The sequence below is a fragment of the Lycorma delicatula genome, chromosome 8, assembly GCF_047948215.1.
Source record: "Lycorma delicatula isolate Av1 chromosome 8, ASM4794821v1, whole genome shotgun sequence".
Classification (NCBI taxonomy): Eukaryota; Metazoa; Arthropoda; class Insecta; order Hemiptera; family Fulgoridae; genus Lycorma; species Lycorma delicatula.
The window spans coordinates 112,667,937-112,735,603 of record NC_134462.1 but is presented as its reverse complement, the minus strand read 5'-3'; the positions used below and the strand labels follow the sequence as shown (position 1 = coordinate 112,735,603).

General features: G+C 28.6%; 1 pseudogene; it reads left to right on the top strand.

Annotated features, from left to right (window-relative positions):
* Positions 1 to 20,221: 20,221 nt before the first annotated feature.
* On the top strand, positions 20,222 to 58,365 carry LOC142329514 (activating signal cointegrator 1 complex subunit 3-like; annotated as a pseudogene).
* The last annotated feature ends 9,302 nt before the right edge of the window (positions 58,366 to 67,667 follow it).

Here is a 67,667-nt window from a genome sequence, read left to right as displayed (position 1 = left end):
CTCAATGTGACGTGAACCTGCGCTAGCCGGTTGGTCTAAGGCGTTATTCAGCCGCGTCCCTTCGTAATACAGTTTGAGTCTTAGGGAGAATCCTTTTTCTTTTCGGTGTAAAATTATTTCTTTATTTAATTGAAACCAACAGCGGTACCAACCTTTGAATTAATTATAAATAATATTTAAAACGAAAATATTAAGTTAAGTTGACGCCCCTGCGGAATTTCAAACATCCCGCTAAGGGAATAGGTAATTTCCCACTGAGATTTCCTATTAAATTACATATATACATTTTTAAAAGTACATAAAATTTTGTTTCATTATTAACTTCTCATATTTTTTCATTGATTTTTTTTTTAATTTTATTATTGACTTATTATTTATTGTTATTTTTTTTACAATCAGAGGTTAATAATTATTAATAAATCAATATATTTAAATTGAAAAAAAGGAGATGAAGTCTCATTCGAACCGATATGCCTTCCTCTTGTAAGATCCAAATATTTCATTAATTAAACTTTTATTGAGCTATAACTCGAACCGATGAAAATAAGTACCGCTTATGATATATCGTTGAAAAGCTGTCAACGAGGGCTTATTGCGATTAAGAAAAACTCAAAAATACTTATTTTTGATCGGTTCCAGAGTTATAGCCAAATAAAATTTTAATTAATGAAATATTTGGATCTTACAAGGAGAAGTTACCACCAGTGATGATAAAGAACGAGAATCGAACTAACAATATAATATCGTTGTTATTTAATCGAATGTCGTAGGTGTTTTAATAACCAACTTGCTTTCACTAAAAGTACATTTATATTTTAATTCTCATTAATTCTAAAATCATTTCTTTGTTTTGTGATAGATGTAAAATAATTGCAAAAATTTAACGAATATTCGTCGAAATGTTGGTACAGCCGTAAAAAATTAACACGCGCGCTTATTGAAAATCGGTTTCGCTAGGTCGAAGCGTCTTTCGACGGGGTATTTTTCCGACCGAGTTAGAGCCGGGAAAAACGTGCTGCTTTCGTACGCGAGGGGACGGAAAATCGCAATTTTTTTTTCATTTTTCGGCCGTATCTCTTGAACGGAGGGCGAAAACCTTTGAAAAAATTCACATCGGCTAAGAAAGCTTAGATCCCTTGAAACGCGTATATCCGGAGTCTGGTGAAATTTTCGTTTGCGCGATCGACTGCAGACTCGGTGTGGTGAACGTAGAGATCGGAAATTGGACTTAGCCCATATCGGGAATATGAGTGCGGTTATCCCTTCCCTATCGGGGCTCGCTTGTCTGTATTGAGTTTGGTCCGAATCGGTTTGTCTGAACGCGAGTAAATGGGTTTTTTAATTTTTTGGAAAATTTAAAACCTTTTTTCGGGCGAACCCGAAGGTATACGCAATAATGTTTCCGACAAATGTTTTTGGGCTTGAAAAAAGAAAATTTTTAGTTTTTGTTTGATCGCGATCGGACGAGCGGTTGTCTAGATACGCGTTTCCGACCGTATTCGGGCTGGGGCCCAATCCGTGTTGGGGAGGGGGGAGCACGGGGATAATTTTGTTACCGGTCGGAAGCCGAGTCGAATCGGGACGGCAGATTTTTTCCCGTGTCGATAGGCCTAACGGTTGCCGAGTTACTGGCGATGAAAAATCGGCAAAAAAGCTCCCTTAACCATGAAATCCGCCCTTACCGCGTCGAAGCGATTTTTCCAAAATCGTTGTCGTGACAGTTAAAAAGTCGAAAAGAAAACCGAAAAATACTAGATTTTCTGCTGAATTTTTTGACAAGCACGTTTTTGTTGCGCGACGCGGGTTCGGGCAGTTATGTTTTGAAAATCGGCCTTAAGGATTGATTTATAAAAAATCGTAAACGAACGAACCGAGCGTCAGACTAAGAAAAGGAAGCCACCCTGTCGGTAAAATCGGCTCGGAAAACCGATTTTTCAATTATAAATGAATTATCTCCAACCGTTATCAGTATAGAACAGTGCCGTTAATTGAACCGAAACCGAGAGTAGGAACGAGTTGAAAATACGGTAGACTGTTAATTTGACGACCTCCAGCAAGGCGGTGAAATTTGAAAGCAATCGGTCGGCCGGTTTTTCGTAAATTTAAGTATGAAATCCGGTTTCACGTTTTCTCAGGCGAATTACAAACTTACAGCATTTCCGTATACCCGACATATGCATTATGACGACGAGAAACCGTTCACGACAAAAAACGAGATTCGCCCAAGATAGGGTCAGGAAAGATGAACTAAAAAAAAATTCTCAGCCAGCCAGCCAGGTTGTTAATTTTAATTGACCTCGATCTTTAACAATTAAATGTCTTCATTGCTAAAACTTTTATTAATTTAACAACTTTAATTTTTAAATCCTCTGCTAAGAAATACAATTTTATTTTTATTCTATAGTCGGGTTTTTAATTTTAAATGATGTCAGCCAGTTAGACGGACAGGCAGCCAGAAAGACAACCAGCCACACGTTACTGGAAAATCCTACAACTGTATTGTCAGCGTTGATTTTGTGGTAGGCGTTCAATTTTTTATTAAAATTGACAGGAGGGAGAGAGCGAAAGAGTAAGAGAGAAAGATATAGGGAGAGTAAGAGAGAGAGAGAGAGAGAGAGAGAGCAGACAAACAAAGAGAGAGAATGAGAGGCAGACAGACAGATAGAGAGAGAGAGAGAGAGAAACTGAGAGAGTTTATTTATTAAATTGTCATCAAAAGCATCTCTTGTAAATCCTGATGCATATAAAAGAAAACTATGTAACGATAATATTCAGTAGCAACACGCGACTCTTGGATAGGCAATGTCCATAGCTCACATTACACTTGTACAGTCGGCAGACTGGTGTAGCCGCGAGACTTAACTTACAATGTACCTAGTCAGAGGAGTAGCAGAGGTGGCATCGCCAGTCGGGCCAAACTAAAGTACTGTAATTTCACAACTAACTTGGTAAAAATTTCACTTGTATTGTAGGTAGACTGGTGTAGCCGCGAGAATTCACGCACCAGGTTCCTAGTCAGAGGTTTCCGTACTAGCGTCGAAAGTCCGGCCTAATCAAACTCTTCTAATTTCACTATTTAGAAAGAATAAATTTCACTTGTTTGGTCAGAAGACTGAGGTAGCCGCGAGACTTAACGCCCCAGGTACCTAGCCAAATGTGTAGCAGTGACAGAGTCGACAGTCAGGCCTAACTAATGTATTGTAATTTCGCAACTTACACTTGAATTGTCGGCAGATTGGTGTAACGCACTAGGTACCTAGTCAAAGGTGTTGCAGTACTGGCGGCGACAGTTGGCCCTGAATACAGTATTGTAATTTCACAACTTACAAAAACATATATCATATGTACAACCGGGAGACTGGTGTAGCCGCAAGGCTTAACGCACCAGGTTCCTAGTCAAACTTTTTGCAGTGCTACCGTGGACAGTCGAACCTGTCTAATATATTGTAATTTCATTACTTTTTTTTTTTCTTTTCCTGTTTAGCCTCCGATAACTACCGTTTAGATAATTCTTCAGAGGATGATATGTATGAGTGTAAATGAAGTGTACTCTTGTACATTCTCAGTTCGACCATTCCTGAGATGTGTGGTTAATTGAAACCCAACCACCAAAGAAGACCGGTATGCACGATCTAGTATTCAAATCCGTGTAAAAATAACTGGATTTACTAGGACTTGAACGCTGTAACTCTCGACTTCCAAATCAGCTGATTTGGGAAGACGCGTTAACCACTAGACCAACCCGGTGGGTGTAATTTCATCACTTACATATAACTAATTTCACTTGCATGTTCGGCAGTCTGGTGTAACCGCGAGATATAACGCACCAGGTTCTACTCAGAGGTATAACGGTGCTAGATTCGATAGTCTTGCCTAATTAAAGTATTGTAGTTTCACAACCCTAATAGAACAAACTTCACTTCTATGCTCGGCAGACTGGTGTAGCTTCGTGGTTTAACTCTCCAGATACGTAGTGAAAGGAGTAGAAATAACTAGTGTAGCCGCGAGGCTTAACGCAGTAGGAACCTAGTCAGAAGTCTAACAGCGGTAAAGTATTGTAAATTCACTACTTACATAGAATAAATTTTACTTTTAGTTTCGGCAGACTGGTGTAGCCGCAAGACTTAACTCACCAGGAACCGAGTCAGAGGTTTTGCCGTGGTAGCTTTGAATTTCGGGCTAATTAAACTATTGCAATTTCACAGCTTAAAAAGAATAATTTCACTTGTATGTTCGGCGGACCGGTGTAGCCGCGAGGGTTAACGCTCAAGGAACCTAGTCAGACGTGTAGCAGTGGTAGCGTCGCCAGTCCGGCCTAACTAAACTATTACAGTTTCACGAATTACATAGAACAAATTTCACTTGTATAATCGGCAGAATGGTATAGCCGCGAGACTTAACGCACAAGGTACACAGTCAAATGTGTAGTAGTACAACCGTCGACAGTAGGCCCTAAATAAAATATTAAACTAAAATATTGTAAGTTCAGAACATCCATAGGTCATATTTCACTTGTACGGTCGGCAGCTGGTGTAGCCGCGAGACTTAACGCATCATGTACCTAGTCAGAGGAGTAGCAGTGGTGGCGTCGGCAGTCGGGCCTAGCTAAAGTATTGTAATTTCAGAAGTTGCTTAGATCAAGTTTCACTTGTATTGTCAGCAGACTGGTGTAGCCGCGAGATTTAACGCACCAGGTATCTAGTCAATTGAATAGTAGTGCTAGTGTCGACAGTCATGCCTAACTAAACTATTGTAATATCACAACTTACATAGAAAAAAATTCTATTGTATGGTTGGCAGACCAGTGTGGCCGACAAATAACACACCAGATACCTAGTCAAACGTTGCTTCGGTCGCCATTCCTCATCAAAACGGTTTTTAAGCACAATGTGCTTAAAAACCGTTTGCTTAAAACCGTCAATCGATAATTGAGCGATAATAACCATAGATTGATGTGAGAAAATATATTAGTAGTAAATTTGTAGAACTCGTTTTCATCCATTTACCCCACCGGGATAGACTAGTGGTTATATCGACATCGAAAATCAACTGATTTCGAAATCAAGGGAGTATAAAGTTTCAATACTAGTAAAGGTAGATAATGGAGTGATAATAATCGCAGATGGGTGTGAGAAAATGCTTCAGCAGTAAATTTGTTTAAATTATTTTTTGGCTAGAAAAATTTTTTTGGAGCAGCACCACCGCTAGTTTTATCTACATGCCTTGATTGCTTTTTTCTATTCTTCTGAAGGAAATGTAATTCAACAGAAATATAAGAACACAAAAGATTTTTTATAATATTTTAAACTAATCATAAATGATATAGCGGAACCAGAATAGGAGATCCTAATCTTATTGGGAGTAAATAATATCGCGTGTTCGATATTCGAAAGGATATTAAGAGAAGACAGAGAAAGACATACACACAGACACATACACACACACACAGAGAGAGAGAGAGAGAGATAGAGTGAGAGAAACACATACACACACACACACACACACACAGCGAGAGAGAGAGGACTTGCACACACACAAGCAGAGGAAGAGAGAGACACAGTGAGAGAGAGAATTGGTCAAAATGGTGTCTGAACATAATGTGTGGTGTTGGAAGATGAAACTTTTTCTGGTTTTACTAATGCCTTCCTAACAACATTCTTCTCTCCTACAGTTAGTGCCTCTCTCTTTGACACTGCTCTTTTATATAATGGTTTTTCATATCCCTGCTATCCCACTCACACAAAAAGCAACGGGTTTATATTTTGTAAATTTTTATTTTTGTTTGAAGTAAATTTGGAAAAATTTGTAATTTTGTACCGACTTCCGCGAAAGTCGACTTTTGATATTAGTTTTTTAGGTTCTGTTACTGTGTTTGATGGTTATGTTGATGAATTATTTAAATTTTCACTAAGATTATATATATATATATATATTATATATTATAGTTAATTATATTCCCATCTGAAGGATAATATCACCTTTTGGAGCTCCCTCAAAAGGTTAGAACAAGTTTTCAAAATACAAAAATCAACTGTGAATTGTTTTTTTTTAAAGTTTTTTTCTGTATATGCAATGTAGATAACAAATTTGCTTTAATAAAGTTTTCTCTAAAATGTCTCTGAAGAAAATCAAGATTGGTTTATTTGTGACGTCCCTCATGCCCCTTAATACATAGAACCTAGCTCTGATAAATTAATTTGTATGATACTATGGAGTTATCCAGTTATCTAATGTAGCTTTCTTCATTTGGGGTCAAATAGACAGTAGCATTCCTTGTTCATATAATTAGTGTGTACTTATCAGAGCTTATATCCATTGACAAAATGGGGGCTGTATACAGTATGAAAGGAATTTTTAGTGTTAAACATAACCGGTTCAGTCTGGTCTTCAACTACCAACCTTTGAAATGGTATAACTAACTCCTTAAGGGGAGGCAGAAACAAAAAAAAAACTTTTTTCTGTCATGTAACAGTTCAGTGTTTACTGGTTCCATTGACATATAACACTTGTATATTAGTGAGATATTTCATTGTGAAATTGATTTTAAAATAATCAATTTGTAATTTTTATCTAGAATAATTACGGTTTTACAAAATCATATAACTTTTTAATGAGTTAATTGATTTTCGTAGTGTTTTTGTTAAATGTTTGATAATTTAAAATTGTTATGTCGGTGTTATCAAATGTAAACAAATAACATGTGATTTTTTATAGAGTGTATTTCTGACCTAATTTTATTTTTTAACCTTTGGGACCATTGTTAGGTATTACTTCAGAGTATGAGATGAATAACAATTTTTGTAGTGTGTGAGAATGCCATGCCTGACCGGAATTCGAACACAGGACCTCCAGATGAAAGGCTGAGATGGTACCACTCACGCCACAGAGGCCGGCTCTAACCTAATGTGCTACATACTAAAATATTGAAGTGAGTATTTTTTTGTAGTAGTTTTGTGTAATTATTACTTCTAAATATGCCTCATTTCAGTAACAGACTAACCAAAAGCTGTAAAGGAATCAGGGGTAGACTGAAAAACTAAAAGAGATTGATGAATCACCATCCATTGACATCCAAGATTGAGTTGCAAATAAGTACTAATCTGTGAAATTGACATCTAGTTAGTTCTTTTAAAAAAATTAAAAAAAGTGTCTAAGATAAATATTCGTCGGAATATAATGAGTTTTATGAACTCTTAGATGTACGTAAACTGTCTAGTATTCTTGTAAATAATTCAATACATAAAAACTAAAATTTTTGTATATTGAATTATAATATTATTATTATTATTATTATATTTTGACCTGCAAATAAGATCCACAAATTTGCATGTTGATATAACAACGCAGCTTGAAATCTTTTGTTCCCGTTGTAACTTTTACAAAAAAGTTTACAACTTCTTGGAAATTACAAACTTAGATACAAGTCCTAAATTGTACTAGCATTGACTCTGGTGAAGTTTTGGATGTTCATGTAATGATAAAATACTGTAATTGTGTTAATAAAAATATCGGTGAACATAATATATCCTGTCTGAAAAATTATTAAGGCCACACCAAAGGAATGGAAGTAAAAGGCGTAAATGAATTATTTATAAAATCTGTTAATAAATATAATGTTTGTTATGTTAATTATTTAAGGGATGGTGTTACCAAAAGCTAGTTATCAGTTACTAAAGAGAATCCATGTGGTAATATTAAAATAAAATTTAGAATGTACAGGATATGTACAGAAGCAAATGCGTAAATTAAAAAGTAAAAGTGGTAAGAATCGCCTAACTGATAAACTAATAAACCAATTGCAACCTAATATGTGCAAGCAGTAAGAAATAATTCTGGAAATTTGGTTGTTATGCAGCAGGCAATTTGGGGTATTTTTTACTGTAAATATTGTATGGACAAAAATCCCTGCAGTGGATTGTGTCCACCTTTCTTTTTCCTGTTTAGACTCCAGGAATTACTGTTCAGATATTACTTCAGAGGATGAATGAAAATGAAGTAAATGAAGTGTAGTCTTGTACAGTCTCAGTTCAACCATTCATGAGATGTGTGTGGTTAATTGAAACCCAATCACCACACCAGTATCCACGATGTATTCAAATCCGTATAAATGTAATTGGCTTTACTAGGACTTGAACGCTGGAACTATCAACCTCCAATATCAGCTGATTTGGGAAGACACGTTCACCATTAGACCAGCCTGGTGGGTAAGATTGTGTCCACCTGGTAGTGATTCATGGTGTCTGTATTGAAAATTAGAGACCTTGGTTAATACAGTTGAATATAAGCATAAACATACAATTCCACGTGCCATTCTTAGAGAAATTAAACCTATTTTTCAAAATCATAGCTTAGATTAGCCTCAAAAATCTTAGCTAATCTCAGGTGTTTCAGTGGTGGGATTCAAAATGTAAATGAAAGTTTAAATCGTCTAATTTAGACCCGTATACCCAAAAATACTTTTATTGCATTAAATACATTTAAAACTGGTAATATTGGATACAGCAGCTATATTTAACAGAGGAAATATTACAAAGTGTAATATTTTGAAAGAGTGTGTCCAGGAAATAGGACTGTAGACACGATAAAAAATTTGGACTACGAGTGTCTGAGACGGACTGTTTCTGCAGTTATTGTGTTTGAAAGAGAAGCTTGGAAGCAAAAAAAGCTGGTGAAAAGAAAACTTTATGAGAGATTTGACAACATACCTGCATATGAAGCCAGGATGCATTAAAATTGGTAGTTTTTGAAGTTTTTTTGTAAATGTAAGTTTTTGTGGTTTAAGGTATATTTTTTCTGCAACTAGTGCTTTAATATATCTGAAATTTTTACCGGTGTTCAGCCGATTCAGTGAATTAAGCTTAGTTTTTTCAAGCTAAAAACTACATTTTTGAATTCATAAAAAAAATTTTTAATTCAAAAATGTAAGAAATTAAAAGTAATGTGCTAATTTTTTTTTTCAGCTTTTTTACCCAAATTAACTCAGATTATATAAGAAAGTCTAAAGAACTATTTTTTTTTAAATTTGAAACAAATCGGTGCAATAAATTCTGAGAAAATGTTCCTTATCTTAACATTACATTAAATAGGGATTTTGCCTCCCCTTAACAATTTGTACTGCTCTAACATATGACAATATATTGATGAGAAACAATTTATTATTATACAGATTATTATTATTATTATTTATACAAATAATACATAACATATCCAATACAGTAAAACCTGTCTGTCACTTGTTTTGAATATACGAGTAAATATGTGTGCGTGTGTTTTTTACATAATAAAGTTATTTTCTAAACATTTGAGTTTTTCCTAATCATAATTATTATGGACCACTTATATGAATCACAAGTCATTCTCAATTAGGAAATAGCAATCTTTAGTTGCTGAATTAAATAAATTATATATATTTTACAAATATGTGTAGTATTGCCTTGGGATTATTTAATATTTACTTTTAATGAGTCACATGAATTTATATCCATTCATAAAATGCTGTAATATCCATAGTATTCAGAATGCTGTACTATAAGTTACAAACAAGTATGAGTTTGTAGACATTAAGAATATTTTAATTAGACAACATTTTTGAGTATGCTATTCTGATTTGATGTGAAAAAGTTATTTTTTTTTTTTTACAAAAATTTAAAATAGTAGTTACTGTACGCTGCAATATTGTGAAGAATTCTCTACAGATGATGAAATGTGATTAGAGAATGAACAATATTCAAATAATTAGATACTTAGAGAAGATACAAACTTTAAGATATTTAGAGAAAATATTTTAAATAAAAAACTTCTGATTTTTTTTTTTATCCAAAAACCTCTTTTAACATTACTACATATATGCGTAATCTTACTGCTTTTTAGTTTCCAGTGGTTACTTATTACTGCTTCATTATTACCAGTTATATCTAACAACAGATTTCTTTTCCTTTTATCTAAATATTTCTCATTTAATTTCTGATTATTTACAAGGCTCTCCCATCGGTTTACTCCATAAACTTCACTCAATTGAAGTATGTCTCCGCCCTGAAAAAATATATTAAAATAATAACATGAAATCGGGTTTTAATCAAGATATCACAGCTGATCTAATAATGAGGGAAGTAAAAACAATATGAATAGGTAAGACAAGACTTGTGTAGAAAAAAATACTTTCATTTAAAATAAATTTGCTTGAGTAAATACTGAATTTTTAAGTTTGACAATTTATCTTTATCATTTTGAGCTCAAGGAAACATTTTTTAGTTGCAAATATATTATAATTTGGATAATCAAGTCAATTTAAAATTCAATCTGTGAATTGAATGTATGAGTAGTTAAAATTTGACATTAAAGTGTTCCACAGTATTTAAATATTTTTTTATATTAAAACTATGTTTACACACATTACATAATAGGTATTACAATACCATAAATATGAAGACTGAAGTCAGTAAAATATCTTACATATTTTTATGACCCAGAAATGGAATGGATCGCAAGAATGGCGCAAGAGTTTCAATATTTCTCCCTGCAAATCACAGAGCCTGGACAATGGCTCCTGCTGCTGGATCTTTCTATTATCGGGTGGGTTTCACGGGTTATTTAGTGGTGGTAATAAATTTTAAGTTTTATTTATGAACGGACTTGGTGATATGCGTTCCTATTTGCATGGACCGGCATGAAAATTATTTACCGGGTCTGACTGTGGGAGACTAAGCTTTTGAGCCTCATACTCCTGGCATGATTTCCCTTCAGTCCGTTCGCTGAAGTCCTTTTGGTGCTAATGCCTTTTGGGCTAGCAGGAATATGCCTATTGGGGCCCTAATTATTTGGAGGAAGCAATGGCACCCCCTTTTCCCACATTATTTGGAGGTGGTCGCATGTGTTGATTGAATTAAATTGTAAGTTTTGAGGACGATGGGTAAGAGGATTATAGATCTTCCATCTACTTTTGTGGCTGCCCTTCATGCTGTTTCTCTGCATGACCCATACACATCCATTGACAGCATATTGCACAAAATACAAAATTAAAATACCCATCTAGTGATAGAAAACATACAATACATTTTACTTCACAAATATACATAGAAAAGTCGGCAACATTGTTTATATTGCTTTTAGAAAATTTTACTATAGTCTAACAAAATACAGTGATACATATTGGAACATGTAAATAATTTTTTTTGTATTATTGCACTAAATATTTTAGAACAAGAGACTGAATACATGGAACTATACGTAACAAAAACATTTTTTGTAAATCTCATAAAACCAGACGCACATACACAACCGCTAATCATAATATGGAAATTTTATAAATAATAAGTAATAAATTGCATTCAGATGAAAAAAAATATTTTTACAAATAATTTACCGTATATGAGTAATTCATAAATATTTATTTATATTTCTATACGCTGTGACAAAATGAAATTTGATATTACAATATGAAATGTACTAACTCTATGAAAAACAATATGTTAAACAAATAAATCATAAATGTTTGATAACATCACACTATCATAGTGAAATGATTTTTTCTTAACCGTTTTAGGATGGTCACAATTGTAACCACAAAATTCTGCAACAAAAAAGTGCTGATAATTAATGTTGAAAGGTCTCTTAATTTAAAAAAGGAGTCGATTTAAATTTTTGCTTTCCCTGTTTGTAGTTGAACTGAATAATTATAAAGTGTTACAAAAGGGAAAGTGTACAGAGTCAATTTAACAACACTGAGTTTTTACAGATCTTGACATTTCATGACCTTTATCTTCTCTAACAAAAAACAATAATTTTAGATAGAATAATTCTACAAAAAAAAAGATGTATGTGTATGTTGGCCTGTTTTTGCCAAATATTTACAGATTAAATGATCTGAATGAAAATTTGGCAGGGTGATTTCTGGATATTAAGTATTGTTACCCATTTAATTCTGATCACAATTGGCCAACGATACTCATGTGAACCATAGCTCAAATTTTTCTCAAAGAATAGGTAATTACTTTCACATTATTTAATTCTACTTAGCTGAAATATTTTCTAGACGTATTCAATGTTATGCAGATTCAAATTTTGTTTCATCTGTAGATTATCTACTAATTACATAATTTCATTACATTATTATGTGTTACTTTGGTTATGTATTAGGGCAATTTTATCAGGAGGGATAATAATCCTAATTTTTACTTTCCTATCTAAATAATGATATAGCAGAGAGCTATTGCTCTAGAAGCTAAAGTATTGTGCACGATTCAGTTTGGCACATGCGATTTTAACATTTTGACACCTGAGATACCCAAAAAACCACATGGAAATTTTCCAAATGTTAGTGTTCATATGTATGTGTTTGATGTAGGCCTCTAAAACACCTTATATCTCCAGAACTATTGGACTAATTTTGACCAAACTTGGTCAGATTACTTCTGCTTATGGGGCATTGATGCCATTAAATTTTCAAATTAAAATGTCAAGGGGATGAGGCTGTATAGCAAGGTCACCCTCTGTATCTCAAAATTTTACCTAATTAAAATCATATTTTTCTTAGGTACATTTGTTAATTTAAAAATAACTATATTTGCAAAAAAACTTTTTGAAAAGTTGCACACCCACACCAAAAAATGCTGTTATAGTTGTCTGCTATGTTGTGACGTCACAGTCGAGCATAGAATTAAATAAATGAATAATGTTTAAAGTGTATAAAAGTAACTCAGTCTGGCTGGGTCTCAAACTCAATCGCCTTGTCGACTCAGTACCTGGTGCGATAAGCCTTGTGATTACATCAGTCTGCCAACCATACAAGCGAAATTTATTCTATGTAAGTTGTGAAGTTACATTAGTTTAGTTAGTTCCAACCGTCATTGCTACTACCACCACACCTGTGTGAATTAATTACAGTATGTGCGCACGCTTTAGTTAGAATCATCGAATTAAATAAACAAAAAAATATATTTAAATATTTGGGAATTAAGTTTGGGTGTATGTGTGTATTAGCCGTGCATCAGAAACAACTCACAATTGTAGAACTTTCCTGGAACGCAGCTTTAGGTGTGTGATGGGAAGGTCCAACAACTGTGTAGTCAGCTTATTTACTTTTTGTTAGTTATTTTGCTTGATTTTCAGACCGGATTAATCAATTTTTACAAAATTTTGAATAGTGACTTCCGAATAACAGACTGTTGAATGAATTCTTTTTTATTTTGGTTGGAACTAGTCAAGGAAGTTGGGAGATATGGTCATCTTGGGTTCCGTATCTCAAAATTGTGTTAAAGCAGTTGAATATTTTTTTTTAATATAATTCTTTATTTTCATGTTTATATTCTCTAAATGTTCCACTTAATTTTCTTCCTAAGCAAGTCTGTCAAGGTGAACCTTCTGTAGCTTGATGAGTTGCATTTCTGGGGTTTGCCAGGAGAGTGATTCAGCTCTGCCAGTTTTTATGTAGACATTGTTGGTTAACATATTTAGAAATAATTTAAATCTGCTCCCGCATTATTTTATTGAATAACGGTAGAAATATTAACAAATAAACCTATATACCTACACATGAATCTTAAACTGTGGTTTTCACAACCAGGAAATGTGAGGAAATATAAACTTAGGAAAAGTAAGAAATTTTTAGAAAAAATCAGTAAAGTTTGAAAAAATTGCAGAACATTTCAGTGAATGGCATTTTCAGTAGTGATTTTTCCATTAACAAATCTCTTTTTGTTGAGGATTTACACAAAGAGACAGTAATTTATCAAAGAAAAGTTTTTATGCGATTGGAAATGCCGGGGACAAGGAGAATGTTTTCATTACTAAAAAAATACTCACTGCAGTGAGAAGCTCTAGAAAATGATATGGAGAATATCTTGTAGAAAAAAACTTCTCTCAAGATGAACAAAATAGAGCCCTGATAAGGAAAATGCAAGCAGAAATCAAAATACTGGAAGAAGAAAGGAAAAAGTTGAGTTCTACAATCTTGGCAGAACGGATATCTGCCAAAATTTAACCTTTAGAAAAAGTCAAACCATTAGGTACCTAAAGATATTGAAGAAAACTTTCCCTGTGTTTTATACATACATAATAATACGTATGTAATGAGAACTCTTATTATTATTTTTTTTATTTTTTGGTATAAGTTAGAATAATGAAATATTTTTATAGTAAATGCTAATAACCTTTGTTTTCTGTATAAAATAAGTGTTCTGTTCTAGTATTCTTTTCTGTAATAATTTTAGTTACAGTGACTTTAGTTTTCCTTTAAGTTGTGATCATGCATTTATTTTTTGTTAAATTAAATTTTTGTTTCTTTCATTTGCATGCAAACCAAGTTATTAAATATTGTTTTTTAGTTTATTTTGCAAACTAATGTAGGCTAGATTTTGTGAAAAAATTCTATGCAATCTTAGCTGTGAGCCAATTATTTTTAAAAGTTGCTTTAGTTAATTTTTTTTATCTGTATTACTTTTAGGTTACTACACTGTTCATTTTTATGCAAGGAACTTATTAAATATCGATGGTTTTTTTTTGTACTTTGCAATGTAATTTACTAAAGCATTTTTCACAAAAAATAGCCTAATTTTAAATGCGAAAAAATTAATTAAAATATAAACTTTAAAAATGAATGTAATAATAATAAGTAATTAAAAAAGGCGTCAGTTGGCCAGCTATGGGGTTGTCAGAGGCTGCAAAAAAATAAAATATGTAGATATTTTACAGAGTAAATGGCAATAGCATAACATTACGAGATAGGGAATTTTTATAAAATTGGTCAGAAAAAAGTAATTTTAAAATTAAAATTCTCAAACATAAAAAAAAATTTCTTCAGATAAAGACCACACTGGATATTTTACATCATCTTTGGTATTATATATTGAATAATTTCTTTCTTAGTTTACATGCAGCTGCAAATAATGCAGGAAGCCAGTCGACCGTATGAAACAAATTTTTATATATAGAAGACAGTTTTGATAATGACCATATTGCAGCTACCGTTCAAAGTCCACCATCATGTAAAGACCCTTTCTTCTCAAACAAGAACTACTAATTTTTTCTATGTTTACATTTACATAAAAATAAATCTTTTATTCAGACTGGTACATAGTAATACATTTTATAGGCCTCCATCTTGAATGGTGGTAGCTATACTACTTCCTGGATAAAAAAAGAAACTACCCCATTATTTATCTGGATGGATCAAAATATGATTTTAGCAGCAATACACACAATTAATTATCGATTAAAAAATGTATTTGATTAAAAAGGATATTATTCACTTAAAATAAAATTAAGTAAAATAGTACATGAAAATATTAAGTGTAAAAAATAACAATTCTAAAGGTATTAATGAAAAATATTTGAGAATATATTTATCTATATATTGAATAGGATGCAGAAAATTCAGGTTTTTTAAATTTATATTAAGTATTATTAAAGAAAAGTATTTCTTGAATTTCCTGGCTAGTAGTAGTAGTAGTAGTAGTAATACAAATTTGGAGTTTGAGCCAAAAAAAGAATTCATAAATTTTTTATAGATTGAAAATAAATTTTAAGAAAGATTTTTTTAAAACTATTTCTAAATAAATTAAGTTTAAACAAACACACTTAAGTAATGTTTTCTCTTAATTTATTAAGCTCCCCCTTCAATAAGTCTAAAATAAGAAAAATAAAATTTTCAAAAACCTATCTGAATATTAGGTTGAGGGTCAATAAATTAAAAAAGTAGACATTTTTCAATAACTCTTTGAATGAAGTATATAACCTTTTAAAAAAATTTATTGAAAAATATTTTAACTGAAGAGTGCAAGAACAAAAAAAAAAAAAAAAAAAAAAACATATTTTAATTACAAGAGATGGGGCTAATTTTTAGAAAACCTTTTTAAGATTATTTATATATACATGTAGGTAACAGATTTCTTTTAATAAAGTTTTCTCTAAAAGCTTCTGAAAAAATGTTTGTGGCACAAACATTTGGTCGTATGCTTTAGGGCGACCGAATGAGGTTATGGCGGGGAAATGCCAAGCAAACCAATACTACTAACTAAAAAGTCAAGCATTTACACAACTTGTACTGCCAATATCGATACAACTTAGATTGCCAATGCCTTATAATACCATTAATATAATCTTAAATTCACAACAAATATCATTTTAATTTGTTTTGTGCATAACACAACATATCGGTAACATAATAAATAATAATAACACATATCACCAATCAATCAGCTGTCATTGACTTCATCCATTACTAATTGATCACCAATCGGGTCATAAATCTCCATCCATTAAACACTTGACCTCTTTCAATGAGTACTGATTTGATCACAGACATTGTTCAGCAATCGCCAACCGTGTAATATGGTAGTAGTATACGAAGTGTTCCAGGACATACAGCCGAACTGATCCAGGACAGCAAAATGTCCACACTGACCAAAGTTTTTTCATGTCTGGAGGTAAACACATTTATTAAAAAAAAAAGTTGAATCAATTTTTAAGAAGTTTTATTAATTAAAATCAGTTGGTGCACGTTTATTCTTAGGTCTGTTGTGTTAAGCGTAAGTATCAAATTAGAAAGGATCACTGGATTAAAATATTAATCGGAAGTGATGATGATGTTATGAAGTGATTAGATTTGTTATTGTTACAGATCTCAGAAATCCTGTCTGATGCCCTTACTGGACTTTTTTGTAAAGGAAGTTGATATCTTGTTCTAAGATTCACTAGAATCAACATATGAACTTCCCCCTACATAATGTTTGAGTTTTTAAGGCAGATTATATTTTGGAAAACTTAGTTTTATCAATGCAATTCCTGATTTTTGTAAATTATTGGAACAGGAGGGAGATACTTGTTGGAGCAAGAAGGGCTTTGAATCTCGCTCTTGCCTGTATGCTAGTTTTATTTTCCTGAAGTAAACAATCTGAAAAAAATTGAGAGTAAATTTATCCTTTAAATAGATATAAATTAAAAAAATATACAATACTGCTCAGTAACAAGTCAAGCACTTTTACTACTTGTATTATTGATATGTTAGCGATTCAAATTCATCTTGCCCTTAAAAGGGGTGGTCTTGCTCAAAGTGTGTGGTCATTTATTTGATTTTCTTTTTTTTCTAATTCAAATGTAAGCGTTCAGGTAAAACCTAACAAAGATTTAATATCTTTGCTGTTACCTTTAGACAGTTTTTGTTCTCCGAAAGATTACCCCGCATGAGTATTTGCAACTACAAAAAAAGGCCCTGGAAATCCAACCATATATTTAAAAAATCTGCAGATGGTTCAGGAATAGGTGAAAAATTATATGGGACTTGATGCCAGTTGAGGTGACATTTCTAGGTTATCAAAACTTCAAGTACAATTACATATCTGATTTTATTAGTTCCTTGCGAATAAAATTGCAAAAACTGAAGCATTTGAAATACAAGATAATTGTAATAACAATTAACTTATTTTTATTTGCTACATTAGTACATACATGTAAAAGACAGGAGATTGTACACAGTTCATTGTATAAAATGATAATGATATTACTGTAGTTGCATATGAAAATAAACTACGGTCAAGCTTTAGCTTGACCATAGATGTATAGTACCAGATCAACAATTGTAATAAGTAAAACAAAATAAAAAGCTTTAATTCCCCTCACAAACACACACACGCACCGCTTTCTTCACTTATATTTCTCGTGCATAGACAACACAATTTACTTTATTTTAAATTAAAAATCTACAACCGTTTCATTTAGACCTCTGAATATAATGCTTCCACCTTATGAATTGTAAGTAGGAAAAAACTAAGTTAAATTTAAATTGATTCAGATTACACGTACTTCTTACACTACCATATAGGTAATTAAAGAGCTTAGATGTTAGAAAAAGAAACGTTTTTTGAAAGAATGTACAATAAGACCTTGGAACAAAAATATTTCTTTAAATATTTTGCCATTTTGCATTTCCTGTAAAAGTCTGCCCAGTTATGTAATAGCTTGCATTACCAGTTCTTTTGTAAAAAAACATTAGAACCAGCTTTTAAACAAAAAGAGATCTAATGAAAAACGCAGAAATTTTAAGAAACAGTGGAAAGAATGAGTTCTCCTACTTGTACAATAGTTATATGGAAAAGTATAATCTGATGAAGGTAACTATTTTGGTTATCCCCAGCATTGCAATCTGCTGAAAAAAAAACTTCTTTTAATTCATGTATACAAATATCTCTTCAAACTCTAAATAGAAAATTTCTTGATAATTGTCTTCTACCAGTAACCCTAAATATTTAATAAAATTCACAGTTGCATTAGAACTGAATGTAATTACAATCAACAATATGGTATATTAATGGATCTAATAAGCTGGAAGCAGATAATAAAAAAAAAAAAAATAGATTTTATTATTAATCAATATCAAACACCTAATTAAAAAATTAGATATTTGATATTTAAATCAAAAGATTTATGTGAAAACAGATCATTAATAAAGACTGCAAATAGAATGAATATGTTCTTAAGAACTGACCCTCCAGATAATACGCAAAACATTTTTAAACAGACTTAATTTCAGCATTACACATTTTATCTAATAAAAGCAAATTATTAACTGTATCAACTGCTTTATGAATATTAAGAAATAATAACTATCTGCTGAATTAACTAAGAATAAACAGCAGTTTTAAACTCATTCATTGCAAATTCAGTACTCCGCCCTCTATATTTTTGCATAAACTAATCAAATTTTTTTTTATATAGTTTTTCTAGCAATTTTGAAAAAATAAAATTGGCCAATAGTTCCCAAACACGTTTAAAGAATGTGGTTTATGAAGTAGAACAATTTCAGGGCAGAAGGAAGTTTACCGTTAGACTATTATTATATATAGCATATAGCAGATAATATAGGGATTACTGGAACAGAAGTTTCCTTAGCCAGAACAGAAGAGATCTTATCAATACGTGAACATTTACCTGGTTTGAGATTTTACACATACATAAAGCTCATAACTAATAGGATTTAAGTGAAACTGGAAGAATTAAACATGATAATTTTACATCATTCACAGTACCAGTACTACCGATAACTTCATTAAATATTCCAACAAAGTATTAGCAATTCCACAATTGGAAACAGTATTACCATATACACACATTTTTGATAGACGTCTTCTGATTTACAATTCTCCACTGATTCTTGGCAGGTAAAATTCCCTCATTTTTAGAACATTTTTTAGCTGCCATAATCCACGTATCAGTCTTTCTTACACTGATCCCCAGTAATGCTATCCATAATAAAAGTATGCAAAGTAGATATGTTGAAGGACAGTACTGGTAAAATATTTCTTGTGCGGTAGAATTTTTTAGTACATAAAAGCTAATAGCTTTTCACTTTGTATGTGCAAATGATAATTTGTCATCTACCATCAACCCTAAGTATTTAATAAAATTCACCCGAGATGATTGATCAGTTGCATTTTAATTGAATATGAGCTCAATCACCATTACGGTATATTATTGGAGCTAATAAGTTGGAAGCAGACGATAAAAGTTAGACATTGGGTTTTTAAACCAGATTTAAATGTTTTAAAGGATTAAGAGCTAATGTATTGACATAAAACTGTAAGCTTAAATTTACAATCTATAAAGATTTTTAGATGAATGTACTAGAGCAGTATCACCTGCAAAAGTTGTAGTTACCATAAAATTTATGCAAAAATTGGTCATTAATAAAGATTACAGATATAACAGGTCCAAGAACAATATTCATTAAAAATCGGAAACGTTACCATTTACACATTATATTTTTAATAGTAGGCATAAACAGTATAGTGGTTTATAATGTTACATTGATTATTAGCAAGTAATTCCCTCATATTTTTAAAATGTTGAATTTTAGCTGCCGTACTCTACACATCTATCTTTTTGTGGCTGAGAATTTTTATGCCATTTTTTGTATAATCTGTCTGAGAAATAATAATGCACAGCCCAACTGTTATCCATGGCTTAAAATAAATAACAGATTTAGATTGATTAATATACCCTAATAAAATATGTAAAAAGCTATTAACCTGAAAATCAATATTAACCTTTAAAAACGGTATATATCGGTATGTAGTTTTTATGTTCATATATTTTTTGGTTATTGCTATAGCGCACGTATAGTATCTTTTGTTAAAGCTTACAATTAGTAGATATCGATAGTCTAGGTTGTTTTCATTTTATGATACGTATTTTAGAGAATAATCGATTTCAAAATTCCGATAATCTCAGATGTAAACAGAAGCGTGTTCTGTGCATTCATGGTTATGTTTTGGTTACTCCGTGCGTTTATAAGGGATTTTTTATAGGTATAATATTATTTTATGAAATTAGAGTTTCAGTTATAGTGTTAGTTGTAGTTTTAGTTACCGTGATCCGTAAAATATTCAGATTTATTCGTTAGTTCGGTGTTTTTTTTTCTACAATGTCCGAGCCTAAAATGAGCAGTTTTGCTGCTTTTTATACATAAAGATTTTTAAACTTCAAATATAATGGATCATTTGATGCCATCTTGTGCAAAATAACATTTTTCTCTTCTTCAATATAAATGAGACTTATAACATGTGAGGTATACATTTGCCTTTATTTGTTTAAAAGTTAATGGAACAAATTAGAAATGACAATCTTGTATTATATTAATAAATATTTTGTTCCTAAATAAAATTACTAAAGAAATAGAAAAATAAATAATTAAAATGTAAAACCCACTTACCAACAATATTTTAATGTGTCCTAGCGCTTTCGGAAACGAATTCCATCTTCAGGAACTTAATTTTTTTTTTTATTAATTAAAATTTTGTCGTCAGGAGTAGAATTGTTATATAAAGTGTGTAAGATATATAAAGGTGGTCGTCATGTGTTAAAATTGTGTCAACTTAATGTCCTGTCATAATGAATGTCTCTACCGTAATGGTAAAATGGGAATGACTGGTATGGTCAGCTCACTTTATAGTTATTGTCTAGTACTTGTTCATATAATTTATCATTTTCAAATCTTGTTTGTACATTTATTAATAATCGTTATTAAGATATATATATATATATATATGGTACTTTTCTAAGTTATTGGTAATGTGTATATTATTTGAAAAATCAAGAATGTTAATAAAATTATCTGGTTTATAATTATGGTTGTTATTTATAATATACTTAGCAAAATTACATTTATCTATTTGACTTTTTTTTTTATACCATTGATATGTTTTCTCGTATTCTAATTGAGAATGACCGATTGGTCTTGCCAATGTATTTTAATTCACAATTTGCACATTTTAAGCTATATATGCCTTGTTATCTAAAATTATTACTTTAGATGGATCTGTATTATTTAAATATTTTATTATTAGTTATATGTGCAGTTTTTAAACCAAATAATTTAAGTATTCTGTTGAAATTTCTATAATTTATGTTATACTTGATTTTAGTGTAGGCATTATCACCGTTGCTTTTGTTTAATTTTATGTTATCTTTTATGAAAATTTTGTATTTTATTATGTAATTTATCTATTAAATTACATAATTATAATTAAAAACTGCATACTAATTGAATGAAAAACTAATGTTTTATTGGTTGTTTTTTTTTTTAACAAAAAATGCCTAATCAGTTTCTTCGTATAAAAAATTTTGTGTTGTTGGCATTTCTTAGTTGCTAAACCTGTGGCAACCAATGCCTGTTTGGAAAGCAGTAGTGTGTTGATAAGAAAAAAGGGGAAAGATTTCACACTTTCCATGATCAGTACTAGATTGTGAAATGTATTAAAATTATTATAAGAAAGCCATGTTTACTAATTATATCTGCAGTTTCTGGTATTATTTAATACTGTAGAAGATTTATTTGTTTATATCTTGCTTCTCTATGCAGTTCATTCATTAGTTTGTGAAATGTATGTACCTGATATGTTATTATTATATTACTCCAGGTCAGAAAAAAGTTCCAATTACCATTACATTAGCTTTGCAAACCTTGTAGCTTTTAGTTTTACAGAACTCCCAGCTTACTAGTTAGTTCTACAGAATAAAACTTCTTAAATAATTACAGGTTTTTATATTTTTTCCAATTTTGATTAAAAAGTAACTAAAAATATATTTCAGAATAGTGGTAGTGGCTTCAGAACACTTTGTTTCAGGGGATACTCCATAATTTTGATTGTTCAAAGGAAATATTTTTACATAATTTTCTCATCTACTGTTTATAATATATATTTTTCATGAAATTTCTGAGAAACAAAAAATTTATTACTTGAAAAAAAAACACAATATTTGATTAATAAAAAAACCGTTCTCTTTTTTTACTATGTCTAAAATGGGATAGAAGTGTTGTTACTACTAGAATTGTTTAAAATAGGGGAAATCCCCTCTTTTATTAGGGGCAATTTGGAATGTTACCAACCATATTTGAAAAGTAAGTATCATTAAATTATTAAAAAAAATTATAAATTGATTTTTGTTTTTAATTTATTTTAATTTCATCAACTGCAGCCTTAAACTATTTTATATAGTTTCCAACTTTCACAGATGCATTTATGGAAACCGGGTACCAATTTTTGAATAGTCTCATCTTAGGTATAGCCACTTTTAAAGCAAATATTTCTGTACTGTTCTCTTGTTTTCATTATTGTCCTTAAAATAAAAGCTGGTTTTAATTTACATTGCCATGAAACACTTATATCTCTTCACTATTAAAATTGTGGCTTAAGTCTTCCTCCCTATACTTCAGCAGAATGGTTAATACTTGCCAGCTTATTTAGTTTTGTGGTGCCGAGCAGGCACCTTTGGTATCTTGCATGAACACAACTTTGAGTTGCTCAAATGGTATGACACTATTTCATAAAGAACTGTCCTTGAAATTTCAGGAAAAGACAAGACAAGGGAGGAAATAATGAACCAACTGTTCTTAAAAGCAAAAATCAGTAATCACAAATGACTGCCTTGCTATGCTTATTCTCCAGCTCTCCGTTGAATTTTTCTGGCCCATTTTCTTAATTTTCTTTCACTCATGGGGGTTTTTGATAATATATTTACATATCTTAACAATGATGAATTTCAGCCATTGTCATATTTCACCCATTTCTAGTAAAAAACTGAAATTTATAATTACATTACCTTACTTAAAAAATATGGAAAGTTGGTACACATGCATAAAATGGTCATTGCAATGCTGTTTTGGAGATATTAAATGAACTTTCCAAAAAATTTTATGTATGAAATGTGTTGGTACAGATATCATACTGCGTGCTACTGAAGTTAGAATGAAATATTATGCATGTATGGCATACTGGAAATTAAATTTTATTGCTTGTCATTGTATTAAAGTTAAAAGAAATAATGTATTAATTTTAATTTGATCAGTACGTTTATTAATAAAAATGTTGTATATTGTGTTAAGTTTTAATTTGTATTTAATGTCAACATACATTTTTTTTTAAAATGTTACACACTGGTGGAAAGGTGTTTAATTTATCATATCTGTTATTACTTATGTTGATGTTCTGTAAATACAGGTTGGACAGATGGCATTTAATGGTGTTAAAAAATTGAACAGAATACAGTCTGTTGTGTTTTATTCAGCGTATCATACAAATGAAAATCTATTAATATGTGCGCCCACTGGTGCCGGTAAAACGAATGTTGCTCTACTGACAGTTGTACATACAATTCGACAATTCATTGATAAAGGCGTCATTCAAAAAGATAAATTCAAGGTTATAATCTTTTTTATGTTTTTTAGTGTAATATATTCTTCTGATATATTAAGTAAAACTTAAAAATAGTAATTTCAAGTTTTCTATTAATTTTGTAAAACTTCAGTAATTTAGAGTATATTTAAAAGGGCTTTCTTCCTCTAGAAAACTCTTCATGTGATATTACCATTTTTCATTTATCTTTGTATCTAAGTCAGGAAATGCATCTCTTGGAATATTAAAGTAGTTATTCTAGGGAAAAATCTTTTTGACAAAAAATAAAAGCTACTGCATAAATTATGTTTAGATGCTAAAATCTAATGCTTAGGTTTATTATATATTTAAAATTTGTATATTTATGGAATTCTTTGCAGCTAACGATAGAAGATATTTTTCACACGAAAAAGTAATCTCTCACATGAAACACTGTCCTGCTCCAGTATTTGGGCTGATCCTTTATGCAGGATGATAATTTTCATCAGCATTAAAATATTTGTTGCCATGTTCCTTCTTTATGTTGATCGTTAATTTATAATTGAATAGTTAATGTATATAAGTGTGAATTAGTGTTTTATTTATGAAATGGATGAATTTGTAGGAGAGGGACACAAGTAATTCATTATATTTTAATAAGGTGAGAGTTTGCCCAATGGTTCAGAAATTGCACTGGAGTAACTTTTGTTTGTTGTTGCTGTATTATTTTTTGATTGTAGTTTATTCATTTTTAGCAATTCAGTTTTATAATTACATATTTTTTCTGGAGTTATTTTATCAGTGAGAGCAGTTGATAATCTCAATATTGAAATTGTTTTATCCAAATCATAGTGAAGTTTTATTTTATATTATTTGAAACATTTTGTTTTAATTTGTTTCTATAACTTTGATTTGTATTTGAATGTTTGGCTTATATTACGTAATGCTATATATAAAGCTGATAGTTTCATTATTACTCATTTTTTGTTGTCAAAGGTGTGTGTACTTCTGTTAACATAGTTACTACTATTTTGTCTTTTGTAGTTTAGTTTCTCTTTCAGGTTTTTTAAAGCCTGAAATTAAGTTGTTAATTATCATTATTATTCTCAGACTCATGAGGGTAATGAACACTGCAGGAGTCCAGCGTTGGAGCTCTCTGGCTAGACGGTCAGGCGAGCAAAGTGAGCCCTGACTGGCTAGTTAAATATATTTTTTTAGCATATAAGTTGAATAGACTCAAGGGGATACATTTTTTTTATGTAGGCAGCTCCAAATCTGCTTTTAGTGTTCTGAATGAAGTTAAAAAACTAGGTATTCAGGAGTTCTCTTAATTTTGTGAACTTATTTAATAGAATTAAAGAATTAGTATAATAGAATTAAGTATTTAATTATACTTATTTAATAGAACACAGTCATTTAATGTTAACACTGAATAAACGTTTTCATTCGTTATTTAAAAGTAAGCAGAATATATTATATTATTATATAAGAATAAAAGATTATGAATTTTTTTTGGTTATGTTATGAAGTAGATTGTTTATTTGGAAAAACCTAAATATTATTTATTTTTGGTGGTATTGATAAATGTATTTAGATTCCTAAAATTAGTATCAAGATCACAATAAATTTAATCAACTATTAAGTTGGAATCGTAGCACTATCTAAAAGATAATTCAAAAAATGAATGATCAAATGATAATTCAAAGATTTTTTTTTTGGTGGAACTTTCAAAAATTACTTGAGTGATATCTTTTGATGAAATGATTATTGAATTATCTTCAGTTGTAATTCTTAATTATTAGATATGATGTTATTATTTGAGTAATGATAATAATATTTAAAATTATGAACTAAGAGAAAAAATTGCATCTGATTGTTTATTGAGAGTAATCAGATTTTAAGGTCTGGGACTCAGAGTGGAAAATAAATATACTTATTACAGTTACAAATTCCTCTTAATATTGTATCAATTTAAATAAATTGTCCTGTGCAATTATTATTTTTACATTAATTAAATATTATAATTATTTGTAAATTTAATTTGACACCTGTTTCAGTACCATCAATATATTTGTAAAGTATATTTCTTATAAATAGAATATTCATATTCTCATTCTCTTCAGTTTCAAATGCTGGTCTCTGTGGTGCGAGCCTTTCATCCAGAGGGACCGGGTTCAAATCCTGGTCAGGCATGGGATTTTCACACAATAATTGTCATTCATCTCATCCTCTGAAGCAATACCTAATGGTGGTCTCAGAGGTTAAAGAAAATGTACTCATAGTTGATTTTATTTTGTAAATTACATATATGTCATCCACATATCTCATCCAGAATTGTATTTTATTTTGTATGTCGTTTTTAAAATTTATCTGTATAAATTTCAGCCTTGACTACTGGCAGAAGCATTCCTATTGATATTCTTTTGTTTCATATAAATTTACTGTCAAAAGTAACATATTTTTGTGTTATATGTTATCTGTTTTGGTCACTACATTGTTCACTTCTAGAAAATAATGAACCACTAGGTAATTCATGATCTTAAGGTAGTGTAATGTTCATAGAAATTTCATTCTGTTATTGGGTATATTTACATTTTGCAATGTTGTTAACTATAATTTTACTACTTTCAGAATAAAATATTTATCGGTAGAACTGATAAGATGCTTTTTTTCATTTAAAACTATTATTACTGCATTTGTAACGTAATAAGTTACAGTTAAAAATTAAGACTATAAATTAATAAAGACTCAAAAGACATCTTGCAGTTTGTAAATTCTGTATTTTTACATATAATATATTTATAATGTGTAACACCTGTATATTTTAGAATTTTATTTGATAAAATTAATAATTTTGAATTTTATAATGTTTTGCAGATAGTTTACATTGCTCCAATGAAAGCATTAGCTGCTGAAATGACTGCAAACTTTAATCGGAAATTAGGACCATTAGGGGTTCAAGTATGTGAATTATGCAGTTAATTAAGGCAGAAATATTACAAACTCAGATGCTTGTTACTACACCAGAAAAATGGGATGTGGTTACAAGAAAAGGAACTGGTAATTTTCAGTTATGATTATAGCAGTTAAATATTAAACTGACTGTCTTTCTATTAAACATTTATTTCTTTTTTTTAAAGTGTTATTCTAATAATTTTCTTTTTATTAACAGGTGATATAGCACTCACAAGTCTTGTTAAACTATTAATTATTGATGAAGTACATCTATTGCACGGTGATAGAGGTCCTGTTGTGGAAGCCCTTGTTGCTCGTACATTAAGGCAGGTAATCAAACAAATTATTGGTAAACAGATGTGTTTTTTTGTAGATTAAAGTTTGAGTAAAGAATGAAAAGGATTGATTGTTATTTGTATTTTGCTGTAACATACCACAATAAACAAAGTTTACCTTTTCATTTTTACTGCTTATTAATTTTGGGCTCTTTCCTGTACTGTATTATTGGCAAAAAAAATTACACATGGTTTTTTATGGATTGATTCTTGATGCTTTTAATAATATTAAAAGTTAAGATAAACAAAAAAAAGTATTATTAATACTTTTAATATTATTTTTTGTTTCTTCCATTTAACATAGTAAACAAAAATCAAAAACTTTTCTTGGAAGGTGATTTTGAAGGAGGTGGGGAGCATAAAAAGCAGATTTTTTTTTAATTTTTAAAACTTTTTAGTTTAGTTAATTAAACATGTAATGATAATTTTACAATAAAAATTTATCATAAATTACCCCCTCACCCCAAAAAGAAAAATCTTAGAAAACTTTTTTTTCTGTAAATTACTTTTTCACTATATAAGAATAAATAACCAATGCCAGGAAATTATTACAACTTTGTTGTCAGCTTTTTATATAAAAATTTATATAAAATGCCTTTTTAAAATTATACAATATTTGTTGTATAAAACATCTTTTGTGAAGCAGTTTTTTATAGTTGTTACTTTTAAAATTATATTGAATAGGAAACCTATAACAAAATAAGCAGTTTATTATTAAAATGTAAATAAAAAATTGTTAAAAACCTGTTCGTATGTAAATGAAAATAAATAAAAGTTTCTGGTTAATAATATTTTAAATAACTATTTATCACATCTAAAACAAAACAGAAATATCACTTTATACAAAATTAGAATTGAAACAAACAAAAACAATATGACTATGAGCAGCTGACTGTTCAAAAATGTAATTTCATAATTTTTTCAAGGTAGCAGAACATCTCAGAAACTTATTAGTGTTATTTCTGTGAACTCAAAGTTATAATCAAATAAAACAACAAAAGGAGAAAATTAACAGACATGGATTAAAGTCAAATTAAGTGGTGAAGACAGATTCTGTCAATTTCATTTGAAGTTGAGTAAATGAGTGAAAGAATTAAAGTATTTTTTCCTTTGTGTGAAAAATTGAATTTAAAGAAATAGAATTTGTTAAAAATTATGATGATTCTTCATCAAAAATATATGTATAATAAGCAACAAATACATGGATACATTGCTGTTGTGTAGCATTAGTGTCTTGTTTTTCCACAGTTAAGTTGTTTTTTTTTTTAATTTCATCAAATTCATTACCAGTAAATAATAAATGGCTTTCATTATTCTTTTGGTTTTATTGAACAGACTGTTAAAGACACTCTTATAATATAATAAAAAAAAAACAACTGTGATTATTATAGCCCTCATGTTTGAAATGCTTCTACATGCTGTTTGTGTCTAAGAATTTGTGAAACTGTGTGGTTGCATGTAATTCCCTCCATAAATATTTTGCTGCAAATTTTTATAAAAACAGTTTTTTTCCATTTTGAAACAAAATTTCACTTGCATTGCTCCCCAAACTTTATATTTAACTGAAAAATTTCCTTAACAGTTAGCATCAAACAGAGTTTTGCAAACATTATTTCTCTTCTGAAAGATAATAGTGGTAGAGAAAGGCGTCTGTGCTTGAGTTTAAATCTAGATTTCCTTCTAACAAGTTATTTACAAGATACCATTTGCATGATTCTTTCTCTCGTTAAATATAGTACTACTGTAAATTGCCATTTTCTTAAACAAAATAGTTGGTTTCAATTGATACAAACAAATATTTTAGGTTTCTGGATGCTTTTAATGTCTTATAAAAAGTTCAGACCCCTTATAATCCATACAGAGCGAGTCAAAATTATGGAAACCCCTCAACAACTTTAAAACTGTTCCAGAAGAACACTGTAACTTTCAGCATAATGTATCAGTCAACTACTTTACCTTTTGACAAGAAATAAAATTTCAGCCCCTTCTTGGCAGATAGTAAAAGTACTGTAACCTAATCATGCTGATCAGCTGATCATTGATGGTCTCTTACCATTGTTGCAAAAATGAAGTTTACTTCATTGTATAATTTCTTTTAGAGTGTTTCATTATTATTCTCTTAGTTTCTTATGAGAATTCATTGTGATCGGTTGGATAATGATTTTGACTTCCTTTATTGCATTTATTAAAGGTTATTTACATGTTTTTTTACGTTCTTTGTAATTGTTTTTTATTGAATTTTTTCTGTACTATCTGTAACATTACTATTAACTTGTCAGGTAGTGAAGAGTAGAGAGTCGCACTTTTAAGAATGAGAGGCTTTGGTAATAGTTAGGTCTTATAATGAAGAGTTTATGAGTTGTTCAATGCAACATTTAATAATCATAACCATATTTCAAAGGGTACAATGTCAAAAACCATCAAATGATTTGAAGAAGTGGAGAGCATTAATAATAGCAGAAAACCATGGAGGCCTAAATCTACAACAAATAATAAAAAATCATTAGAGATTATGCCAGAATTTATTGAGAATCCTCATTCCTCAACATGAACAGGAGCAGGAGAACATATTAGCCAAAGTTCAGTGATTTGAACATTAAAAAATGAAATTTCAAACCCTTTAAAATTCGTCTGGTGTAAGAACTTAATGAAGATGACTTACGATCAAACACTTGAGTTTTGTGGAATTATGATGAACAGTATTTGTGCAGATCCTAATTTAGCAATAGGGCCACATTTTTTTTGAATGGCAATGTAAACTGTCATAATTGTTAATACAGGACTGATTAATGCACACACTAGTATCGTGAGGCACAATCACAGTATCCAGTCAAAGTAAATAAAGTTAATGTTTATTTACAAAGAAATAAAGTAAATGTATATGAGATATTGTTGGAGAATTATTGATAGGGTCTATATTTATTGATGGACATTTAAATGCAGTGAATTACGAGACTTTGCTTCTTGTCCATATCATTCTAAACATTAAAAATGTTGTTGGCCTCAACTTCTGAAATATTTGGTTTCATCAAGATAGTACTGGTACCTTATTTTTGGTTTTCAGGTTCGTGAAATTTTAAATGCATTTTTTTTTTGTGGAAGATGGATTGGTTGAAGGGGTCAAATAGAATGGCCAGCAAGATCACTTGACTTATCACAGATTACTTTCTGTGGGGCCACTTAAAAAGTGTTGTTTATCGTAATAAGCCCCAAGATATTGATGACTTACGAAGTAGAATTCGAGAATTAGCGCAAAATATCACTAGGGAAACATTGAATAATGCATTATCATCCTTTTACAACTGACTGGCACACTGTCAAGCAACAGAAGAAGGACAATTTGAACTTTTATTAAAATGAAATATAAGTAAATAAGCAAACTTTGTACTTAATAAGTAACTTTTTTAAAAATAAATTTATTTATCCATTTAATCAAATCTCTATAAATTTATTTATTTGTGATAACAGTTCCTCGATAATTTATCAATATAATTTTTTTTTTAAATCCAAACTTTATCCTGCTGCTATTTAGGGTATAGACATGGTACCAACCTTTTCTTTATACAGTTTTCTTTCTTAAAGAGACCTTTAAAATGATGTATTACACAAAGGATGTTATCATTTAAAATATCGTGAGTTGGCCCCAAGAAAAATTCTGTTTCTCATCAAAAGGTAAAGTAGTAATTGACTGATGTCTTATCCTGAAAGTTACATTATTCTATCTGGAACAGTTTTAAAGTTGTTGAGGGATTTCTATACTTGTGACACGCTCTGTATTTTGTAACACAAAATTGTTTTACTCATGTTGAAGTTCTTTAAATTTAGAAAGATGATAATCTTAAAACATTGAATTCAGCTAGTTTCTGAATAAAAGAATTAATGCATGAATAATACCTGTCGATGTTTCACATCTGTTTCTGAATAATACATGTCAATTGTATGAAATATATTCATTTATACATTCTTAATTAGAGAAGTTTGAACTTTTAACCTAATAAGAAAACAAGTTTTCTTTATCAGTACATGTCTGACAATAAACATGTAAGTGTGGCTCTGATAGATTCATAGAATCTGTAGAAACTAACTGTGAAAATGCAGTCGGCTAACTGTATAATTGTGAAAATTTACTATGTCATCGCTGTCAATATATTTTCATTATTGAGTTGTTAATATTTAATGCTCAGTTATGAAATGAAACAAATGTTTGACAATATCAGTAAATTAATACAGTTTGTTGAAAGTAATATGACTATCCTATAAACATATGAAACTAAAAATAAAAATAATTGACCTTTTAAGAAAGGTTTATTCTTTTAGAAAGGTTAAGACCTTTTAAGGAAGAAGAAAATAAATTCTCTGATCTCCAAAATGGAATGGCTCATCTCACCCTTTTATTCAGAATTTCCTGATTTGAATCCTAATGAGCTATGATGTTTTTCATATACTATAAGATTTTTATTTAATATTCCCCCATGTGTTAATTATCTACACAAATAAAAAAAATTGAATTTAAAGAAAATCTAAATCGGTAAGTTAAAAAAAATTTAATTAAATTAAAAGAAAAATTAAATTTTAAGAAAAGTTAACTATAATACTAGAGTGATGAACTACATATAATAATGTACTGAGTAAATATATATTATTTATTGCATTATTTTACCATAGAGCACAGTTTGTTATTGGCATAACTGTTTAGTACTCATTCACATGCTTGCTTATATCTTTTCAGGAAGTTTAGTTTGTTTACTTCTGGATTCAGGTCATAATAAATTAAATTTATTATGATAAATTTCATTCCATTTCAAATAACTTAAGTTATTTTAAATTGAATTTGTACTTCTACAATTATTTAAATAGAAGTCTAATTTGTTCTTACATTTTTTTCTAAATCAGAGAGATTTTTCAGTTTCTAAATATGTTTTAAAGTTTAGGAAGCTCATAAAAATGTCTTTATTTTTAATCCATACTTTCTATGATTATGAAATAATTTAAACAGTATTTTATGTGAAGGTATTATTTTTAGGTTGAATCCTCGCAGAGTATGATACGTATTGTTGGATTATCTGCAACACTCCCAAATTATTTAGATGTTGCTAGATTTTTAGGTGTAAACCCATATGTTGGACTATTCTACTTTGATTCACGATTTCGTCCTGTACCACTTCAACAGACGTTTGTTGGTATCAAAGCTATGAAACCTTTACAACAGATGCAGGATATGGATAATGTTTGTTATGAAAAAGTAGTGTCTATGGTACAAAAAGGACATCAGGTAATATAATTATTTAAACTTAAATTAAAACATGTAAAATAAGATCAATTTCTACATATGTATTTCTTCAAATTTTTATTCCTCATTTGATTGACTTATGGATGATTCAAGGTTTTGTATTGGAAAATTTGTTTTGTAACAATTCAAACATTTCATTTTTTCATAAGAAAAAATCCTGAAAATTAAAAGCAAGGTGAGTTATGCATACATGGACAATTTAAATACAAATGTGGAATGAAATGTTTGAATTGTTACAAAACAAATTTTCCAATACAAAACCTTGAAATTTGTATTTAAATTGTCCATGTATGCATAACTCACCTTGCTTTTAATTTTCAGGATTTTTTCTTAAGTTATTCAGAAATATCATTTGTGACATTCATATGTACAAAGGGCATTCAATAATTAAACATTTTTAGTGAAGGAGACACTTAATGCAGGGGATTGAAACCTATGTAAGTATTAGTTGGCAATCTTGTGAAGAGCTGTTTGATTAATATTTACATAAACATAACCTCTAAAGTCTTAGTTAAGATGGCATATCTGCTCGAAGAAAGTACTTTCGAAGAACACCATTCTGTGATCTGATTTTTACTTTTGGAAAGTGTACAACCATCAGAAATATTCTCTTGGATGAACAAACAATATGGCAGTAGTTGCATGAACTGTGCGAGTTTTTACGCATGGGTGGAAAAGTTTAAAAGTAGCTGCAAAAGCGTGACCGATGAACACCACTCCGGGTGTCCGGTAACAGTGTCGACCTCAACGTTAGATTCTCATATTGATTCAGTAATCCAAGAAGACTGATGACTTACAGTTGAACAAATTGCTGATAAATGTCGAGTAAGTGTAGGTATAACTCATTCGATCATTCAGAACAAACTGAACTACTGTAAGACTTGTGCAAACTGGATTCCCAGAGAGCTTACCATTCATCACAAAGCTGAGAGATTTCACATTTGCAACAAACTCAAAAATTGTTTCAGTAATGAAGGTGGTGCATTTTTGGACAGATTTTAATATGTGATGAAACTTGGATACATCATTTTGGGCCGGAGTCCAAGCGTCAAAGCATGCAAGGGAAACACCCTGAATCGCCTGCCCGTAAAAAATTCAAAACACAACCATCATCGGCTGGTAAGGTCATGTTAACTATCTTTTGGATTGCCGATGGTCTGATTTTCTGTGATTATTTGGAGGGGCAGCGCACTGTCAACAGCCTATACTACTCATTCATGATAGAGAACAAAGTCAAGCCCGCGTTGAAGATAAATTGTTTAGGACGGCAAAGGAAAGGCATGCTTGTTCTTCCAAGGCAATGCTCAATCTTATATGGCACAACTGATGCTGGAAACTATTGGCAAAGTGGGTTGGGAGCTCCTACCTGATCCTTCTTATAGCCCTGAATTTGCCCCCTTTGGAATTGTATGTGTGAAGCTTTGTGCGGCATCAAGTTCAATGATAACAAAGCGGTAAAGAAAAAAGTACAAAACTAGCTCTGAGATCAAGGTGAAGAATTCTTTGCTGAGGGGATAAGAAGACTCATAAAAAGATGGGACAAATATAGAGAAGTTGGTGGGGATTATGTGGAAATGTAGACAAAAAATTGTATTTATTTAATAAACTATTTTTGCTATATAGCTATTTGTCTGTTTAATTATTGAATGACCCTTATGATGATGCTTGTTTATGTTTAAGCACAGAAGAAGAATTTTTCCAATCCTTTATTTACAAGCATGATCAGAGAAGAAAGCGATAACAATTGTTATACTGTAGCTTCTGATGATAATGATTATCAGGAATTAGTGGGGGGATTATACAATTAATTATAGTTACAAAGGTTGTACACAGCCAAGCTGACTTCCCAGAGTATTTGGTAAGTCTACTCTGAAGTAAAGAAAATAAAATTTCTCAGGAAAATCTTTTTGTTTCTCTCAACATATGTATTCTTTCAAATCTATACATTTAGTCCAATGATTCTCAGTTTTCTTGAGACACTATCCTTCTGATGTGATTTATGTAAATCTTCAAAATAGGTGCAGGCTTAGGCAATAACTTCATCATTTCATGCAAACCATTTCTTTATCACTCACTTTCCAGCAAGCATATCTTCACATTTGCAAATAGATAATAGTTTGATAATAATGCACGGCAAATAGGTGAAATGAAGAAGAATTTTGTAACATAATTTAAACAGTTTTGCTACTGTAGATGAGTGAGGTGGTGCATTGCCCTGGTTGAAAAAAAAAAACATTTTTTCATCAAATGTGGAAGTCTTTTTTCTTTATTTCCTCACTCAGACAACTCAGTAAGGATGAATAATTTTGCCCGGTTATCATTTTATCTTTCTCCAAAAAGTCAATGAAGATAATGCCATGACCATATTAAAAGACTTTACTGCTAATGGAATGGTTTTCACCTTTGGAACAAGTTCTACAACTTTTTACATTAAAAATAAAAAGTATTTTACTTTTATGTAAAATATTTTATGTAAATCTGAATGTTTTGACTGTACTTTGTTACAGATCTGTTTCTCAAATGAAACTGCAAAAATATTCTTCTCAATTGAAACAATCCCAAACCATGCTTAGAAATATTTAATTGTTCACATATTTTGTTAATTTGTGATCAATTGTGGCTCATCTTTAGGCAGTTTTCACTAGTATAGAAATTTGTATGAAATATGATGCACTTAGCCATTTGAAACACCTATTGCTTAGCAAGCTCATGCACTTTTAATCTTATATTCTCCATTACTATACCATGGATTGTGTAAAGGCCAAATCCTGATTTATGCAACATGAGTGTAGATTTTAATGGGATAAGTCAGAGCAAATATCAGTAGATTTAATGGCAGAAATGTTTGTCAATAATTCAATACTTACTAAATAGTTGAAATAATTTTGTTTGATCTTTAGATTGTACTGCCGCACTACCATGTAATTGGCCTAAGTGTATAGCAGTTATGCCAGCTACTAGCACAAACATTCAGACCAAACTGAAAGTAACTGCTTATTTAAATAGATTTCAACCGGGTTTCTGTTGAATTATAAATTAGCTAATCATGTTAAACACTAACAAATCGATTGAAATATGTTACTTATCTATCTTCAAGAATATTATTCTTAACAAAAAAATATTTTAAAAAATGAACAAATTTTAACGGCGAAAATCAAATTTATTAGTTCGTATTAGTTGCTTAGTCTGTTGCAGCCATTCAAGTTAGTCGTTTCCAGAAACACTATATCTTCACACAAATATTTTTAAGAATTTCTTTTTAATTCATCGACCTGTATTTCAAGTATTAAGATTTATTTTTTTTGCATGAAAATTTCCTTACTTGTGCCAGTTTGCTTTTGTATATCTCCCATTACTTTGTTCAATGCGTGCAATTTTACTACCTAAATTAAAAAATTGCCTCACAAATGGTATTATTCTTTTTTTTTTAACCCTCAGGACCACCGTTAGCTATTGTTTAAGGGGATGAGATGAATGATAAGTTGTGTGTGAAAATGCCATGCCTGACCAGGTTTGAACCTGGGACCTCCGAATGAAAGGCCGAGATGCTATCACTTGTGCCATGGAGGCCGGCTCTGGTATATTCCCGTATTTTAATTTTTGATTATTTTCCTTTCTTGAATCATATCTTGCCCCTTAGTACCTTTTCTAACTCTTTTTTGATTTCTACTCAAAGAACATTATCATCAGTGAATCTTTTTTTCCTTTGATAGTTTATCAGCTTCAGCATACAACTTGCGTAGCAGTGGGAGCAAGCTAAATCCTATCATTACTCTTTTCTTAATCAGAGCTTGCGTTTCTTCATCTCCTACTCTATTACTAATGCTTCTTTTTATACACGTTGAAGTGTAAAGAAATATTGGTCTAAATATTTATTTTCACAAAGGAGCTATAATAGCCTCCCTAGTGCCAGTCCTGTTTCTGTAACCAAAATGATCTTCATTTAATACTACATCTTCTGTCACTTGTAGATAACTGGTTAAAAAACTATTAAAGGGAGATGAATAGTAAGTGATAACTTGAGAGAACATGGTAATGAGTTTGTTCACATTTTGAGTTAGAATTTCTTTTTGTTATTCTTTTTTAATGTATTTTAAAATTTTTTAACTTATCTTTTTAATAATTTTTTATTGTAGGTTATGGTTTTTGTTCATGCACGTAATGCCACCATTCTTACGGCAATGATTTTAAAAGAAATGGCATCACAAAAAGGTCAGCTAAGGTTGTTTGAGCCAGAAGATGGACCTTCTGCTGGTAATGCAAGAAAAACATTTCAACGAGCTCGGTCTAAACAGCTTGCAGAATTGTTTCAGGCTGGATTTTCAGTTCATCATGCCGGATTATTACGTAGTGACAGGTGACAAAATTGTTTGATTTTTATACAATTAAATTTTTTATTTTGATAATTTATTTCATTATATTATGCTGTTGATCAACTTTACAGCATGGCAGTTGGTCGTGCTTGTTGTCAGGCTAGTCCTGGAAAAGTATCGCAGGTTAAATGCAAATAACAAAAGTGTATTGTTTATATAGGTGTTAAAATTTAATTAAAAGTAAGTGCCATGATCTTACAATCTTTGAACACATGTTATGTAACTGTATTAGAATTATCATGATTACTGTAATTAAGTTTTTACTGTAACACCTGCTAGTATTTAGAAGGTTGTGATTTTATTTTTTTACAATTGACCATTAACTATTTAATGGTATAGAGTATACAGTTGGAAAAAGTTAACCTTTTATAGAATAAAATATCTAATCTTAATAGTAAAACAGAATTTTAGTTTAGAAGTTAAAGTAAAAACAATACAGTTTAATAGCTTAATAAATAAAAAAATTAAGTAAATGTGAAAAATAATCAATTAACCTTGAACTCAACAGTAATATCAATACAGTTGTGCTTTTACCATGTGGACATTGTGAAACTATGCCGTGCATTTCCTTAAATTTTTAGCCAGGTATTTGATACCATAAAATTGTGACCATTGAGCCAGAAAGCAATTTTTAGCATTTGATTCCTTAGTGTTCCATAGCATTTGAACATTGGACAAAAATGACTACTGAAGATCTGGCTTGTCCAAACTAGTTAAGTTAGTTTACTCATTGTCTGGCTTGTTTATATGTGATTAAAATTGTACATATATTAATGATGACTACCCAAATTTTTTTAATATTGCCTACCTTTGACAAAGTTGTTTTTAGAGTATACTCAATTTTTTAACAATTTGAGCTTTCATTTTTATTTGCATTCAGATCTGTATGTATTAAGTACCTTTTCTTTTATGGATGTTCTAATCTATCTTGTGGACAGTAAATGTAACTAATTTCTAAGTTTCTTTCACTATTGTGTGCTTTCACAGTTGTTGTCAGTTGGTATACCAGTTAGTGTTATAATAATGGCTTCTCACATTTTTTTGTGAACAGGCATGTTGTATGGAAGGGAAAAGTATGCATTTCATAAAAGTAAACGTCTTCTGTAGGATAGGTTACTCTACCTGAATAATTGAATAAATCAGTGTAAACAAAAATAGTGTGCAGTTGTTATGAGCAAATTGTATAATGGTAACATTAATTTTCACACGAGTAAAATTGAAAAGATTGTGTCAGTTACTTGATGGTGGGGTCATTATCCTCTCACTTCATTGTTACTACAATTGCCCAGGTGTTAGAACAACCTTTTTGGAATTTGTTATACTTAGACAACAATTCCTAAATAAACAAATAAAAGGATTCAAGGAAATTTTAAATATTTTAACTTTATCAGGGGTGTAAAAATCATTGTATAAGCAAGGAAGTCTGATATAAGTCAGTTGGACAAAACTTATGTGAATGTTGTCAAGAATTAAGGAAATCAATTGTGTGAAATATTAATCCTTAAAAGAAGTTTTACTGTGTTATCTATTTTACGATTAAGGCAGTAGTTACTTTACTGGTAGAGTAAGGTGATCTGTAAGAATAGAAGAATAGTTAATTAGCTATTTTGATGTGATTATTTGGTGCAGGAGTATATGAGGGGGACACAAAAATAACTAGAATTTGTACTTTGCATGTAATCTAAACATAGTTGTGAATTCCACCTCTAGCTGTAGCAAGCTTACAATGTTCTGCGATGTTCTTTCAAATGGCTTTGTTCTGTATTTTTTATAAGGCATTTCGTGGTGGTTTTTCTTGATACTTATTAGAAAAACATAGAGTCCATGTTAAGTTTTGTTTCCTCTTTGGGAAAGCAGCTGCTGAAACATTTTACTAGTATTTAAAAATACTTTTAAAGAGGAAGCTTTAAGTAAAACAATAGTCTGCAAGTGGTTTTTGTGTTTCAAACACAACCACTTGAAGACCAACCAAGACCTGGCTAGCTTTTCACAATTAGAAATGACAAAAATCTTGAAAAAGTTTGTAATAGAATTATGAAGATTGTTGTCAGACTGATAAACAGAGATTTCTGAATTGAGTTGTACGAGTATGTTTATGAGTTCTTGCCAATAAATTTTAATAGGCGATTTGAATTTGGAACACGTTGTAATATTTGTGTCTCAGCTGCTCATAAAAAATCAGTTTTGTTAATGTGTGTTATGATTTGAAGGATGAACTTCAAAATGGCTCATACTTTCTTTCTAAAGTTGTGGCAGGTGATGAAAGCAGGTGCTACAGTTATGATCTGGAAACAAAACAACAATCAAGCAAGTGGAAATCATAGAGTTCACCAATAACACAAAAGCATGGCTAGTTTGATCAAATGTGAAGACAATTTTGTTTTGTTGAACAGGATTGTTCACATAGAATTTGCTCATGCTGGACAGTGAATCAGCATTTCTACGTGGACATGTTGATAAGATTTTTTGAGACAAAAATGCCTGGTGATATGGGAAAGTAATTATTGGTATCTACACCATGATAACAGCTCTATCCATACTGCTCTATACTCCAAACAGTTTTTGTTACAAAATAAGATGACCATTGATCCTCACCCTCCCTTCTCACAAGATCGTACTTCATTTGATTTTTTCCTTTCCTGTATATGAAGAAAGAGTCCAAAGGAAAGCATTTTTGTGCCATGGAAGAAGTCAGAGATAAATTATTATAACCTTTGGTCAAGTATTTAAAAAAAAGAGTTCCCAGTATTTGGAAAACTATTAGGTTAAGGGCAATTGAGTTACATGATAACACTTTGAAAGAGATTAAATTTTCAGAAAATTAAAATTATTGAACTTTTTTTTTAATGATGATAGTTATTTTTGGGTACCCTGTCATATATGCTTTGACATGAACAGTTGGATTTACCACGATGGATATGTTAATTTCTTAAATTAAGAGTTTGATTAATTTGTAATGATGTGATACTTCATATCTTCTTTTCAAAATTGTGTAATAGTAGGATTTATTTTATGTCTTTTGTTTAATTTCCTTAATTTTTAAACATGTACTTAGTTTTATAAATAAATTTTCCTATCTTACTATTTATTTATTAGTGCCATCAATTTTAAACCACTATTATTAATGAAACTGTAATGAAAATAACTTTACCAGCTAAACCAATAATTTAGTTGGTTTAGTAAATTTTTATCGCCTGAATAGATGTTTTATTTACCAATAACTAATAATAAAGACAGAAAAAAATTATAAATAAACAATAAATACCTCAGCATTTAAATTATCTGCAAGACAGGCAGTGAAATTACTTTCAATAGGAAACTGATTTGTCAACAACGATAAATAATGTGATAATTTATCATGAGATGTTATAATAATACCATGACCTGACGTATCAAATTGAGGTCTGCCAGCACGACCAAATATTTGCAACACATCCAATATACCCAAATCAACAAATGATCCATGTTTTGAATCATACAACTCTGTTCCCTGTTACATAATAAACAAAATACAAATTATCTCAATTATCTATTATCTATATATTATTTTTTATCAATATATTATCTATTATACCTCAATTATCTTTTCACAAAAAATATATATACATTTTTTATTTTTTCATTTATTTTCTAAACCACTCACTCTCTAGTTCCACACTTACATTTATTTCTGAATATAGGCTGTTACAATATATATTGCATTACTTTTTAAATTCAATAAATAGGGTACTTAATTATTAAATGGAGATATATTTGATATATTTTTTTTTAATTGCTGCTTTAAAGTAAAAATTAGATTAGTAAGTGATAATGTAATAATTATGAATCAATGAACACAAGGAGATCAATTGCAAAGCTGCCGTTGCAAGTAATAATGTAATACTCCACAATATAAATAAGATATGAAATGGGTGCAGTTTAGATCAATAGTGAAGAGCAGAATACTGCATAATATGGAAATTTGGGCATCTCATTAGTATAAGAAAACTGAATGCATTCATGTTGGTTTTTTAAGATTGTTCACTTTGGCCGCACCACACCCAAAAATTTTGTTAGAGCAAAGATGGGAATCTCATAGATCAAAGTTCAAGTGAATCACAGAGTGCAGAAATAGTTATTGAAGGTGAAAACAAATAGCTGATAATTGACTGCCAAATATTTATTTGAAAATGTTGATAGTATTGAATGAAGATTGGAAAGGCAGTGTGGTTTTAAACTAGTTAACATATCTGAAAGAAACATGAAAGAAGGTGGTTGGCTGAACACATTATATGAATAGAATATTTTAAATCTCAGAAAAGAAATATTAAGATTAAGAAGCCTATTTTACTCAGTCTGTAGGTGATGTCAATAGTATTAGGTAGATTTCATAAGAAAGCTACCTATTGTAAAGGGTACCATGATTTGACTTCTGGAAAATTTTGACATATCTTTGCGTTTCACATCCCCCTGACCCCAAAACCACCGTCAGTTCAAAAGTTTATATATATATTTCACTTTCTTGTGGACACGATAACTGCCGTAATTTTGTGCCAATCACTTTCAAACTGTTTCTTAAAAATAACTCATCCCAAAATCTCTGTCAAGTTTGTTAATGGTCAAAATCAAACCATGGCGATGGAAATGGGGGGAGGGGCTTTTTCGAAAAAACAAAATATTGCTATAACTTTCTTAAAAAGTAAAATATCGAATTTGTTTAAAATTCCTACTATTCTTTAGATACGGGCCTAAAACTTATGTAAGTGAAGTTTTTTGGTATCACCAACCTTTGGCCCAGGAAGTGGAAAAAATGGTAGTTGAAGACAAACAAAATCATACCTCCCTTAATAGGCACAGTATTGAATCGGTAACAATTTTTGATATGACCAACCCTTACAACAATGGATGATCAAAATGTTGCTGTAATTGTAAGAAGATGGGGCTTGTCATATGCTAAACAAGTGAAAAGTTTTTCAAATGCAACCATTGTCGTATTGAGTAAATTTGAAGTTTTTCTTAAATTTAAGGTGGAAATCTTTTTTATCACCAGAAATCTACCTCCGCCTTCTGGCGTGCCGAAAGGGATTTTTGTGAATTCAAATTAAAACCCTGATTATCAGTTATGGAATGTTCTTGGAGTTGGGAAAAGTACATAAAATTAAGGGTGTCCAGTCTCAAAAAAAAAATCTGTTGGTTAACATAGGATGCCAAAAGCTTGTAGACCTCAAATTTATTTGAAAAGGCAGTTATATAATTTTGAGGGTGACAAAAACTGCTGTATCTGTAATATGCAAGAGCTTGAAGACACATTTTTGCTGGTAAGTTCAGTTTATTCTACGCTATAATCAAGATATACTTGAGCCTTTTGTTAATAAGAAAACCCAAAAGAAACTACACAGTTTTTGTTGTGAAACATAAAAGGCAGCTTGACTTGTGTATATGTATATTAGTGAGGCATTAAATCAGTGTAATTGTTTGTTCTCCGTTTAGTACTGTTATATTTATTTTATTGTTGATTTATAATAATGGACAAAAAGGGAAGAATGAAAGAGGATTTATGAATTTAAGTTGATTGTTAAACAGTAAAAGGCTTTAAATGGAGATTATTAGAATGAATAAATAAGTTACAATATAGTAAGTACATAAAATGATATAAGTTAAACATACTGCATACTCAGTTCCTTTTACAAATAAACTATTACTATCATATTATTAGTATAATTATTGATATTATTATCACTTTTGCAGTTCCAATTTTTCTATATCAATTTTTTTTAAGTATAAAAATTAAATAATTGTGTAAATTTGTACAAAACATTTGCACATTTGTATCTATCTTTTTTTATAAGATCCCTCTTCTTTTTAGTCTATCATCAAATTAATTACCGATTTACTTGTTACAAGGAGTATAGTGTTTTAGGTAAAATGGTTTACTTTTTACTTTTTCACTAAATTGAATATACTAATGTGTATCAATGTGACAAAGCCCACTGAAATGATGCATATTCGGCCTACAAATGGTACCTTAATTCTCATAGAAAGCAACTTATACTGCTAATTTCTTAGTTTTTTTTGTTTTTTTTTATATTCAAGAAGTAAGGAACCCAGCCTTTTATGCAACAAATATGCCAATATTCATTTTCAACCCAACTTATCAGTAAATTAAGATCCTGAATATCTGAATATGGATCAACCCACAGATTTGGAGAAGCCCTTAGAACATTGAAGAATTTAATATTTAAAATTGTGCAATAAGTTACCACAACTAATTACATTATTTTACATTAATCAACATTATTTCATAATAATGAATTGTATTTTAGTTTTAAAAAAACTGACCCGAATTATAACAGCGTGAGCAGGAAGGTTAACACCCCATGCTAATGTTGAAGTACAAACTAGAACTTTTATCAACCCTTCACCAAAATATTTCTCAACCATCGACCTGGAAAAAAAAATAATAAAAGAATGTATATATATATATATATATATATATATATATATATATATATATATATATATATATATTATTATTTATAAAATATATTCACATAATATGTTTGAACAATTTTCATATAATCTTGCAATAAGCCAATCACTCTAAAGTTTTAAATGAAGAAATTTTAAAATTTAAGTAGCTTTTAATGATCTGGACTGAAAATTAATTTATTTAACTCTCTAATGCCAACAATTCTATAGTCTTCCTTGTTATGTAAAAATTATACTTTTGATGCTTTTTTTTAATAATTTTTTCCAGTATGTAATTATTTATTCATTTAAGAAAGATATTCTATTCAAATTATAATATAGTATTGTAACAAGTAGGCCTAGGCCTAATCTTAGACCAATTTATCCCTGGAATTTGTAATTTTCGTGATGTTAGCCTGCCTCATAAATGGACTTGTTATTATTATTCATACTTTGTGCTCATATTCTGAAAAAGCAGGAGTGTAAATTTAGATTTTGATATTCATTGTCTTAAAGAAAAGAAATTCTACAAACTTTCTGTTATGTATTTTTCACAATATTAATGTTAACATTCAAAGTGTTGCATTTGTGTACATATTTATTGTATCTTCTTTTTTTTAAATAAATAAACCAAACATATTTTGGTATTGCATAACTAATACTTATAACTTGTTTATTTATCACGAATGTTCCATTTCAGCAGCAAACCACTTTAGTTTTTTGATTTGAGAAAGGAATTTTTGATCACCATTTTGTTGTCTGCAGTTACAATTAGTATTACATTTGATGAAGATTTAAATTCACTAATTTAATCGTATTATTTATATTCACATTTTTTCAATGTGTTATGATTAACTTCTTTTTAATATATACGTGATCCTGGAAGTTAATTGTTATGATAGGTATTATATACCATTATAAAATATATATAAAAAAATTTATTATTGGTAGGAATAATATAAATTACTTTAATAATTACCATCAATAATTAATCAAATTACCATATTATTAAGTGAAAAGGACTTAAGAGATTTAGATTCCTTATGTAACCTTCAATTTTTTTTTAATATTTATTTTTTAAGTATATGCAAATTATGTAAAATATTCATGTTTAGTTATTATTAATATCTAAAAATAAGTATATCTATGATTGGATTTATTTATTTATATTTATCTTTGATTATTATTTTGTGTAATAGTTAGTAGTATCTGTTATTATTAATAGATTGATGTTAGCCCTGAAATTGGCTGTTTACATTTGTTATTTGATAAAGTGTAAGAAGTAAATAAGTTATTAAAAACACACTGATTTTAAAACTGTAGTAATAGCTGTGTTTTACAATTTTTGCAGGTTCATGATGTGAAAAAGAACTTTTATAAAAAGTTTTTATACGAGCCATTTCCTGTTGAATCTAGCTTACTTTCTGTTTTACCTGATCATTTAAATGCTGAAATTGTTGCTGGATCTATTAAGACTCGTCAAGAAGCATTAGATTATCTGACATGGACTTACTTCTTTCGTAGATTATTACAAAATCAATCTTATTATGGTTTAGAAACACTTGAACCAAAAGATATTAATATGTTTTTATCATCTCTTATTGAAAAATCATTAAACACACTTTCTGATGCTCATTGTATTTATTTTGAAGAGGTGAGTTGAAACTTATTCCTTTTTTTAAAAAGATGCTATATTATTAAATAATGTTTATAATTTTTATTTCTAATATTTTCAGGGAAGTTGGATTAATCAACATATCATAAGTTGTTACTCTGCAAAATATATATTTTTTTATTTTTATACATAAAATATATATTTAAATATTTATTAAATATACATTTTTATTTACTTTTTTGTACTTAAAAGATTTGTAGTAAGTACTAACATTTCTCCCAGTTTTCTTTGTTCTAGCAGTTCAGAATTTTTGGTACCTTAATTATATACCACTTTTTTGTCAAACCCTTTTATATACTAAAGGATTAAAATTAAAATTGAGCAGTCACAAATCATAATCCTCCTCTTATAGCAACCATTTTAATAAATGTTTGCTTATTTGTAGCAACATTCGTACAGCAGAATGTAAATGTTTGTATTTGACATGAAATTTAAATTATTATAATAAAATTTTTTAACTATGACAACTAATTGCATTTTTTTACTGATTTGTTGTATGAAGTCTTATTTAGTTGGATGGTTTTGTTTGAGAATTACAAAAAAATTGTCTGATATCCAATTGTTTTAAAATTCTTATTTCAAACTATTCAATTAACTTATCCTAATATAATGCATATTTAGGATTTAATTACCATTATTCAGGTTTTCTAGATAAAGATTTTTTTAGAAAATTTAATATGAAAAATAACAGATTTATATTAAAATTCTGTATCATTAAGAGAGAGGTAGTACGAAATACTTACGTACTACCTAAATAAAAAGAAATGTAGGAAAAGCACTAGTTGAGATCTAATTAGAATTGTTTATGTTCCTTAAAATATGATACAGATAATTATTAGTTCTTATTTATGGAAACCTTATATTATATTGCTATATATTATATGGAAATCTCATATTTAGTATCACAGCTGAAGCAAGAAACTGAATCCATTTTGTTGTAAAATTGTAGCAATAAACCATTATTTTAATTATCATTTCATTTCAGTTATCCATTATTTCATTTATTTTTATCGGTTTATTTATTATTTTATTTATTTTTATCCGTTTATCAACTCTCCTGTCATTTTCAAATCGCTATTTTACCTCATCGTAACAGGCGATGAGATATGAGTTAAATTTTTAACATGGAAACAAAAGTTTAATCAGTGCAGTGGGGGTATACCAGTTCTCCTTGAAGACCCATAAAGGCCCGTGAAACACATACTTCAAAAAGGCTAATTGCATTAGTTTTTTGGAGCCATAAAGGTGTGATCTTGGTTGATTTTATGAAAAGAGGCATGGCAATTAATACTGAAACTTACTGCGAGACATTGAAGAAATTGAGAAGGGCTAAACAAAACAAAGTGGCATTCTGAGTTTCAGCATCGTTTTCCTTCATTAGTGCATACTGCAGTACGCATTCAATGCCAAATCAACAGTTTCAAATGGGAGTCCATCCTCCATCCTCCATACAGCCCTGATTTGGCTTCCAGTGATTATCACTTTTATCTGAAAATGAAGAAATGGTTACTGGAAGCAGCGTTTTGAAAATGACAAGAGTTGAGAAATGATGTTAATACTTGGCTTAATTCACAGATGGCAGAGTTTTGTGACAAGGGTATACAAAAACTTGTTTACAGATATGACAAGTGTCTTAATTTGGATGGCAATTATGTAGAAAAGTAGCTATAAGATGTACTGTGTGTAATAAATTGGTTTTTAAGTAACGAATATGAAGTTACTTTCTGATTAGCCCCTCTTGTATTTACATTATTTTACAGACAGGAAATATTTAAATTAATATATTAATTAATGTACTAGAATTATAAGAAATCACACAGATAGATTATAGGTAAATTAATGTCACTGTCAATTCGTAGACATTGACATAAGAATAGCCATCTGTGCCAATGTATGCCACATAGAGAAAAATACTTTTTTCAACACTTAACAATATAATTACCTCCGAAAGTCAATATTTTGTTTTTAAAGAAGATTAGCTAACAAAAACTGTACTAAGATACATACATAGACTATTTTTATGATATTTAAAATGAGAGAACCATTATGAAGAGGCTAATTTTATTGCATGTAATTCAATAAATAAAAAAAATACCATCTAAATATAGTTTTTATTTATAAAAATTTAATTTTAATGCTCATTAGCTAATGTTTTTTTAAGAATATCTAAAATCATTATTGAAAATATTTATAAAATTTTAAGAATAATGAAATAATAAAAATAAGCATTTTGTTTGTCAAAACTATGTCAAAACTTAAAATATCTAATTTTTAAATTTTATAAAATCAGTGGATGAAATATAAAAATATAATTTAAAAAATTTATTCTGAATATGCACAATCTATACTCCAATGAGAGATAAGAGCATGGGGTGGTGTTTTTAACATACACTTTAATAAAATATTTTAATACAAAACAATATATTTAAAGCAGCACTTGGAAAACCAAGATGTTATCCCAGCAACAAACATTTTAATGAGTACAATGTTATTACAATCAAACAAATTTATTTAAAAGATTTGGTAATCTATATAAATGAAAGTACACACATTTTTCATTTTTAATACTCATTATAACACCGCTTATAATTTATGAACTTAATGTAACTATGATGTTCCTCACACTGATTTAATTTTGTGCAGAAGACGATTTTCTTAATTTAAAACAATATAATAAATCTTATCCCAGAACAATTTGTTATGCACTTGATATAATATAATATTTATATTATTATTATTTATTTATATTATTGATATAATATTTAAGTTTATAATATCATCCATTTACATGATTTACTTTATTAAATGCATAAATCACCTCTTTTCATTGTACTTCATGTAAACAGTAATTGAATATGCAATATTAAACATTTTTCCCTCTTTTTTAAAGTAGATACTTGTTTTTCTCTTTTTGTTACTTGAACTACACTTGTTGCTGGCACTCAAGGTCTGCTTTACTGGCAATGCCCATATTGTCAAAGAGATTATTTTTAATATTATTTTCTTTCTTATTATAATATATTGTTAATTATTGTACATGTAGTATTATAAAATGTGGCAAATAAATAAATAAATAAAAATTGATATCCTGTTTGGTTGGGGTTTCTCATGGTTGGATGTAACTATAGCTCCACATAAGTAGGTTTTCGAGATCTTATATTTAATATTAGAACATAAACTAAAATTTTATAATTAATAGGATTTTTTATTTAAAAATTGTTTGTCAGGAATGCTTGGCTATTATACATTAAAAGATCTTAGATGGATGCAATTTTATGTAGATTCTCTCAACTTATAGTCAGACCATAGTTCTTTTTTAGAGTGAAGTTAAATGACATTTCAGACCAAATTCTGTAGAAGAAAAGTTCAGGATACCTCAGTTTCTGAATTTATTTTGTTGCAGTTTATTAATAATGTTTTATAAATTTCATTAATAAATTATAATTTTAGAGTTTTTCATAATTTTTTTCTGAGAAGAAATTTCTTAAGAGCAAAATTTAAAGTGTATATAATGTTACACATAAATAAAATTATGAAAAAAGAAACTTTATAATGTATGTAAAGTTTTTTCTTTTTAGTAATCCGAGGAAAAAATGAATAAAACTTAAAAAGAGACATTACCAAGACACATAAAGTAGTAATAATAATAACAATAATTATAATAGCATTATTAAAACGAATTAAATATTCAGTTAGATCAACATCTTTATGTAGTTATCAATATTGTCATTTTTGTTTTTATAGTGTTATTTTTTTTAGGATGGAAGAGGAGTGACTGCTACATCAATGGGTCGTATTGCATCATATTATTATTTATCACATTTAACAATGCTACATTTCAGATCACATTTAAACTCGTGACTAACTCTCGAACAATTGCTAGAAGAATTTTGTAATGCATTTGAATATAGTCAACTTCCCGTCAGGCACAATGAAGATCAAGTCAATGGGTAAATCAGTTGAATTTTTATTTATTTTATTAAAATACTTTTGTTTTTTTAAAAATTACATTGAAATGCATCAAGGGTGTGTTTTGATACCTACATTGTTTTGCTGGTCTCATTGGCACTGATGCCTTGCTCATATTTTACTGTGGATCTCAACAGATTTTCATAGAGTGGAGGGTATATTGCCTACAGACTAAATCTGATCTGAAGTTGTTTAGATGGTAAAATGTCAGGATCAGGATGTCCACTTTGCAAACAAAACTACTGTGCATGGAAGTGATTTCTAGTATAATATAAATCTGAAAATATTTTATAATATTGTATTATTTTATATACTTAATTATAATACTGTTCAGCTTCATTTAATAAGAATATATTTCAACATTTTTTGTTATTCTTTGAATTTCACTTGTTATGAGTAATCAGTTAAGTAATTGCTTATTTTAGAAATTTTACTATTATTAGGTTAGTTACCTTATTTACTTAACTATAAATTACATTCACAACATATTTAAGTTTTCATGGATTAATTTAGCTTGTGACAATGTTTGTTTTGTTTGAAATGTTGCTATGATAACTATTTTAGATCTAAGGTTTTTGACAAGCACATATACCAGATGTTCATTTGAAAAGTTAACGCATTTATTAAACAGCTATTAGTCCCATTGTATTTTTGTTTGTAGGCATGTATATCATTCTTGGGGAAACTTTTTTAAAATTATTTTTGTAGGGTTGGAACCCAGCCCTTTGCTACACCTACCTCAACTCAAAAATCTTAAATGGCATTGATAACATTTAACTACATTAATTGACAACCCGAAAAAAATAATGAATTTTGGTGAAAAGAAAATTAAAATTCGCCTACCCCTTCGCTCGGTAGGTGTGAAAAACCATTTGGGGTTGTACTTTTTTTAAATTTCAGTTCAACAAAAATAACTATAAAATTACGTGATATAACTTAAACCATTTGAAGTAATCATAATCTGTGGATTAAAACTGTGAAAATTTTTTTAAAATGAGACTATGTAGCTTGTGACACCTCATTGGAAAGCCCTTTGAATAACAAGTAATTCGGTACAAATAAAATAAAAATTGGTTCACTGGTATTGAAGTTAACTATTGGTATCACTAGTATTGAAGTTCCAGGAGGGACAATTTATGTCCCTCCTGGAACCTCAAGAACGGTATTGCCGGTTTCAGCAGGACGGCGTCCTACATGCCACACGTCTCAAGAAACCATGGATTTTCTGCAAGAGTTCTTTGATGATCAAATAATAAGCAAGGACTTATGGCCTCCAATAGGAGGCCAATAGTGAGGTCAGGAGACCTCACATCTCCTGACTACGTTTTGTGGGGCTATATTAAGTCCGAGGCCTTCAAAAACAATCCTCACACTATTGATGAACTTAAAGTCAATATTACAGACTTAATCACAAATATTTCCAATGCAACTCTTAAAAAGGTTTCTGCTAATATGCTGAAAAGAGTCTGTGCGTGTATAACCGCAAGGGGTGGGCATTTTGAGCATATTCTTTAACAATTATGTAAGTAATAGCTTTTTATTAAATCTCTTTTGTAAGTAACAAATATATTTTTTTATTCCACCTAAATTTCCCTTTCTTAAATTACATTTAAAATTGGGTAACAGGACTAAAAAATCACTCTGTAGTATGATTGATACATAAAATGGCCTCCCTTTTATCAAAATTTTCAGTAACATCTCAGCACAATTGTGGTTCAGTGTTATGTAATTAGATGTTAACTCATCTTTGAGTTTAACTTTTCACACAATTCCAAAGGAAATGGAAACAGTGGTGTTAAATTGTATGATCTTGGAGGTCAGTTGATATGACTGTTTGAAGGAAAATTATGCATCTGAACTTTGTTCTCAGTAGTCGTAATTTCATTGATTTATTAATGCTAATCTATTCTGAAAGCCATTTTCATTTTCAAAAAAAAAATAGAACTTGATAATGCTTTCAGCCCATTATTTTTGCTGGATATGCATTGCCCAAAATGCGACAATTTTGCTAGTTATCCTCATTAATAAAATGGGCTCATCACCAAAAATAATTTTCTTGTAGAAAGCTGTTTTGTTTTCAAGAATTCAGTCAACTAGCAAATGATATCTTTAGTCTCCTGGGCTTAATTACTGTGTCAGTTGATCCTTGTATGATTGTAAAGCCAAATATTTTTTTTAAATTTATCATTTAGTGGTCTCGGTAGTGCCTAATTTCTGCTAACAGCTTTGAATTAACATTCTTGGATCTTCAGCAACACTTTTATTAACCAGTACAATATTTTTCCCTTTAAGACACTCAGGAAGCTGTACATCTTTTACAGATCATGTTTTCTTAAATTTATGTAAAAAACAGTGGTGAACATAACATTCACAATGCGATGCCTAACTCCCAGCAATTAGGCATTATCTGTTATCAAATTATGTGGACTGAAAAAAATTACAAAGTTCTGAAGTGTGATTTTGTAATATGTGTTTTAAGCTTGAAGCTTGTTTGTATGAATATGGAATTGAAATCTTATACGGTATGAAAAATACAATACGAATATAAAATACAATGTCTGACTCGGGTAGGGATGTGTTTATTCTTTTGCGTATTACTGCATAACTAAAAGATGATATATGTGGAACACAACTATCAAACAGTGCTACCACTTGACAAGCATAACTGGATAATACCTGGTAGCTCTTATTGAACAACTTTTTGTTTCTATTTTTATTTTATTTTTTTCATATTAAGTATAAAATTATGTTTACTTCTAATTTTACATAATTATTATTAATTTGCATTACTAATTAATTATAGTTAATTGTTTTTTGCTCTGGTGATGTAAGTTGCATGTTTCATATTGGTTACTAGATATAGTTCTACTAATTGATTTCATTTTGTGTTAGCAACATTTCTAATATTTTTTGTTCTAAATATTCACAAATTTATCTCTAGTTTGTCTCTTCAGTACTTTAAAAATTTTTTTACTTGGATTTTTGTTTTTCTGCAGTGAACTGGCCAAGGATTGCCCATTGCCAGTAGACCCATTAACAATGGATTATCCACACACAAAAGCATTATTGTTATTTCAAACTCATTTTTCACGCCTACCATTACCTATGTCTGATTATTACACAGATCTTAAATCTGTTCTTGATCAAGCAATCAGAATATTGCAGGTAAGTATTTATAAAATGTTTACAGTTTAGTAAATATTATTATTTAGTTAAATATCTGTTTCTTATTTGTTTTTCTAAGCACATCTTGTGGTCTTATGATAGAGATTACACCATCCAACAATGATTTTGTTAAATGAGAGTGAATAACTGATTCTTATAGTATTTTTCATGCTGATTTCAAATATGAAATTCTTTTATCAGGCTTAGTTTTTTGTAACTACTTTCTTATTTTCAGGTAGTATTATGCATGAACACCATACACATAGCATTTTGTGAACGTATTTTATTATATTATCAACTAAATAGCTTTTGTTTATTTATTACAGTCCCTTAATTGTATCACATTGATTTATTAGACATTAAGTCATCTTGCTTATTATTTACACACTAATTAAAACGAACAAGAAAGACTCATTCTTCCTTTTTTCATCTTACTTCAAAAATATCATTCACTCAATAATTATTTTTGTTATTATTATATTTACTTACAAACTGTTGCACAGACTTGAGAAATATTTTTAATTCTTATTCAAATGCGAGTTCTCGTATGTGTAATATTCAGTTTTGTAGTTGGCTTTTGTATTTTCAGGTTTTTCAGTAAAGTGAATGTATGTTTATTAAATTAGCGTGTTTATAAAGTATTTCTTTTTAAACAATATCATTTATTGCAGTGTATTAATGCCTCAGAGTTGTATTAATCATACAAACAATTTCTCTACATCTGTGGTGAGGTAACATTGAAGTCATAGAAAAGAAGTATAACTCCACTGATAAAAAAGTCATATGAACTGTACTTTGGATGTAAATTAGGTAAAGAATGTAATTTAGGTACTTAGGATGTAAATCAGGACAAATCTTGGGCTCCTCATATTTGCTGTGCTTCTTGTGTAACATTGTTGACTGGTTGGCTAAATGGATCTCATCTCATGCGATTTGCAATTCCAATGGTTTGGAGAGAACTGAAGGATCTTAGCGCAGACTGTTATTTTTGTGTAATAAAGATATCTGGGATAACAGCTAAAACTAGGTGAACTGTTAAATAACCTGATATTCCCTCTGTCATGTGGCCAGTGCCACATAGCCAAGAGCTTCCAATTCCAGTACCACCACAAACATGGAACTTAGATGAAGATGAAAATGTCAAATCTTGTGCTGACTTATCAGGCGATGAAGAAAGTGATCCAAACTTTTTAGAAAATAGATATACTGAACCCTATTTAATTAAATGATCTGGTTCGTGATCTAAATTTATCAAATAATCAAGCAGAAATATTGGCATCTTTTACAACTGAACACTAAAATAAGTGCTTTCTGAGATAAGACAGTAAAAATTTGAATATTTCTTCTCTCAGTTCAAAAACTTATATACTGTAATGATGTGGACTATACAGTAATGCAAATTATGCAGATGATAATACAAGGTCGTTGGTTGACTGATTCACCATTAACTACTCATATTGAATTCACTTCCTCATATTGAACCTCATAATTTATATGTTTTTAAACGACATCATGAATTGGCAACACTACCTGGGCTAATGCAATGCACTTATAAGCAGTTAGCATCAATTCTTACACCTGAATTAGATGAAGGACAAGTTGATCAGGTATTTAATTTTTTCCTGGTATTTTTTAAACATTCTGTAATGTTAATTATGGAATTAGAGAGTATTAGTGAACTAGTTCGATCAAATATTTATTAGATTTGATGATAAAATTAGAGATGGTGGTATGTTAAATACATTACAATATATAATATATACAATAATTAAAGATGTAGCTGATAAAAATAATACAGTTTGTTCTGTTCTTAAAAATAATTTTTTTTTGGTTTCTTTTAGGAACTTAGATATTGTATGCTATTGTATTTTACGTAGAACTTTCTTTTTTCTTAAAAGTGTGTGAATGCCATGATGTTTATTAAATAAAACAAGTTATTATAAAGTAAGCTAAAACTAATTATCATGATATATAACAACAAACACAATGTTGAACTGATTTACAAGTGTGTTAGATAAGGTAAGTTAAGTTAGATAAGGTAAGTTGTAACCATATTTTAAGGGTCATTCTTTTAGAGGAGTTGTAAAAATCATCTACAGTAGAAGTGAAATGAAAACAAAAATTATTTTGAATAATATCATTTGGTATACTAGATTTAAAATTATTTTCTCTGTAAAAAAACATCTAAAAGTTGTTTTACATCATTCGTAAAGTTTAATCCAAAATGTTAATAAAAAACTGAGTTGCTGAAGAAAAATATTCAATGATTATCGCACTTGTTTTTTCTTTAAATAAACTCAATAAAACTTCCAGTTATATATAAAAAGTTAATTTAAATTTCACATACTTCAAAATTTTACATAGTAAAAAAGCATTGAAATTGTTTGAAAATTTTCTCACTGCTTCAGCTTAAGTTTTGTTTATATTTAAAATAAGTGTAATTTATTTAATTTAAAAACAGTATAAAGGATCTTTAGTTTTTGTTTGATGTGTAATTTATTAAATTTTGTGGTGTAATAGGTTTTGACTTATCATTACTCTTGCAGGTACTATTGTAGACTTAACTCGATTTCCTAATCTACGAGTATTGCAGTATTATATTTGATTTTACTTAAGTTTACATTTTTATTACTATTTTTCCCATGTAACTAAGTATCAAGACTTAAATAAAAACAATTGCATAATTCCTGTGTATGCCAATTCTTATCTGTGGTTGTGCACAACTATGTTATGATGATTACACTGATTTTTGTTGTAAAACATAAGTTGTGTGTCACCTTATATTAATTTTTATTTTTTATTAAAATTTTCAATACCAAATTCATAAACACAAAAAATTATTTTTTAAAATTAACTGTTTAACAGTAGCCGTGCATACTAATTAAACCCCCACCTATTTTTGTTTAGCTCCTGATATAAAATAATGTAGAATGATTAATGATAGCAATGCGTTAATTGCTACTACAAAATATTATTTATTATATTAAACATTTGGACTATGTTTATACCAATGTGAATAGAAACTTTCCAATGTAATAATATTTAAATTGATACAATAACAGATGGCAATTTTTTTAAATTTAATCTGTATAGCACTTTATATACACAATGAAATATTCAGCTCTCAACCTGCAAAGAGTTACCACATAAGCAATTCACAATTCAATCAGACAAGCAAGGTCAGGGGCTACTCGAGTATCTTACGTCGCTATATATTTTCTTAATTTTTTTGTTTCGTGATTAGTCAAGCAGACCTCTTGACAAATCATAAAACAGTTAAGTGAGACTGCAGAAATGCAGACGCTCTCTTAGCTGTAATGTTATATATATTTTTTATAATAAAAAAACAACTTGAACAACCCAAGTTCAGAATTGCAAAGTAAATGAAATGACCCTTACCTTACTTTTTTCTTTTCTTTATTCCAATAGCACATTTGTGGGATCCCGCATCATCAGTTGTATATAAAATTACATATCAAAAAACATAACAATTTTTTTTTTAGAATAAAAATTAAAAGATTAAAATTACTATCATATATACAAAACATGAAGTCAATTAAATAAAAATAACTACATATATTTAAATATGATGTCAATTAAGAATTAAAATTAAATTTTAAAATAAAATAATTAGAAAATGTATACCATGAATCTGGCTAGCCAATGTATTACTGACTGAATTTATATACATTCTGATAGTTGCTGCTTTTATAAGAGTGTCATCTTCATATTCTGTCTGAAAGTTGATCAAGTTGGAAATTCTTTTTTGCTTATATATATATAATCTCTCCAAGATGTCCAAACTTTTACTATTATTATTTAAATTAAATTTCTTGATTTTCTGAATATCAGATACAGAATATTTTTTATCAATAAGGTAACATTACATAAACCCAGTTTACCGTTTTTATAATTTCTAATGTGTTCTAAAAATCTAGTTTGATGCAGGATCCTGTGAAAGTGCTATTGGAATAAAGAAAAAAAAAGTCACTTCATTTGATTTATAATTCTGTACTTGGGTTGTTCAAATTGATTTTTAATTATAAAAAATACAATATATTGGTGTAGAGGAATATGGGTCATAAGTATTGACTTAAGAAAAATATATATTTGTTTGTAAACTACCCAATTTTGTTTTATTTTTAAACCATCCTATACTTTTAATTTCTGTATTTTCTCAGTTTTTACTGCATTATTATAATATCTAAGAAAAAGATTAAACTATTTCAGCGAAGAAAAAACTTTTTTCTAACGTTATTGATTTGAATTGAATAAGCCCACATATTTTTAAAATATTCTGAGATTTAGGATTTCTATGTACAATGTTTTTAATTAATTCAATTGAAAATATTCTATCTTAAAGAAATTCTATAATCGTTTTTTTGATTTTCGCCTAAAATGTAAGACATCACACATTTTTTTATATGCATCATTACATTTTTATTTATTACTATATCTCTTATATATATTACATTAATTCTTTTGTTTTGTTTTTAGATATATAAAGTGATAAGAGAACTACCTGATCTAAAATTAGAGTTTTTTGTTCGTGGCTGTTGGGAAGGTGAAGAAGAAGATAAAGACAGAAAAATTAGCAGAAATGATAAAGGACCTCCTACTGTTCTTCATGCTGATCAAGAATATACACTTTGCATTAAAATGATTAGGTTAAATCAAACTAGGTAAAATAAATTTTTCACAAGCATTTAAAGATTTACCTCTATACTAATTAATAAAACTAGCGAGTTACTAAGAGAGTCCACATTAATAATGTTTACCTAATTCAGTTGTCTGTAATTATAACTATACAGAAAAGACACTTTTCCATATCTAAAACTTAAAGCAGTACAAGTTGATTTTAAGAGTTTTGACATACATACTGTTATTACAGTTATGTCAATTGTTGCAATTTTTTTTTCCTTTATTAGTATTGTTTCCTCATACTTGAGGAGACAAGTCTAACCCTGTGCCATCTCTGTTAACTGTGCAGAAATATGTAGTATGAAAAAAGTGCTGCTGTTTTTGGTTAGTTTAAAAATTCAAAGTGCATAAAATATTGAAACCATCTAAACATTATTGTGAAGCGAGTTCATGATTATCTGGTTACCACTAGATAAGATAAAATGATCTTATTAATAGAAGTTTGAGGTTAAATCATGACATTATACAATCATCCCCCAATATTAGTCTTGTACATATACCTTTTTAATTAAGTTGTTTGTTTTGGTAATGACAGAATATTGCTGCAGTAATTAAAATTACTGTGTGATATATTCTATTCAGCCACACACAACTTGCTGTTGAAAACAAAATTATCCGTAGTGATAATTATTTATATTAGAAACCTTTCTTTAAAAATGTGAATGAATAATTACTAATTAATTGTTAATCAATTCATGGTAAAGATTCATTAATTTTGTAGATTAATTATATGTAAACTGATAATGTCTGCTGCATAAAAAATGTATCTTTCAACACAAAACTTGAGAGTTTTTCACTATATGTACATTCAGGTTTATAATAATTTATTAGAGCGCTTATTTTATTAAGCATATCATATTTAAAACAAAGCTAGTTATTTATTTTTTCTAAACTTGTATATCTATTGAAATTATTTCTAGAGAGAGAAAAGGACATGCACCTAAATTTTCTAAAGCAGTAGAACCTGGTTGGTTCCTAGTACTTGGCAGTACTAGGAAACTCAAGAATTGCTTGCATTGAAAAGAGTAATGCCTGTTACACAACAGCTTCTATTTACAACTCCAGCAGCAACAGGTATTTTACTTTTTTTTTCTCATTTCATTGTAATTTATGTTACAGGGGATGAAAGATATTTTAAATTTTGGTTTTATCAAATAATTTAGTCATCACTAAATTATTTGATAAAACTGAGGTTACATCTAACCTCAGCTTACAAATCTCCAGTCTGTAATAAATTGAAAAGCATTTGCATTTTTGCTTGTCGGTTCATGATACTGATAATGTGAATGTTTCTTTAATTTTCACTTTTGGCAGTTTTATGTGGTTGTTCATATATATTTTCTGAAAATCCTGTTTACATCTACAGTGGTTATTATAATCATTTGTTGAATTGTAGGCTGTATGTTTAATTGGATCCAGCTCATTTCAGTAATCGATATCATTGAATATTCATTCATCTAACTGTAAAACTCTCAGTAGAATCGTTAACTTGCATTAAACACAATTAGATAGTGAACAACATTTAAATAAATGCCATAATCTCAAAAAATTAGGATATTCTTATTTGAGACACATACTAATGCAATACCCTTGAAGCATTAAAATGAAAGTACTTGTAATTGACATTTTTGATATAGGTAAATTAAATTTTTTTTGTATATAAACTGAGTAATGACAATTTCTTTTTGTTTTAGGCCGTCATGTACTTACACTATACATTATGTCAGATACATACCTGGGACTAGTCAACAGTACAACATTAAGATGGAACATACTGCCACCAATTGCAGCAAAAACTGTTGATATGTATTAAATAATATTTTGTATAGATAATGTACATAAAGTTTTGTAAATATGTTATTTAATTATACAATTTAATTATTATAATAAAAGGTAAAACAATATTTTTTTATAGGAAATAAAAATAAATAAGAAAGAGTGTTTTTTTGTTTTTTTTTTTATTAAGTGAACATGAGGTACAGTTTATTGGGTGCTGCTTTTTACTTTTCTTAGCTTCTTAATTCATTTATTGTAGAAGTATTTGAAACCCATTATCAAAACTTATTGTACACTTTTTTATTTTTGTTTGTTATTAATGGTTGTACTTATCTTTTAATTTTACTTATTTTCTGTTCAGTATAGTACTTGAAAAGTACATCCACTTTTAATTAAATTTGTTATCAAAAAAATAAATACTGAAAAATAATTGTGTAAGAAATGAACAAATTTTACCACAACATTAAATATACGATGAAAAAAAAAGAGTTTTGAAATTCAAAATCTAGATTATTTTTTTTATTGATAGCTTTAAAAAATTAATAATTTCATCTTTTCAGATGAAATTTCAGACCTAACAATAAAAAGAAATTATCCAGATTTTGAATATTTAAAAAAAAAACTTTTAGATAGATGATAGATAGAGACTACATAATAAATTACCATTAAAGAAACCTACATATAAAAAAGAAATTAACACTGTGAGTAAATTTACCCAATTAAACAGTTCTTTAGTAAATATAAAATTGGTTATAAAGTTAAGGCTATAAAAGTTAAGCTTCTTTAAAATAAAAAACAAAATTCTAAATTATCAACACAGTTAATTAATTAATAAAAGAATATATCCCAATTAATATGTTAATGAAATTAATTCACTTTAAACATTGAACAGATTAACAATAAAGCAGATGTCCTTCTCAAGAACTTCAATTTACTGAAAACAGGTAATAAATAAGAATTAAAAGATAAGTACAACCATTAATAACAAATAAGCATGAAGAAGGCCAGATAAAGACATGACGTCAAAAAGGGAAATAAAGAGGGCCTTGACTAAATGCTATATAAAAGGGTAACAAAAATTTAAAAGTATCACTACAATAAGTTTTGACTATGGAGTTGTTCTGCTGCATCAATATATTGTAAACGAATGAAGTCAAATAGTTTCATTTCTGTTCCATCTCAAATCAATTTCCAAATCAGTTCCATTTCAGTCAAACAGAAGATTTATCAATACATAATTTAAAAAAAAATTAATTATGATGGTTTATGTGAAAATTATACAAAATTCAATTAAGCTGTAGCTATTACAGTTTTATATAAAACTATATAAAATTTACTACTATATATATCTACACATTATTAATGATGAATCTGCCATACCTGTAAACAAAAAAAAAGCTTACTTCGACTATATACATAGAGAAAGAGAGAGAATTGATGATTACAAATTTATCTTACATTTCAACAAGTTAAATGTACCTACAATACAAGATATCATATTTTCAAGCAATTACTACCATCTAAATCTTTAATAATTCTTTTTTTTTATTAAAATAATATAGCAAATAATAGAATAAACATTAATAATTTTCAAAGAATTAATATCAAATGACTTTTTAATAAAATATTAAATATCTTTTGAGTTTTTATAATATACATTAAGCACAATCAGTTTTTTAAAATAAAATTTGTTTTAATTGAGAATTATAATGTTAATTAAAAAATACTTTCATACAAGAGATAATTTTTTCTTATTTCATTAATTACAAGGCACAAAAAAAATATTTGTTTCCCTTTTTCTATTAACTTTTTTAATTTTATTTAAAAAAATATAATTTTTAAAGCTATACATCTAATTGTATTATTATAATTATTTTTTTATCAGTTTATTTCATAATAAATAATACACAATTACTTGTATGGCGCACTAAATAATTTTAAATATTAATAAACAAACTGAATGAGTTTATTTTTAATAAGAAGGATCTGTAATTTAATTTACTATATTATGTATTTAACAAAACGACAATATTATGTAACAATGCAATAAATTATTTGCTACATTTTTCATGAATATATGATACATATAAGTCCTGATAGTTAACTAGAATTTACTTCAAGCAGCATAGTCATTCTGTCTATGAAGTGCCAACAATGTGTATAATTATCTATACATCTGTATTGCAGGAAATCCTACCTCCACTTTTTTTAAAAATATGTTAATAAACACCAATCTTTTTTGCTCAGAAATCTTACAGAATTGTTATGCAGCTACATTGGCTGTTCTAATCTTACATAACACCCTATAATAATCCATCTTGTTTCTATGAAACATTGCTTCTAGTTAAATGACACATGCCAGCCTTCATAGCACAAGTGGTAGCATCTCGGCCTTTCATCTGGAGGTCCTATGTAGCAAAAATATAATGTTATAAACTACCTAATTTTACAATTCATTATATTTAAAAAAGCACAGTGAACTATCAGGAAAAATTGACAGTATTTATATTTACTAGATAGGAAATATATAAATTTAACAAATAATTTCTATCCATATCTATTTACTTATTTCTTGAAATATCATTATTTAGAAGTACTTTCTCAGCAATTTAAATGTAAGAATAAATAAATATTCTGATTATTCATTAATTAGAGCAAATCTTGCTTTTTAACACAAATTTACACAAGATATGTATATTGAAATAATATTATTAAATAATGCATTATTAAAATTCAGACACAAATGCTAATAACATTTTTCTTTTTTAACAGTAATTAGTGGGTTATAATTATGCTTCTAACCAAAAACCCAGAACTTAAATTTTCTTCATGTCAGATTTATATACACATGCATACAGAGAAATAAAACTTTCTAAGTTTATGATAAAATCTACTAGTCTATTATTACATTTCATTATTCATTAAAGATAAATTTGTGACACAAATTAATTTTAAAAAAAATATCAATCTTATCTCCAAAGATCATTAATCAAACGAGAATTGCTCCTACTGAAAAGACAGATTTTCATTTTAATTACATAATATGAATACACAATAATAAAATTACAATTTCTGTACACAATATTGAATGTCAATATACACGCATAAAAAAATAAAATATTTATATTAATATTACATAATATTTACTGTACATTATAAATCCATTTGTTTTATACTTAAATTTACATGTTTCATTACTTTTATTTTAAAAACAAAAATTTAATAATATATCCCTTTACCAATTATTGATAAAACAATTTGCAAATAAATGAAAAATAATAAATATTTTATTTACACTTATTGCATGGAATGCTATTATAATTTTTATATTTGTAAATGTTGGAAGCACTTAAAATATTACATAAAAAAATAACAATAACAAATGCCAACTGTAAATATCATGTTAGTGTTTCATAATTTCATAAAGAGAATAAATATATTTAAAAAATGAAGTATTTATTGCTATATAACAGCATTGCCAGACAATCTGCTGTACATACATACACATGTGTGCATGCACACGCACACACACACACACACACAATAAATAGAATATTGTAAATTATCAATTCTACAAAAAAGAAAAAACAATATTTAATTAACATATGTAAACATTATGCTCTTTAAAATAGTATATACTACTTAATTGTATAAATAAATATTATTCTTTCAAAAACTTTACTAATAAATGCATTATTTAAAGGTCATAAATGAGATATAATTTTTTATATACTAGCAAAATGGTAATTCATATTCCTTCAAAATTATTATTAGCAAAATATGACGAACAAAACTGTTCTATTATCATAATTATTCTTGACCAGACTGAGCTTCAGAATAATCAAATCGATACATCTGTAAGAACTTTTAACTTTTACAAAAGAGAATTAATATTAATTATTGTTTTGATAATAGTTATATAATAGCTCTCAACAAATTTGAAAATAATATTCTGTTAGATTTTACATTTAGAACCCTATGTTGCTTGAGATTAAAAGATGTGAAAATAAGGATAAAATACCCCTATTGCATTAATAAACCATTTAGAAAAAATGAAAGAAAACTAATACAACACACCTGTGGAAATAAAAAAATCACAAGTTAGCATCTTTTTTATTGGGTTTGTTAAACTAAAAAAAATTGTCATTTAACTTAACACTGCCAAAAATAAAATCCTATTTGGAAAAGGATTGCATGTTTGAATAAATTTATTGATATAATAAAATAACAATATAAATGGTTAAAATGGAGAAAAAATATTTTGATCTAAATTAATATTCATTGCAGCCACAAAAAGAAAAGCCTCATGAAACAGAATAATTAAAAGTAAATACATTAATTATTTAAAATATACAAACATATATTCAACACTAATTATAAACCAAATATTACTGTAAAAAACTAATTTAAAAATCATTTATGACCAATAAATGAAAAAGAAAATAAAAACAAATAATAATAACATACAAAAAAAATCTTTAAACAAAGATAACACAATAAAACAATGATTACAACAATGTACAAATTTAACTTAAAAAATACAACATAAATTTTTTAAAATGCACCATTGTACTGTAAAATAGTAATTAAAAAATTTAACTACAAAAATATAACCACAAATAATTTGTCACATTCTTAACTCAATTAGTTAACTGTCTATATATTCTTTTAAACCTTCATTTACTATACAAAAAAAAAATCTATTTACTTTTAACAATTAGTCTCAATGACTTTTCATCATAGATTTAATATTAAAACAAACAGATGAAGATCATTATAATCTAATAATGATGAGTGATGCGTCACTAACTTTAGTACAAGAAAAGTTTTAATACTTTTTCCTTCAAACCTGATTAAATTCTCTTATCACAAAAAAAATTAATTAAAAAACCGAAAACTTAAGATTGGTGAAAAAGAAAATTCAGCTAATACAATGTTCTTTGTCAACTGTCACAATTATTATTCTGAATTTAAGAGTAAATAATGGTAACTGTTTAACTCCTGACTGAAATAGAAGTGACATTTGCTGCTTTTGTGTAACAAAAATTCCTGATCTGGTAGAACAATTATATTAAAAAAATTTAATAAAAACTTAATCCATAAACTATCCTTAAAACTTGAGCCCATGGCAATAAAGAAACATTCAGTAAATACAGCTATAAAATTAATTCAGACCATTCTATTTCATTTTATACATTTTTCACATTTGGTCATTTACTGAGAAACAATTACCAGTGGTGCTTCTTTTAACAACAAAAAAATAAGTAGCAAAACCAATAGAATTATATATTTTCTTAGCAGGCTGTTATATAGTATTATCTCGAAGGTTAGGTAAATAAAAAAGGTTTATGTTTTACAAGAACAAAAATGAAGAAAAAAAATTATGTATTTCTGTTCATACATTTGCACGACTAGTAATGCACTATATATAATGAATGAATGATAGTCATTGTTACTCTGAATACTATTTATATGACTAACACCTAGTTTATAAAAAAAAGTAAATTTTAAATAAGTTAACAAAAACATGCCTAAGTTATCAAACCTAAGATTTTACGAAGCTGATAGACTTATATTTTGGATGACAGAAATGCATTGTCATACGAATGCTCCTAATTTCTTACCGATAACTCTATGGATAATTTTTATAAAAATAATTATCTCTGACAAGCAGAAATTACTTTTGCAGATTTGTTTTGAAGTAAATAAAAACTTCAAAGAAAAAATAATAAAGCACTTAGTATTTTAAAAACATACCTGCAATAAAAAACTAAACCTTATTTAAGAAAAGCTTCATATATTTAGTTGTTAAATAAATAATTGAATGTAAACTTACAAGTTAGTTACCTTATAATATGACTTACTACAACTGAACTGTTAAGATGTATTAGAAAGATAATTAAATTATTAATATCAAGAGCATACAACTTACTTAAACTGTCCTGAATAACAGTATAAAATTGTTTTACATTAAGAAAAACATGCTTCCCTAATTAATAAAATACACACACACACCCACACACACACACACACACACACACACACACATATATATATATATATATATATATATGTAGATGTGTATATGCACAGATGTACACATCTTATTTATAAAATTGCAGATTTTTTATCATTAATTATTACAACATCCCTGGGCCCACCTACAATGAAATAACTTTCTCTTTAATTTTTTCTTTTTAATATCACAATTTGTTAAAAAAAAGTTATGAATTTTTTCACCAATAACCGCTGTTTTAATAAAATTCAATCATATAATGATATATTAATCAGTCAAAAAAAAATTATTGATAAAAAAAATGAAGCTCAAATAATTGTTCATAAAATATTAAAATTAAAATAACTGAATATACATTATAAAACTTTTATCAGCTGCCATTCTCCCTAACTGAATAAATGGGCGACACATAATACTGTTAGAATAAATAATTAAACCGCAGTTTTACTGAACTATGAACTCGCTTTTCCATTGTTTTTTACTTAAACTTTTTTTTAACAATAAAAGAAACAATTTAGTTAATCAGTATGTTATACTTGTGTATAACATTATGCACAATTAAAAAAAAAAGAAATTTATATAAATATATTATAAGAATTATTAAAATTTTATATATACTACATATTATGTTCAATTATAACTAAAAATAATAAAAATAAAAATTATTTTACTTAAATATCATTATGAGTTTTTATAATAATAAACAGACTATATAAAACAAGAATTATTGCAATTTTACAATAAAACAGAAAAGTTACATTAATATAATAAGACCCTTATTCTTTATAATGGAATAAGTAAAAATGTCATCTTTCAATTAATTTATTTGTGAAAACTGATAAGAGAAATAAATTGATAACAAGTTATTTATTCTTAAAGTTAAATTGTTATACAGAAAATTCATAATACATTTAAATAACTACAGTTATAAATATACAAAGTAAAGCAAGTAGCATTTTTTAAAGAAAAAAATTACCGTAATTTTAAATAGAAATTAATACTTTTATCACTAAAACCTCAACTATTAAATTTAAAAGAGTGCATGTATCTGTTACTATAAATGCACTACTAAATATATACTTCACTACTTGCTCTTTTTCAATAAAGTTACCTTAAGTATACCACAATACATATATTGCAAGCATGCATTAAAAAAACAACAGATATTATTAAATGCAAAAATATATATATATATATATATATATACTACTGTTCATTAAACATATTTAATCATAGTAAATAATAATTTAATCACTGACAACATAATCCATGGTCTTAATGAATTCAATAGCTGAGCAGAACTGGACCCACCAATACCTAACTTCACCTTCCAGACGACTGCCATAAAAACTGTTAATATACTGAATGGTTGATAAAAGAGAAGGAGGATTTGCCTAAGAACAAAATAAAAAATTAAATATTAATCTAAATATTTTTTACACAGAAAAATTCTTATAAGTGTGTGGTCACAAACACAATCACTAGTATACTCTCCAGATGGTACTACTGCTGGTGGTCCATTCCAGGCCTACAATTCTGCAATTTTGTCTTGAAATCACAGTTTCTATTGACTTTGGTAGGGACTAGACATTTTTGGTTACTTTGTAATATTCCATTTAGAACCATTTCTGATATGTCAAAGTGTAATTCATTTCTATTTATTGTTTACTTTTTTTTAATGGATTATACTATTTCTTTTAGTTGATATTTTTTCTCAACCACTTGAAAGTTGTTCTATTTTAAAAGTAAAATTTTAATTAATTTATGTGAAATTATAAATTATAAAAAAAAAAATCAGTTAATATTTATGCGTGTGTAACCTTGTTGATTGTTTTTCTTACATTTTTACAATTTTAAAAATATGAGGGATATCTAAAGTGAAGATCGCTGGGAAATTTCTCTCCTTATGGTTGGCAAACCTGTGTCGTTCATGGCCACATCAGTAATGTACACACTGCATTTTTGTCTGTAAGTTGTAGGGTCACCTACAACTTTGCATATAATGCAATTATATTTATCTATTTATTGATCTATATGATAATTTTATGTAGTTCTTTGTTAAAAGTTAAAAATATTATTAACTAATACAGAGTTCAATGTTAGATATGAAAGATAAAATATATTTTTAGTGTAATTATTAAGATTAAACATACTTTCATTTCAAAACAGAAATTAATGATTTTTAAAATAATTCTTTCAAAATTCAATTTTTTGAAACTTAGAACTATGCTTTTTATATCTGAAAGGGAAAAATAACAATAGTCTATAAATATTACATAACATCATTAAATAAATAGATTTATAAATATTAAAATAACATCTATTAAATTTGAATGGTTTCACAAGTTAAACTAGTAGTAATTTTGTGGAAAAAACTGTCCATGTCCATGAAATTCACGTTTGAATATTATGGATTCAGGGAAGTATCAATTAAATTGTTTTACTAAAAATCACTGTTTTCTAGAAAAGAATCTTGAGTAAGACTTCTTTGCGTGAGGTCTTCAATTATTATAAAAAGAAAAATGTAAAAATTTTGTTGTAGAAAAAGACATTTGTTGTAAGCACAGTAAATAAAGATTATACTTAATTTTATGTACTACTACGTATCAATATTGGTAGACACGGGCATACATGTATATATTCACTCAAAATAATTTTCTTGCAAAAGATGAATAAGTACACGTATTATTAATATCCAAACTGGGTTAAAAATCAACAAAGGAAATGCATACATTTGCTTTAAAAGTGTTTGATAGTAAAGATGTTACCCTTTACTGCACTACAAAATATAATATCTTAACACTGAAACATGGATTTTGCTAAATGAAATGTATTATAAGGGTCAGGAGTTATTATACAAAGCTACAAATACAGTTATTTTGCATAAGCTCCAAATTTTCTTTCTATAACATACCCAACCCTCTTCAGATTTTATATGAATTAAAAAATAAGGCATACAAAGAAATGAATATAAGTATACATATACATGATATGAATCTTATCTTAACTGCAATAAACATATTAATGCAGGTTGGAAACGTATATAAATTTTTAAAAGCATCACTAACCTCCTTAAAATGATATTTTTCCCATATTACCATAAATTAGTCTTAAAATACAGCACCAGAAGGATATATTCATATTATGTTAAAAGAAAAGTATTTCCTACAAGTTGACGGATGTTTTTTTTTTCTTTATATTCTCAGAAGTTTGAAACTTTCAATAAATTGTTAAAACAAAGTAAAATTTGTTACCTAAAATAACTACAAACAATTAAGACACTTTTGTTTTATTAATTAAACTTGGGGTAAAACATTATGAAA